Below are 72,089 nucleotides of genomic sequence, written 5' to 3'. Positions count from 1 at the left end.
TCCTCTTTTGAGGAGTAAGGAATTTAGTGACTCTGTGGGAAAGAACTTTTGAACATTTATGGAAAACAGGGAAAAATAATGATATCTGGATAAAGCAACAAAGGAAAAGAATGAGGTCCGTAGTAAAGTTACCCAGCTCCAGAGGTGCATGGCTGATCTAAAGGTTGCTAAGTGTTTGCTGGAAGAGAATCTTCTCCCTGGCATCTGTAGAGCTCAAGTTGCCAAAAGTCAAAATGAACCATCATCGTGCAATTAACTGACTTACAACATAGAGTTAAGTCCCAGGCTAAAAATTGTCTGCAGAACTGGAAATGACCTTCTCTGAAGGATTGTTACACACAAGACAATGCTGATGACCTTCATTACCCAATCACCTTTGACCTGTATAATCAGATTTGATAGCAATTGGGCCCCTGGTGGTGAGGTAAAATGTGTCATCCATGAGGAGGTATGCCACATCCACAAAGTACTTGTGAATTTTATAATTCATTCAAGCAGAAGTTTTGGGGATACATGTGGAAATAGATGTTTAAGAGTGTTGCAGAATGGTAGGAAAAACATAAAACTGGATCAGCCTGAATTTATCCCTATGGACCCATTGAGCAGAGATTCCAATTTAATAATAAAGCTCACAAATTAAAAACGATGCCATGAGTTTATTTGACCTGATAACTGAAGGATTTGTCAAAAGATGGCCTACTGAGCCCCTTGGTTTAGTGTTAGTAAAGGCGTTTAAAGGCTTGTGGAAATCAGAATGCCTGAGTAGATTCAATGTTTAAAACCTAACCCTCCACAATGTGGGGCTCAGGAGACATGGTCTTCATTAATGCTGTAAGACAGAAATTTGAGCACCAGACCGGTCATTTGAAGACTATTACTGCTGTTCTTTGCCTTGTAGTAGACCTGAGGGTGGGAGATGTAACTACTTGATTGGTTGAATTAAATGTCCTGGATTCTGGAGTAGCGGAGGCCACACGGCAGCCCTGAATTTCCAAAGGCATGGATAGCACAGGCAAAACAATGTCTACAAAGGCCTAACTCAGGTGGGTTGATACTAGCTAGTAAATTCTTACTTGATCAGTATAAGTAGAAAATTCAAGAACAAATGAAAGAAACATTGAATCATATCAATGGAGACTCATGACCATCAACCAGTTACTGGACTTCTTCAATGAAGAAAAGGCAAAATCTCTTTGAAGAAAGACCTTTTTATAATAACAAAGGTTTTAATGTTACCCTTTTTCAAATCCTTACACTTAAGCCTAAGTGTGGTGGTTTGAATGAGAATGGTTCCCACAGGCTCATATATTTGAATACTTGGTCCCCGGTTGGTGGAACTGTTTGGAAAGGATTAGGAGGTGTGGCCTTATTGGAGGAGGTGTGGAGGGGTAGGCTTTGAAATTTCAAAAGACTTACACCATTCTGAGTCCCCTCCCCCCCCCCCGCTTCATAGTTGTGTCTCAAGATATGAGACTGTTCTAGCACTATGCCTGATGCCTGGTTTCCATGCTCCCCACATGGCTTCTAACCCCAGAAACTGTAAACACCTAATAAGTTCTTTCTTCTAGAAGTTGTTTTGTTCATAGTGGCTTATCACAGGAATTGAAAAGTAACTAAGACAATAAGGGTCCCTGTAGATTGGGGGAAATAAATATTTAGACCTCTGGGGACCATTCTCCTCTGCTTCTGAATTGACATTGAGTGTAGAAAACACCATAAATCACTGTAGTCCTTCTTCTGAAGGTCAGGTGATTGATGAATTTTAGCTAAAATTCAACCAATAGTGGGTCCATTGAGTCCCCAAAGTCATCCAGAGGTTATTTTACTAGTCCTAGAATATGTAAATGCAATACTTGTTCATGTGGCCTTCCTGAAGCAATTTTCCTTCTACAGTTCACCTCAATGATATATTACATATATAGCCCTTTGTTATAACGTAGTTCACAGAGATCTAGACCACCTGTCTATTTCACAAGGTACCACAGCGGTCAACTATGTTGATAGCATTTATGTTAATTGGACAAAGTAAACAGGAGGTAGCAACAACTCTGGACTTGTTGATAACACATATGCCTATCAGAGAATAGGCAGTAAATCCAAGCAAATTTCAAAGGCCTTCTACCTCAGTGAAATACCTAGGAGTCCAATGGTGTGGGCATGCAGAGATATTCCTTCTAAGATTTTCGATGGTTGTTGAAGTGCTGTAAAGATATATTTGAATTATGAAACATTAAATGATTAAACACTGTTCAAGGGACTTTACCGCCTATTCTTGGAAAAAATAATACATTTATGATTGTATGTGGAATAATTAAATCATGTGGGATTATGAACTTGTTACTGTTTCACTTGGAAGTTAAGCATGACATAAAGAGATGTGATTGTCAGTTTCACAGTGTATGAACTGGTAGTGGTTAGCCTTGGCTGTCACATTGACCAAATCTGGAATCTAATGAAAAGCAGGTCATTGTAGAATTCCATAAAGGATTTTCTTGACCAAATTATTTGAAGTGGGAAGACCCACATTAAGTTGGGGTGGCACCTTCTGGTAGAAACCAAGATGAGAGAAGATAGAAGGAAGTTTTGCTTTTTGCCTGCTTGCCTTCACTCTTGCTGATAAGTTCATCTGAACTGCTGTGGCTGCTGATGGTCTGTTGCTGCTGAATTTCTTTGCTGATATTCTCTGCTGCATTATTTGTTGGTTCCTCAGGAATTCAATGTGAAGTAAACACCAGTGACTCTTCAGAAATCTTTCAGGTCCCTTGCCCTGTCTTCGCAAGGCTGAGGAAGCCAAGTTCATGGACTAAGCAGCTACCATATTCTTGACTTCACCAGTGTAAGATAGCCATTGTTGGGCTATATAGACAGTGCAATGCAAGCCAATCTAATAAACCCCTTTTATAAATATTCATTCTATCAGTTCTGTACTCTAGAAAACTCTGGCCACATGAACCTAAAGATAACAGAACATGTTACCAAATTAATTCTTCTTCATTAGTTAAAGACTAGACTCTATGATGGGATTAACTGCTACAATCTTCAGTTGTAACTCTATGGCTAACTTTCCTCTAGCATCCCTGGTTTCTATCATCTAGATGTCATTATGAGCATCTCCAGTGATGAAGAAGGCACTTTGCCACAATGTGCACTGTACTCAGAACCCTCCTGGCCACTTGAAGTCATTCTCAGCAGTTTAATTAATGTTCGGTGTTACACTAGAGAAAAATGAACTCTGCTTGTGCTCGGGATTGAAGGCCTGGGGACAGAACCTGTAGTGGCAAAAGCTTGGGCATTATCACAGTTGTTCAAGGTATCACACGAAATCTCACACTCACCTACTCCTAAACATGAGTGCAGTGCAACACACAGGGTTGACCTACCAGAAACAACGCCTTGGACACTATTGAAGGATTTTTATTAGGCATTCTGATTTGACCGCTGTGCACAGAGCGCTGGTGTAGGTATTGGAAGAGTGACAAGATGTTTATTGCCCAAGGAGAGTGTAATATATCTGGAGAAAGACATTTTTACTAACCCAAAACTTAAGACCAACATTGAGAAAATGTTCACAACTGAAAGCAAACAGAACAACTGAAGAGGATCCCAACTCTAACTTAAAAGGACAGACTACTGGGTCCCTTTCATACCTGTGGGTTATTGCGCTCCATGAAAGAGACCTTCCCTGAGACAGTGCACATTGCCTCATTCATCTCGTGGATCCGGCAGGGTTTGAGAGGGAGTGAAATGGGGAAAGAACTCCATTTGGTTTTGGTGGGGCTCTCACTTTCATTTGATGGTCTCTAAAAACTCAGTTTCACTTTGTGAATGTTTTTGTTTTTTGTTTCTGTGTGGCTTGCCTGATGCTAGGCATTCAAGTCACCAGCTGGCTGGAGGGAGCCGTAATGGGGCAGGCAGGGAAAGGGAACCTGGGGAGACAGAAGAAACTAATTTCAACACCCCTACTTTAAAGCTGGACTATTAATTCTCACTGTGTAGGTGATGTTAAACCTCACAGTAGCAGGAGAGCTGCCTCTAGAATGCCAGCATCCCCAACTGCTCTGTGTCTGGCATCAGATGGGGTTGGGGTGTGAGGGTAGATTTCCATTCCAATAATGCTTTGTCAAGTATCATTAAACCAAATGCTAGAAAACATACAACTAAAAAACAACTACTTAATTCTATGGACTTTTAGATCAGACGTAAGAAACATCAATGCTTCATGGCTTAGATTACAGAGAAGAATGTGAGCAGAAAGGAAGGGGTAAGCCAGAAGGAAGTCCTGACAAACAGTTTCAATGGAGCTTTGTGTTTTCAAGTACGTTTAAACCATGAAGCAGGCCACCCAGATCTACCACACAAGTAGGTCAGCACAATATTTTCACAGGTGAGGAAACCGAGACAGAGTGTTTGGTGGCTCCCCAAGTACAGGCAGGGCACAAACACACTTTCATATTTCCATCTAGGAACTCATCCAGAGGGAAGGCCTTCTTCCAAGAAAGAGCAAAACACACGCACTTAAGAAACTGACATCTTTGTTTGCTAACTATGCTGGAAGATTCCTGCTGTAAACCAGGAAGTGTTGAGGTAATGCCGCACACCAAAGGGTCAGGTTGGAAGCCAGCCGTTCTAGCTGAAGCTCCTGTGCTGCATTCTAATGAAATGGTGGCTACAGAAACTGCTAGAGAACCATGAGGCTATTTTCTCTGATTGAGCTGCATGACTTTATAAAAGTCACTTTCTAGGGCTCATATCTACATCTTTAAAATAAAGGTAATATTTTTTGAAAACCTTTCATTTTGAAAATACAATCCCAACACTTGGAAGGTGAAGATAGGAAGATCACATGAAGACTAGTCGAGAATGTGTCACAAGGCAACATGACACCGAACAGAAAATAGTGTGTTTTATAAACCGCCCATAATCCCACTGTCCTTTGTGGGGACTATAAAAATTTATAATGGTGTACCTTCAGCCTTTCCATGCCATTTCAAAGCTTGATGCATTTTATTCCAGGCTCAAACATGTTACTAAGTGTGTATACATTTGCAAAGTAAGTTTTAAAATGGAGTCAGGTTGTACAGTCTTCTGCAAGGTCTTCTTTGATTTCTGATCACTCCACTTCACATTGATCAAGCTTTCATGGTTGTAAATATTGTAGTGCATGAATTTTGCATAGATTATTAAGTGATTTATTTTTTAATGTTTATCTAATAAGACCCAAAGAAGAAGATGTGTCAGAAAGTGTCTTGCAACCATTCGTTTAACTTAAATGTAGGGATCTTTTTTAATACAGCTCACTGACCTTGATGTGACCCTATCACATTCAGCCATACTAGAGCTGTTTCTCATCGATAAAAGTCATCAGAATGAGGAAAAGTGACATAAGCCTCAGGATAATTTTTAATGACATTAATATATAGTACTACAGTATAATGTAGTATGCTCTTTAGTAGTTATATCCCCATTTTACTCTTGTAAGTAAACAAAATTAAATATTAAATATGCTAAAGTGAATTGTGTAGAAAGAGCACATTGATATCACCTATGATACAACATTCATTGATGTGATCTGATGCATGAATGAAGATAGGCTTTGAGGTTTCCTTTGGCAAATTTATCTGCTTGCTGTTTTGTTTTTGTTTTTAATGGTCCCTGCAACTGGAAGATTCTCTCCTGCCTGCCAGTTCCCAAAAAACCACTCAGAGACTTAATATTAGTTGCAAAAGATTTGACCTATTAGCTCAGGCATCATTAACTATTTTTTACAACTTAAATTAAGCCATTTCTATTATTCAATATTTAACTATGAGTCTCATGGCTTGTTACCTCACATCCTCGCTTCTCCAGTGGATGCTGGTATCTTCTAGATCCTGTATCTTTGTTTGGATTTCCTACCTGGCTCATTTCTGCCTGACTATTGGCCAAATCAGCTTCTTTATTAACCAATGATAATAAAACATATTCATAGCATCTAAAAGGGCATCCTACATAATCTTACATTTTCTGTCTAATTAAAAGGAAGGTTTTAACTTTAACATTTAAAATTACATATAACAAAACAGGTATCAAACAATAATTACAGTTATAATATTTATTGTATTTGTATTTAGCAAAATTAGAGAAAGTGTGCTATTATCCATTCGAGCTTTGTGAGTCTAAAGCTTCATATCTAATTTATATTTTATCATAACTAAGGAAAGCTATCATTATAACTACTGAGCCTTTAACTCCATCAAAGACCTTAGAAGAATATAATATTACCTAAGTAAATAAGAAGTATATTGTAAGCAACTTCCAAACTCTAGAAACGACAGAGACATCTGGCTGCTTAGACAGTCACCCAAAATTCTGCTGTAATGTTGAGGCATCTATCTTCAGCCTATTGCCCCATAGTATCTGGCAGACTTTTCAGTGAAGTGGGAAATTTGAAAGACTGCCTTGCCTAAATTGGCAGTTTGCCAGTCACTTGCCTCTGTGTCCTGCATGCACGATTAATATGGCATACAATCAAGCAGTCCAGGCAACAATAATTTCTTGCACAAATGGCTAGCTTTGCCTACTGAAAACAAACTCTATAAGGAGCTTCTTCAATACCATCATCCTAACTGAAGTAATTGATGCTGCCAGGAGCAGATGTCTCTTACTGTCAATTTTAAATGCCATATTCTGTAGATCTTTGAAGTATTTGAAGATAACCTATCCATCTGAAATATATCTGGGCATATCTAGAAAGCCTAATTAACATGACTATAAGTTTGGCCATTATAGGTGACTATTAATTTGTATATTTAACTTTATGTTACATTTGTAAATGAGGTGCATAAACATAATACCTTAAATAAGAGTAGAAATATATATATATATATGTATATATATATGATAACAAAATTGACCTTAAATTTGTATCAGCAAACCAAATTCCATACCAATGTAAAGTATTTTGAGATTAACAGTTATTTTTTAGACTAAAGTAGATTTAATAGTCTATCTTCTTTATTTTTTCTATATCAGGTCCTTGAAAACAAAGTAAAACCTCAGTAGGTATTTTATTTCCAGGAAATAGAAGTTTTAGTGTTTATTAAGAAGATGAAACTACACATGGATATACGGGGAGAAGGGAGGGTAGAATGGGAGAAGAAGGGGAGAAGGAAAGGGGTGAGGAGAACTGGAAGGAACTGGCTGGTCAAGATCGGAGAAGAACAGAGAGGGAGATCAGGGAAAGAGATATCTTGATTTAGGGAGTCATTATGGGGCTAGCAAGAAACCTGGAATTAGAGAAAGTCCAAGGAATCCACAAAGATGGCCCCAGCAAAGACCCTAAGCAATTGTGGAGAGGGTGCTTGAACTGTTCTTGCCTTGTAGTCAGATTGATGACTGTCTTAAATCTCACCATAGAACCTCCATACAGCAACTGATGAAAGCAGAGGCAGAAATCCACAGAGAAGCGCAGGGCTGAGTTCCCAAAGTCCAGTCAAGGAGAAGGAGGAGCAATAATAATGAACAAAAATGTCAAGCCCATCTCCAGCCTGACAGTGAGGGAACCAATATAGGACCAAACTAGTCTCTCTGGATGTGGTGACAATTGTATATGGCTGGAGCAGACTGTGGAGCCACTGGCAGTGAGACCAGAATTTATCTCTACTGTTTGTACTGGCTTTTTGGAACCCATTCTCTTTGGAGGGATACATTGCTCAGCCTAAATACAGCAGGGAGGGCTTGATCCTTCCTCAAAACAATGTGCTAGACTTTGTTGACTTTCCATGGTAAAGACTTTCCATCTCTGAGGAGTGGATGTGGAGTGGAGGGGAAAGAGCAAGGAGTGGGAGAGGGGAAGGAGTAGGAACTGGATTTGGCATGTAAAATGAGAAAAGGTAATTTTTTTAAAAGATAAATATGTAAGCTTTTTAAAAAGGTGGAAACTGAGTTTCCCACCCGCAATACACTCTGTATAAATTTGAGAGAAATCAATATGACCAGAGGAGCCCCCATTCAGTTTTTATTCTAGTGGACATTCCTTTCTGTCTATGATTTTAACAAATGTTTGTTCAGCGTCTCTACACTCAGAATTCTCCAAAACATGCTTACCTTTAAAGTGCTTTCCTCTTTCAGTATGGACAGTCTTCTGTGACACAAGCCCCTTGCTTTATTTGTTCTGGGAGGGCCCTCTTCGGAAATAAACCTCGTGCCTCCTACCTGCTGTACTTAATCAGACGGTCTCCACTAACAGATTTCTTGGTTGTGCCTGGTGTTCCATTATTATAGTCTCACTTGGCTTCCCAGTCAACAGAAATGTCAGAATGAGGAAAGCAGGCATGGACATAGAGACAACTGACAAGCAAAGCCTTGGGCATTTTGTTCTCAGCTGATTGTGACTCATCAGCTTGCCCCAGTGCAAAGACCACTGGACAAGGTCAGGTCTCTTTCAGCTCTGAATAATTTCTCTTTATAGAGACATCTACATTGCAGCTGCAGCTAAGAAGCAATCTGTCGTAGACTCCTGATCAACCATTGTCATTTTGTACAAAAGCATCCAGAAGGCTCACTTAGAAGTGGGTTTTTCCCTCCCATTCATAAGAGGCAACATCTCCTAGCATGCTGCCTAGGCAGAATTTCCCTCTGTCCATTCTCCACACTGAGTCCACAAGTTCCAAAGGACTTTCTCTCCCTGGATAAGAGTGCATTTTTGTAAGATGAATACAGACAATAGACGGAAACCAAGGTCTGGATCATCTAAAACTGCATACAGGAAGACCAAAAGAGGACACAATCCAAGACAACTGACGAGGTGTTCAATCAGTATTCCAATATCATGTCCTTGTCTTATCACTTTTCTTTTCTTCAGTTCTGACCTGCAAATCACGTTCTTTCACAAATAAGTCTTTTTTCTCTGTTGACATCTACTCAGAGTCTGTGCTGGAAATGTAATTCTGAAGGCTGCCAGTGTTGCCCTTCCCTTGGGAAAAGGAGGGGTGGGGTTTGTTCTATTGAGCTCCCTCACATCGGTAAATACACCATTCCACAGAGGGTGGATATACACACCTCTGCTGAAAAGATCATACCACCTGAGTCCTGGGTATGCAGGGAAATGCTGCTGAGGGCTGCAGCTTGCTAAGGTGCCGTTTTGTTACAGCGGGAGCCGTGCGATAAAGGTTCCCTGAGCTAACCTTCACATGAAAGATGGTTCCATTCACATCACTTTCCTTCTGGAATGTCTGGATTTAGCCTCCTACTTATGGAACATGAAGGCACATGTCAAAAAATGTTCCGCATACAAGTAAAATAATGTGAAGCAATTATTATGCTTGTTAAGAATGCAGCAATATGATTATAAAATGTTAAGTGTTAATGAGTAAAATCCGCCTCAACTTGTTCAAAATTATTTTCCTCCTTACTAGATGAAGTGTAAGCAACCAAAATAAGATGCCACATTCAAGTAGAGTAGAAATGACAGAAACCTAAACACAACAGAAAAAAAAAAAGGCCAAAAGTTAAAGAGGCAAGTTCAATTACCTATCCACACTGACTACCCATATTGTTCAAAAGACGGAGATAACTTCCAAGTCTCCAATTCTCTTCAAAGAATATAGATGGGGCTTGTGTCTAAATTAGATGATGCTTACAAGTGACTCTTTTGATGTTATCTTCAAATTCATCTATCTCCTTCCCAAAGGAGAGCGATTAACAGGCTTCAACAGTAGCAGCCTTTCCAGGGAAGGTAATGTAGCTTCAGTGCTAAAAGGGTCCGGTTCTCAGCAGAGGTTGCTGTTCTCTAGCCCCGCCCTGACCCCAGGCAAAGATGCTGAAATCTGTACTTAGCAACCTCTGTGCTGCAGGGATGCTGGTGGAGAGGGAAGGAGGTGGGAGAGAAGATACTCAGTTCCTCGCTCCTGTGTCCGGGGCTCTCAGTAATGGCTATGGGGACTCTGAATGAAGTCCCTTCACTCTTATCCTCACAACTTTCTCCTGTGGGGCTAGCCTGTGCTCTTCATGAGGTCATATCTCCATCTTCTCATTACTCCATGCACACCCCAACCTCTCCCTCTCACTGTATAAGGCTGACTCCTCCACCTCTACCAGGTCATTGCATCCCTTAAATACAACCTCTTTTCTATTTTTTTTTATATTCTACTGGCCCTTTAAAATTGTAGGGTTATCTCTGAGGTTAAACATTGAGTAATCTAGTTGGACAAATACAGGATACCCAGGTAAATTTGAATTTAGATTTAAAAACAAATATGGGATATAATTGTGCCCCAAATTTCAAATGGCGTATGGTCACACTGTACTTCTTTCTTAATCACTTGGTGTATAAATCAAAGTACTCCAGGCCACGTGGACATTTGTTGTTTGCGGTACATTCTTCCTATCTGTGTTTGTGGCGGAGCATTATTCTCCAAGAACAGCCAGCATTATCAACTGATTGTGAGGATTTATAAAAGGACTCTTCCCCCCAGAGATGTGAGGCTTGTCGACTACTGACATTCCATCTGGAGAATGGGATGAGAAGGGCCACTGGACCTTCGCCTGAGAATCCGTCCTTCACCTCTCAGCCAGTTACATGTAATTCTGCTCAAATGACCTGGGGCTTCACTGTGTCCATATGAGCTTGAGCATACAGACCATGCAAGGTTGAGATGAGGAGGGACTCTGTCTATGCAGCTGTGAGGAAGTTGTCACCCATGCTGAGGTGAGGCTTTCCAGATGCTTTGGGGTCAACCACCACATTCCTGTAAGTAGCCCCTTACCCGTGCTCTATAAATCAGCACAATAAGCTCACTGGTCTCCCCTAGCGTGTACTTTGACTTGCTGCTGGGTCCTTATAAGGAAGGAGTAAACATTTGTTTATGTCTTCCGGATGAGGAATTCTCCTCAACAGTGCTTTTCTTTACTGTCTGTATCTCTCCACCTCCCCACTATTAGGTTCCATGCAAATGGGGAATTTTGAAGTTCTCTGCTTCTCTATTAATTACTTCACGCTTTGCCTGGGATAGTTCTCAATGAATACTTGTCATTTTAAGAAGTAACTGTCACTAAACCCCACAAACACTAAGTCTGCCCCTTCATCTCTCCCTTCTACAGAATTGGGTGTCTAATGGGGTCTTGATAACCTCTGTCCCCCTGCTTTCTCTTTAGTTTTTTTCTTTTCCTACCTCAGTCTGCCTCTGTTCTTAAGCATTCCACCAAAAAAGCTTTGAATGTAGTCACAATTTATCCATGTGGTCACAAATTACCCTCAGTCTAGTCTCTGAAAGAAACTGGATGGTACTGAACACTCCCTACTTGACCAAGCAAGCCTCCATTTTCTCCTCTGGCTTGTCTCCTGCTTGTGTGATCAACACCCAGCACTCAGTTGCGGGCATGGTTTCCTTTGTGGGCACTAGAATTTAGAGTTACTTCTAGGCCCTCTTTTCTATTCACTCTTTTTCTCCTTCAGGAACTCTCATTTCCACCACTTACTTCAGGAACTATTTATTTCCTGGTGACTCCCAAGTTTGCACACCCAGTTCATGTTGCCCTGTTTGTTGTATACCTATAACCCAAATTGACACTGGATATCCCAACGCTATCTCACTCTAACATGTCCTTGAAAATCCTCCAAATATGTCTTAGAAAACCAAGTTTGTGTGCTCTTAGACAATCAGGGGGTTCGAGATAGTTTTGAAACATCTTTGATATATTCAGTGGTAAATTTGAAATGCAGATGTGGGGCTAAAAACATCGTATATTTTCCCTCATGTGTAGAATCTAGGTTTGTGTGTGTATGTTTGTGTTCATGTACAATATGACACAAAAGCATAACACTAATCAGACAGAAGAAGGGGACACAGTGTGGAAAGAAGTAATAGGATAATGGGATTGTGTTGACTGAGGTTTCTGTCCTGCCTGGTTCCCGCAGTCGTTAAGTCCCAAAGAAATCACACAGAGGTCTATATTAATGATAAACTGATTGGCCTATTAACTCAGGCTTCTTATTAACTCTTATAACTTATATTAGTCCATAATTCTTGCCTGTGTTAGCCACATGGCTTGGCAGCTTTTTTGGTGAGGCAGTTACATCTTGCTCGCTCTGTGTCTAGCTTCCTCCCTGTCTGGGTGACAACTGAAGACTGAGCGTCCCTCTTCCCAGAATTCTCCTGTTCTTATTGCCCCGCCTATAATTTCTGCCTTGCTGCTGGCCAATCAGCATTCACTTAAATACAAGGGACTGGGTACAGACCATTGTCCCACAGCAGGATTGGTCAATATAAGCAAAGTACAGTGTCATATATAGAAAAATGTTGTGATGAAACCTCAAACTTGTTGGTTTGGATGATAACAAAATTAATTTTAACTTGGGAGGCAGAGGCAGGTGAATCTCTGTGAGTTCAAGTCCAGCCTGGTTTACAAGAGCTCCAAAGCTACAGGGAAACCCTGTCTTGAACTTCCCCCTAGGAGTTTTAAAAGTAAGTAAAACATTGGCTGCTCACTCTGCCCCTGATCCTCTCCTACTTTGCCCTGTCTCAGTGGTGATGTCTCCAGGCAATTAATGTAGTTATCTTGAAAGCCAACAGACATCCTCAACTCCTGTGTAGCTCATTCTCTGCATTGCTCTTACACCCTTCCTTTGTCTGTGACTCCATGGCCACATGGTACAAATGAGTTAGCTTTTGCCTATTAATCAAAAGAGGTAAATCCACGGTCTCAGATTTCCTTCCAATGAACTCTCCACATTTACAGCTAAAATGGTTTTACTATCTGTGAGGAAAATTGTTGGAGTCTTAAGAGGCCCCAACATCTCTTTCCAGTGTCCCTTACTAATCTCTCCCACACTCTCCAGCTATGGCAATAGTGAACAAAAATTGGTTTCCTAAATGCACTTACATACTCAAGAGGATTAGATGAGGATGAACAGTAAAATTCACTGGCTTACAAGAGAAAGGTAGTAAAATGAAAATCTGCCATCTGCATCAGCCAAAATCATTATATAAAACTTAAACCTAAAGAGGTTTTGATGTATCATGTGGTCACTCTTCTTCTTTCAAATAAAGGAACTGGAAAGCTCAGGGAGGAGGAGAGACTGGCCAAAATCATGCAGTTACAGAGTTAAGCATGCCTGAACCCAACATCACACCTTTGCCCCAGCAGAAGACAGATAGCTAATAGGGAAGAGAGTGACCAGAGATCTTCTGTAGTTCTAAGGGCATGGAGGACACCAGTATGGGAATGGAGTAGAGAAAAGAAATCTAAATCCAGGCTGTCAACCAAACATAACCACAAGAGAACCAGCAGTTCTTCAAGACACAGGAATCAGGAACTTTGTCAACCAGGTTGAACCCACACATCCAGTCCACACTACCCTGTTAGTTCCATAACTACACATCCAAATCACTGATGGATATCTCAAAGCATCTCAAACCTAATTGTCTAAAGCTATTTTTAAAACATCCTCTAAATGTAGGCTGAAGCAACAAATTAGAACCAAATTTGTCCAGTCTTAGGCAATCAGCTCAAGATAACTTTGAGATGTCCCTTTGGGATAGCCAGTGGTAATTTGGAGAAGTAGATGTGGGACTAACAAGATATCACATATTCTTCTCATGCTTCAGATAAGCCTTAGCACTATCATCAATAGACATGGAGAGATTCAGGGTTGGTGAGGTGGTTGAAAAACTTCTCAGGAATTTGGAAATAAGTAGGACCTAACCAATCTACTGAATTAGATTCCTCCTTCTATGGGTCTACCACACGTGCCACCTGTTACCATCTGGGATTTCCACAGGGAACCCTTGGCTTCTTTTATGAGGCCTAAAAGCAATCAAATGTGTACCTGCTGGATGCTACAGACTTGACAGCAATAGATTCAAGGCATTTTATTTCCTAAAAGTTCCCCCGAAGTTACCATCTGTGGGATCCTAGACGATTTCCTTTCAAAGGCAACCTAAGCTACCCAGCACAAATCATACTTCAAAACTAAAGTTGTCACTCAATAGTCAGGGGAAGCTGTCTGGAGGACTCTTGTCCTGAGATCAAGGGAGGCTGAGTAAATACCCCTTGTGTGCTTAACACTGTGGGCACTGAAGTGTAAATGAGTGTGAAAGTTGCCTTTTGGTGTCAACAGACTTGACAAGATTGTTTTCCAAATGGGATTGGAATTATTAGTAAATTTGTTGAGCTATGAGGCACTCTTTATCAGCTGTAAGTATTTTTAATTGGTTTCCAGGGAACACCTGTGTTGGGGGTTATAGCATCAAAGGTGATAAACAACTTAATTATCCCTCAGAACCATTAGGAAAAAGTATCACTGTTGGTGAGTTTTCTTTGATGCCTTCTTTTGAAATGCCATCCTGCTACTATTGTGGGGCTATTTGTAGTTTGTGTCCTGGAGCTTTGATGCTCCCTTCATAAGCATAGAAGGCTGTTAAAAGTAGATTAATGTCATTAGAAACATTTGCACAGGCCCACTGTATCACTTTAAAATGTATTTATTTTATTGTTTTAATAGTCTTGTTCTTCTATTATTACTATAAACATGAGCATTGTACATACATCACTCTTACCCTTCATTCTTGTCCCTCCCAAATTTGTGATCTATTGGTTTACTATTCTTGTTACATGTGTTTTATTTTCAGTCCCTGTCATTGTTTTCCTTTTTGTGGAGATAAGCTGAGACAGAACGTGGTAGTAACTGTCAGTAGGCCAGACATCCATTGTAAAATACCTTCCTCTGCCTTTGGGAAATAGATGTGTTAGCTTTCTAGAATATTTTGTTCCAAGATAATGTCTTTTAGGGAGGTCAAAATTCATTACTGTAACAGAGAACATCCAAGCTACAGAAAAGGGAACCTCAGGATTTGAGAACAGGCAGAGTTGATCTTCCGAAGTTCACAATCACTCCTGACCTACCCTAAATGATGCAGCGCTCACCTACTTCTCTATGACTTACAAGTGATGCTGCACTGGCTTACTTCTCTATGACCTAGCCTAGTGATGCAGCACTGGCTTACTTCTCTATGACCTACCCTAGTGATGCAACACTCGCTTACTTCTCTATGACCTACCCTAGTGATGCTGCACTCGCTTACTTCTCTATAACCTACAAGTGATGCTGCACTGGCTTACTTCTCTATGACCTACCCTAGTGATGCTGCACTGGCTTACTTCTCTATGATATAGACAGATTTTCTGGCTGTGCCCTTTTACTCTTTGTCTTTTTTATTCAGCAAAAATAAATGAAAGAATTTGTTTGGAGCTCTACAAGAGATGCTATGGAAACTTAAAGGAGTGGACTATAATTGTTTTTAAACATTTCACATTTTAAAAACTGCTGACTATGTTGAAAATCAAAGCTGTGGAATTAAGGGACCTATTCCTCTGCTCCCTATGAACGAGGACGGTGAGGCTCATCTAGGAGAGGAGGAGATTCGCTCAGGACTCTTGTCAAATTACACTGAAGCCTTCTGGTACACTTCTGCAAAGGGAAATATGTCCTGGGGGGAGATTAGACCCCTGTTCAGTGACTGTCCCCTCAAGATATCCTTGGCACTGTATTGAATTAAAGGGAAATAAAACGACGATTCTCCTATGCTTGTCCAAGATGAGCACTCTGCTACCTAGGACAGAGTAATTTTCCAAGACCATTTTGAAGCACAAAATATTGTCTTGGATTTAAAGTGAGAATGACTTAATCTAACTTAATCCACAAATGTGAAGCCTTCTTGTCCGGCAGGAGTATCTGTATTCTAAAGAGGCTTGAGCTCCTACCTTCGGTTACCAGACTACTAAACAATGGACGGCAGGGACTGGGCTTTCCCAAGGAATCACTTGCTGCAGGACTGAAAACCTTGAATAGTCAAAGAGGGACTTTTCTTGGAGACAGATTTACAACTCGTCAGATGATGCTTCAGGAGAGACAGGGCTAAGAAAGCGTATGGGACCACATCTTTGCTGGTTTGCCTCGTTATGCAAATCTCTTTGCTTCTATTTAAATTTAACCCACATGCTAAGACCTGAATATGGACTTGACAGCTTTGACAGTTGCTGCTTCTCTTTGTTCCCAGTGTGTCCACATTTTTAAAAATCTCCATTCTAATATAATTTTCATTATTAATTTGGGTCTATTAACTGGCTTATTGAGAAAAGGTGGAGAAACCTAGTTTGTTGCCACACAAGCTGTGACCTTGTTTGGTAAGTGGTGGACAGGTCTATTAGCACGGAGCTCACAGCAGACTTGGTTTCCCTTCCCATTTAACTACAGCACCATCCATTCCCTCGTTTCTCTCTCTATTCAACTGGCCACTGCAAGGGATTTCTCTAAGTTGGTGGTGCTTCTTCATTACAAAATAAAATGCCCAACTGTATCTATTTATATAAAACTTTAAAAAGAGTGTGTATGGTCTCCAGTCTTATGGTTTTAAATCTGACATGCAGCATGCTATTGGCTAGAAGGAATCACTTCAAGAATCTTAGTTATCTCCAACTGAATTGCCCCAGCATACAACAAAGGGCCAAACAGGACGTGGCTCATGCTCAACGGATCTGAAATCTTTGCTGGTTTCCTTACTACTTCCACCAGCCCTGCTTCTAAGATGCTTCTAAAGAAAGCAAACGACACCCATCCTCTAGAGCTCTGGCTTCACAACAGAGAAAGACGCCTTCCCGTTCTGTGCACAGCAGACAGACGCAGTTCATGAATGAGTCTTAGAGTCTTTAACTGGCGATCAGAGTACAGGTTTTAGAATTGCTCCAGTGTCTCTGCCCAAAGTCCGTTGTGATAGGCTTGTGCTGTAGGGTGATGCTATTGGGTGGTGATAGAATCATTAGAGGGTTGGGGAAGTTAGGCCTTCTAAGGAAATGGTGGGTCCTAAGTCTCTTTCTTTGCTTCTGGCTTCAGGTGAGGTGCTTTGTTCAGATAAGTATGCTACTGTCTGCCTTACAGCATGACAGGACACAGTGTGCCACCATCTGCCATACAATGTGACGTGACACAGTATGCCACCGTCTGCCGTACAAGAAGACAGGACACAGTATGCCACCCTCTGCCATATAACATGCCATGACACAGTGTGCCACCATCTGCCATACAGCAGGACGGGACACAGTATGCCACTGTCTGCCATACGACATGCCATGACACAGTATGCCACCCTCTGCCATACAGACAAAGACACAGTATGCCATCGTCTGCCATACAACAAGACAGGACACAGTATCCCACCGTCTGCCATACAAGAAGACAGGACACAGTATGCCACCCTCTGCCATATAACATGCCATGACACAGTATGCCACCCTCTGCCATACAGACAAAGACACAGTATGCCATCATCTGCCATACAACAAGACAGGACACAGTATGCCACCGTCTGTCATACAACATGACAGGACACACTATGCCATCGTCTGCCATACAATGTAACGTGTCACAGTATGCCTCCGTCTGTCATACAACAAGACAGGACACAGTATGCCATTGTCTGCCATACAACATGACAGGACACAGTATGCCATCATCTGTCATACAATATGACAGGACACATTATGCCATCGTCTGTCATACAACAAGACAGGACACAGTATGCCATCGTCTGCCATACAATGTAACGTGTCACAGTATGCCTCCGTCTGTCATACAACAAGACAGGACACAGTATGCCACTGTCTGCCATACAACATGACAGGACACAGTATGCCATCGTCTGTCATACAACATGACAGGACACAGTATGCCATCGTCTGTCATACAATATGACAGGACACATTATGCCATCGTCTGTCATACAACAAGACAGGACACAGTATGCCATTGTCTGCCATACAACATGACAGGACACAGTATGCCATCATCTGCCATACAACAAGACAGGACACGGTATACCACTGTCTGCCATACAGCATGCCATGTCATGAGCTGAGCCATGCAGATACTGCGTCTTTGAACTTGCAAAACTGTAAGATAAGTAAGCCTATTTTTCCTCATGATTAGCCTATGTCAGGTGTTTTGTTATGGTGGCAAAACTGACAAGTGATCTGTGCACAGCCCCCTTTGACTGCTCTCGTTTGATGGTACCCACGGACAAACTCCCAGCAACGCAGAAACCTCATATTCATGACCACTTTAAGTAGAAGAAATGATGGCTTGTGGAGAATGAATTTTTCCCAAACGCTTTTCTGCTCTAAATATAACAAAGAAGTGTCATGCACGTCCACCAGAAGCTGTTGCCCTCTGGGATAGAGATGTTGCAACTCTTCCTAAAGTGGCCATTGTAACTTTGGGGCATTTTCATAGATTTATTCTTGACATTGTTTAATAAAATAATTCTATCTGTGGTCATTAAATTTATTTAAATAAGTAGAAAGATTCTTACACCGACCCCTTAGACCAACATCCTAGCCAGAATAGATCCAGGAGCTTGGCTCTAGATCAAGGTGCCATCTTTGTAGAAGGCAACGTTGACACCCAGTTGACTTCTGTCTCTGTATTATAGGGAGAATTTTTTCATCTCTATATCTTATTTTTCAACTGCCCCCTTTTATTTCTGTCCCCGAATGGCAGATACCACCACCATTGCAGCGGCATCTGCTCAGTCTGGAGCCCTCCTAAATGGTTTGGCACACTAACATTACCTACTTCCTGTATTGAAGCTGTGAGTTGAAATTTCAGATAATGTGCTAGAGCCCTTCAGAGAGTACACTTCAAAGCTGAACCTGGAACATTGCAAAAATCAACAATCCAGTATGTGTGTGCACACGCACGTGCGCACACTCACGCACACACTCACGCACACACACTCATGTGCACACACTCATGCACACGTGCACACACTCATGAACACACACTCACGCACACACACTCATGAACACACACATGCACACACACTCATGAACACACACTCATGCACACACACACTCATGAACACACACTCACGCACACACACACTCACGCACACATACACACACGCGCACACTGTTGTACTCTTCTTGTCATCCATAGCAATATCAGCACACATTGGTGGTGATTATTGCTACGATTGTCTTCTCTAGTGTTTTGGTTCTTCTAACTGCTTGTAATGATTTCACCCTTTGAAGCGGGTAGGATGAGCGAGTACTTGTTTCTAGTTTCCAACATCGACATGGCTTACTGAGGTATTTCTTTCTAACTTCCCCCTTACCTGCATGGAAGGCTGGGCCTGCTCATGACATGGAAGATATTCAGTCTTGATCAGTGACAAGCCACAAGCATGTGTGTGGCCACACACAAAGAACTGACCAGATAGGTAGGATAGAATTAAAGTCTATCACTCTCCTCTTGAGAGTAATGGAGCAAGTTCTAAGGTTGAGACTCATGAGGGATATTCAAACTCATGCAGGATAAGCAAGTAAGAAAAGCAATGCAAGTTTTATGGTGTGTGTCTGTGTGTGTGTTTGTTTGTGTGCGTGTGTATGTGTGTGTGAACGATATGTGTGTCCTCTTACTCCCATAGGAATAAGAGGCACTAACAGAGCGGTGATTTTATTTTTTGAGCAAACCATCAGGCCCCTCTCACTAAGCCTGGCGTGGGCCTCCCCCGCCTCTGCTGCAGGAACTGGAGAACTGTCTTCTGCAATGGTGTTAATGCTGAACCATATGCCAAACACCGATACTTCGCCCGTGGTTGCTACTGTGTGGTCATACGGGCTGTAACAGAGAACATATTTCTCAAGCGAGGTAAGGCCTATTTACCACTTTGCTGTAAGGTGTAATTATCATAAATGGTACTTAAGTGTTTAATTACTAGACCAAAGGGTAGATAAGAACTTGCTATAAGAAAGATAGAAGACCAGGTTTCTCTCTATATGAAAGAGCATATGTTATAAGCACATATGAATCACACATGTTCACGTCTAGAAGGATTCTAGATGTGTTCACGTGTTCTAGTGTTCATGTCTAGAAGTATTCATTTATACTTGCATGCATTTTTGACATCCTGGATTGCCACGGGCGACCCACACCTATGGAAAGATGCAGCTAAAATAAACATGTAGCTGCATTGCTCAAAATGTGGAGTCCTTCAAGCAGGTCTGTTGAAAGGACTGTGCTGCTGAAGGCTGTTACTAAAGACTTTTCCTGAGGACCTTTGCCTTGTCTCTCTGCATCTCCTGATTTGGTTTTAAAAAAATACCATTCACCATGTGAACTGCACATGCTGCCAATTCAGGGTACAGAGGGTGATCAGTCCCCACGGTGCTCTTAGCTGGAGTCTGGCACTCACCCCACAGAAGGTTGAGCTTCTAAGGAAGTAGAAAGTGAGGGATATTAACTTTGACCCTGTCTGTGACAAATAATTCCTTCAAGTCTTCAAAAAATGCTGGCTTCCAGTTATGCGAGTGAGAAAACGTACAGAGCTGAGCATTTTAAAGGCAGTTCCTATAATAGGTTTGTCTCCCAGACAAATTGTTTTGTTTGTTTTTCCAGACTGGGTTTCTCTGTGTAACAGCTCTAGCTGTCCCAGAACTCACTTTGTAGACCAGGTTGGCCTCGAACTTGCAGAGATCGACTTCCCCTACCTCCCAAGGGCTGGGATTATGCTACTGTTCCCTGTGGACACCTTCCCAAATAGAGTCACTACTGACCTTGGCAGTTGTTCCAGCTGACAGTGACTAATTGTGCTAATGGTGTTAATTGCTCCTAGCAGGTGTAAACACAGGTACTAAGCACTCAGTTAAGCTAAGTGTTTTACATGATTTCGTCTAGTTATTCCTCACAGTGATCTTATTGGGTATGTCCTATATTTCTCTGCATTCTCACATCGATAAATGGCAGGCCGGCTGACACACGGAAAAGCAGCAGAAGCAGGATTGGCATCCCGACCACCTGAAGCCAGATTCCATTACTTTAAACATTACCCTCTGTCAGTATGTAGCCTCTGCCTTGGCTTAGGACTGTTGCTAAGGGCTTCAAACCTCAGAACATCACTTTCCAAAAAGTCAGAATGCTTTCTTTTGGTTAATGGAAAATATATACTATCCCAAAGGAAAATAGTAGCACCCACTAGAGAGATTCTGGCACAAGCAATGCCTCGTGCCCACTCAGCCTGCAGGAATATCAGAAGACTCCTGCTCCCCCTGCCTCACACGAGGGGCTGCAGTAGGAGGCACAGCTGGGGTTCGTTGTCTGGTGAGGGTGTTTAGCAGCTCTTATGCCTGGGGCTCATTATCTACAAAGGGGAGGGACATCACAGAAACAGTTCAAGTCACCCAAGGAAGAACTGGCTAATGATTCTAGGCAAATGTCCCTGAGCCCGCAGGTAAGGTGTGTGTCCTCTCAACGGCCCTTTCAGGGTTGTCACGAAAGCATCAGCACCCTCAGGGGAAAGACTGTGAAGTCTCTCTATTTCCTTGCCTGCTACCATTGTCTGCGTACTTGATATTTTGAAAGAAGGCTTGCTATGTCATGAAACCCACATAGGATTTTAGAATAATCTCTCTTTTTTTGACCTCCGTGATGGTCATGCTAATGTCTGAGATGACTCTATTTATTTGGAACCTGCTTCTTTTGGTAAAGTATGCTTCAAAAATATGTGTAGCCTGTAAAACTAGCCTTGACAATGAAGAGATGGGAGAAGGGAGGGTGTGCGTATATCTGAGAAGGAGACATTTTAAAAATTTTTTTCAACAAAAACATCTGGAATAGTTGTTGTGTTTTTCTGGGCAAGGACTAAGGCACTGACAGGCACAGGTGACACTGACTTCCCTTGAAGAAGACTTTGGAGTCATGTCTTCTTTGGAGTAGTACATGGAGTATTCAATGTGCCTCACCGTTTTGTCTGGGCCACCCTTACTTGGTGTCCTACTAAAGTCTCTTTGATTCTCAAGTCAAGCAAACACAAACCAAGGAGGCCAAAACTGAAAATAGAAAACCATGGAAAATGAATTTCTATTTATTTTTAATCCAAATCTTCAAGATCACTTGGATGTAGGAGCCTGCCTTACAATAACATGCCCATGAAGTCAGGGCCATAAGAATCAGAATTCGAGAGAGAGAGAGAAATAATCGGCTATGTGGTATAGCCGCCAATACGAAGCACTTTCTGGGTAAATCACTTAAGCTATGAATATAGACACGACATTGCTACCGCCTTCCAATAATTCAAGGCCACTCTGAACCTTAGTTTGCTTCATATAGGACTAATTTCAGCTTCTGCCTGCCTAAAAGAGTTAACTTAAGAATAGGAGGAGATAAAAACACCAAAGCTGAACTCCTTTTGAAGAGAAAACAGAGACTCTGGGCATTATGTTTATTTAGGTAACAGAGAAACGGAAGAGGAAAGACCTTTGTAGCAGACACCTGCCATGACCGCACGGAATCCTTTCTCTTGTTGTCCTCAGCTTCTGTCGCTGCTGTGGTGTCTGCATGGGTAAAATGCACCCAAGATCAGTCTCATAACGAAAGCAAAGACCTTGACTTTGGCAAGGTTCCTCTGTTACATACTACAGAGGTTTGTAATACCAAAGGAACTTCCTAGGCATTTATGCAAGGATACTCTCAAAATGCAAAGAAGTTAATACTCCCATGGGAAGAAAATTTGATGGGTAGGGGGCAGGAATCCACGAGCTGATTATTTTTTTCCCCTTCAGAACGTTCCCTGAGAGGCAATTATATAGTTCCTCAGAAGGTGCAGCATAAGCTAGTCCTGCAGCAGCCGGCATGGTCAACATTCTCTCCTATCTCTCTGTGCCTTCTAATCTATTCTGTACTGCCATCCCCGACAAAGCACCACACTGCAGACCTTCGGTTCAGGCTCTGCTTTCTTAGGGACCAAGGCGAAGACAATTGATATCACTGAGATGCTAGACCAAAGTAAAGATAACTGAAATCACGGAGACTCCAGAGCAAGGTGAAGATAATTGATATCACAGGGAATCCAGACCCATGTGAAGATACTTGGTATGACAGGGAATGCAGACCAAGGTGAAGATAATTGATATCACAGAACCTCTAGAAAGCAGGACCTCAGGAAGGCATTTTGGCTCTGACTCATAGACACCACACTGCTGATGCAGGTGTGTTGGTGGCATTATCCTAAGACTTTCCTCTGTGGCCAATGAAGCTGAGATGCAGTTGGTAAACGAAGGGGCCACAATGATTTAAAGGATGGGAAATATGAATCTTACAAAAACTGTATGTATTATTTTTCTTATTTCTGTGACCAAAAACCTGAGAAGAAACAGCTTAAGGGAAATAGGATTTCTTGTGACTCCTGGTTGGAGAAGGGGTGCATGGTGGGGAAGGCGAGGCAGCAGGAGTGGGAGGCGACTGTCACCTTACATCATCAGGATGCAGAAAGTGAGGATTATTAGTCCTTAGCTGGCCCAAATCTTCAGCTCAGGGGATGGTGCCACCCGCATTCAGGATGTGTTCGTGTGATCTGGTAAGAGCAGGGGGCTCTGTACACAGAAACAAACTCAAGGTCTTAGAATGGAGAGAGGAACTCAGAATGAATGTGTTGAATGCCTATCTCCTCCTGCCTTGTATTTCCCTCTCTGCCCAGCCATATCATTCCTGTCTCAACCTTTTTAGTGCTGGGATTAAAGGTGTGTGACTCCCAAGTGTTGGGATTAAAGGTGTGAGTCATCACCGCCTGGCTCTCTTTCTCTTTCAGACTGGATCAATCTTGTTTAGCTCAGGGTGGCCTTGAACTCACAGAGATCTGCCTGCCTCTGCCTCTGCTGGGATTAAAGGTGTGTGCCACCACAGCCTACCCTCCACGGCTAACTAGTGGCTAGCTCCACACTCTGATCTCCAGACAAGCTTTATTTGTTAGAGCACAAACCAAATCTCACCACATCAGTTCATGTTCATTTTCAGACTTGGTGAAGAGAATGTTAACATCTCTACCTCGTTACCCATTCCAGATCTACATCAGCTCCTAGAGCCAGGGATTGGTCAGGAGAACAGAATCCTTTGAGGAAGTATCCTTCGATGATTCATGAGATACACAGGAAATATTCCTTTGATTCTACCTCAAATATATGTGTGGTGGAGTAACTGTTAAAGGGGGAAACTGACATTTTAACTAACACATTAAAGCCGGTGAGAAAAGAAGTTTGGGTTGAGATGCTATCAAGGGACCAGAAGTACCTTCAAAGGTCTCCAGTTAAGTGTAAACACTTCCACACAACGTGATAAGGGACTTTTGACCTGGGATTGTTTCAAAGTACCTTAAAGTATTCCCACACATAACCTAGCATTATTTACATCTGAGATAAATTTATCTATCATCTTTTAAAAGCCTAACAGTTTGCCAGACTATGAGTGGAGAAGAAAGTCAGAAGCCCCCAAACACTATTCCTGTTCTCGCTCCACTTTACAAGCAACACTAACAGGGATTTCAAGACCAGGACCACAGAGTCAGGGGATATAAAGGGATAGTATCATTATATTCCAAATTGAGTTCTTCTGTGTGTTCATCCCAGGGCTTCTCTGATGCTGAACAGTATAAGATTCGTGATGAATGATCTGACTAGTCTCTCTCCCTCCCTCTCTTTCTCTCTCTCTCTCTCTCTCTCTCTCTCTCTCTCTCTCTCTCTCTCTCTCTCATGTGTGTGTGTAAGATAGAGATACCTTAGAAGAAGAAATAATAAATGATAAAATGCCTACATAAGATTGCCCTATAAGCAAGCTTGTGGGCCGTTTTCTTAATTGATGGTCTATGTGGGAGGGCCCTGCCCATTGCAGAAGGTGGAATCCTTAGGCTGGTGGTCCTGGATTAGAAAGCAGGATGACAAGCCATGGGGAACAAGCCAGTGAGCAGCATTCCCCCGTTACTTCTGTCTCAGTTGCTGCCTCCAGGTTCCTACCCTGAGTTTCTGTCCTGACTCCCCTCAGTGATGGATGTTTTGTTACCTGTAAGTGTAAGATGAAATAAAAACAAAACAAAACTTTCTCCCTATGTTGCTTTTGGTCATGGTGTTTTACCACAGCAACGAAACCCTAATTAAGATAGTGATAATAGTACATTGTCAGAAAGGTAACCAGATGTATGCCAAATGCCCCCATGATTTACTGTGAGCGGACTAGCATATCTTCTGATAGAAGTTCTGTGGAAATAATCTGGCGACGGTATCCTCTTCTGTGCTCTTAAGGAAGACGGGTCGGAACCATTTATCTTCCTTCCGGAGGGCTAGTAACCCAGTTGTGGAGACGGTGCTTTCTGTCCCCATGAGCTGAATGTCCCAGTTTCCATTTTAGAGTGGAGAAGGAAAGGGAAACTTCCACAAGGCACAAGGAAAAGTTCCCAGTGAGCTTGAGTTCAGCTCTGACGTTTTGCGTCCTTGTACTGATGGGCTAAACGTCCAAGAAATAGTTAGACCTGTTGCCCTAACTAGGTCTGCTGGTAGACAGTGGGGGGAACAGTGGCCTGGGAGCCACATTGAGGAGCTGGACCTGCTCATGTGTGCTGTGCTCACACATTTGCCTGGAGTCTGTCCGCTTCTCGGCCTCCTGCTTCTTGTCACTCACTGTTGGCTCCCCGGCATTGCACCTGCTGTCAAAGCGAGAGCACAGACAGCTCTGCTTCCGGCAGCACTCTCTGGTGAACGCAGCATTGTTGTTTAACCACTAAATGTCCTGCAAAGGCCTGTGTGACGAAGGCTTGGTGACAGTGTAACAATGTCACAGGACTTCAGAGAAACAACTGGATGATGAAGTGTGTGGCTTTAACAGTGAATCTCTCCAAGGCTATAACTGCAATATAACGGGCTCTGTGGCGGTGATGGAAACTTAGTCCGCGGGACCCGGTTGAGAGGAGGGCTCTTGAGGGTACTCCACTGGAAACTATTATTCCTGAGCTCTCTTCTTGCCCCATCCCTTTCTCCCTCCCTCCGTTCCGGCCGCTGTGAGGCACACAGCTTCGCGTTGCCCTGTGCTCCTCACAGTGATATCAGCTTCCACAAGGCCCAAAGCAACGAGGCAAGCAGCAGTGGACTGTTTCTGAGACTGAGTCAAAGCAGACTCCTGATCCTTTTAAGTTGACTCTCGCTCATTACATCATAGCCTTGCTGACACCCAGGCCCTGGCTGCTGGCCCATTGGAAGGCTCAGCTGTACTTAACTCCAGGTAGAGAACACATAGCCAACACATTTCACTTTGCTTAACATTCGGGACAATCCTGAGAAGTAAAAATGTTTCTATATTCCAGAGAAGGAAACAGACAAGTGCAGGTAAGCCAAGGACTTGCCCAGGGACAGGTAACAGAATGGCAGATGCAAGCTAAGAACCAGGAAGCGTCTAAGTCTGAGGCCCAAGCTCTTTCCCCACCCTTAACCTGCAAGAGCCATGGTGATAACACAGGCACTGGAAGGAAGCATTTCCAGACAGGTGGTGGTGGCTTTAATTCCAGCACTCCGGAGGCAGAGGCAGGCAGATCTCTATGAGTTCGAGGCTAGCCTAGTCTACAAAAGCTAGTTCCAGGACAAAAAGAAAAAACCAAAAACGACTGCATTTCCTTCTCTCCCGACATTTGATTCCCCTTTGCACTACCACTGCTTGTGTTTTACTTAAGATGTTAGTTGACTTTGTCATGTGTACCAGAGTGCAAGCTTACCCCGGTGAATACTGCAGAAATGTTAACAGACCAGCCAACTCCTCTCTGAGAACCTTCTTGGGTTGTGAAAAGGGATAGAAGAAATAGAAATACGTTTTTTTCAAGTAAAGCTTGGTGCTTAGGACTGAGGATGCGGTCAGGGGAAGGAGTGCTTGCTGCACAAGCTTGCGGACCTGGGTTCTGAACTCATGACCCACATGAAAAGCCAGGGTTGACACCAGTGCCTGTAACCCCCGTGTGCTGTTTGGGGACGGACAGAGGAGGATCACTGGTAGAAGGATAGCTTGCTGTTGTCTAGCTCCGGATTTAGAGAAAGTTCCTTCTCAAAAGAATGTGAGAGAGAGGACAGAACAGGACACCAGACATTCTCCTCTGGCCTCCATATGGACAGATAAAATATGCATGTACCCACATATCCATATGCACATATCACACACACATGTCCATATGCACATATCACACACACATGCACACGCACATACATGCACACACACACCAAACAGACAAATCCACAGGATCTAAAAATTGAACGGAGAGATAAAGTTGAAAGTTTATATATTCCTGAAAATAATTTATTTTGAAATAAATTCAGCACAATGAAAGGAATAAAACAAGAAAAATAGAAAACTTTATTATGTAATTTCAAGTTTGATGATGGCAAAATAGTAGAAAATATAATCCACAAGTGATGGAGGTGGGTCATCTTTCTATCTGTTGTTTCATTGGTTAATTAATAAAGAAACTGCTTGGTCCTCTGATAGGGTAGAATTTAGATAGGCAGAGTAAACAGAACAGAATGCTGGGAGAAAGAAGCTGAGTCAGGGAGTCGCCATGATTCTCCCACTCCAGACAGATGCAGGTTAAGATCTTTCCTGGTAAACCAGCTCGTGGTGCTACACAGAATATTAGAAATGGGTTAGATCAATATGTAAGAGCTAGCCAATAAGAGGCTGGAGCTAATGGGCCAGGCAGTGGTTTTTTGTTTTTTTTTTTTTTGGTTTTTTTTTTTTTTTTTTTTTTTTGGTTTTTTGAGACAGGGTTTCTCTGTGGCTTTGGAGCCTGTCCTGGAACTAGTTCTGTAGACCAGGCTGGTCTCGAACTCACAGAGATCCGCCTGCCTCTGCCTCCCAAGTGCTGGGATTAAAGGCGTGCACCACCATCGCCCGGCTCAGTCAGTGTTTAAAAGAATACAGTTTCCGTGTAATTATTTCGGGTCATAAAGCTAGCCGTGTGGGCAGCCAGGTGCCAGGAACTTAGCCCACCGCTCCTAATACTACACACAAGGGAAGTGAAAAGGGTTAATGAAGTCAATAGTCATGAACTGGTGGCTGAAGCCGTGTGGAAATTGATCAGCCTTAGCTAAAGGCCATTCCTGTCTTGTTGAATGTTATGCCTCAGTGAAGAGAGGGAAAAGAAAGCTTCTGTTATTTTATTATAAAAATGTCATTAGTTTTTGAACCATGGTTGCTAATTCAAAACAGCAGTCAATTCTTAGTACACATATTCTAATAATCTTCAGCTGCTGGTAGGTATTAACAGAGATAAGACCCTCTAATAAGGCTGCATGGGGCCAGGAGGCATCCGAGTGTCCCTGGGAACTGCTCACACTGGGGAAGCTTGAGGCAGAGTGGTCCAATCCCAGGCAAACAGAAGGCCAGCTGGTGGTGGACACACTCTCTGATGTGTTATCTGTTCCCAGCGAGACATGTCCTTTAGAGGGACTCAGCAGAGAGACAGAGGCCAAAATTGGCTCTTCTGTGATCAGAATTCTATAATGGTGTCCATTCCAGTTATTCATGCTTTCTTGTTGACTTTGAGTAACGTGAGGCAGTACGGAGCAATGTGTGTGTTTGTTTCGTGTAATAATTGTATATCATTAATCAACCACTATTATTCAAAATGATAACGGTGGTGGTGACCATTTATAAGGTGCTTCCTTAGTTCTGAACCAGGTTCCTGTATTTAAAACTCGGCAGAGTAGGTGCTACCAGTGTAATTAGTTCCATTTTCTCCACAAGGAAACTGAAGCTCAAATGGAATAAGCCGGTGGTTCTCAACCTGTGAGTTGGATGACCCTTTCATAGGGGTTACATATCAGAGGAGCTGAGTATCAGAATTTATTTATGATTCATTACAATAGCAAAATGACAGTTATTAAGTATCAATAGTGAAAATTATTTTATGGTTGGGGCTACCACAACATGAAAAACTGTACTAAAGGGTTGCAGCATTAGGAGGGTTGAGAAGCCTGGATTAAGCCATTGTCTGAGGCAGAGGTTGAGGTTATGAGATTACCCTAGGCTCCTCTCTCTGTTCCTTCCATATAGGGCATAGTTGTTGATTCTCACCTAGGAGTCTAAGTAGGCAAAGGCAAGCTTGCTAAACACTCTGCATTGTGCCGGGAACTGAATTACAGGGGAGAGGGATGTGCAGTTTTGAAATGTCTAATTGTAGTAGGAACTGTGGGCTGTGTTCCTGCCACCCCAGCTCCTAGTCTCCTGGCTAGCTTATGCCCTGAAATAACAACACACAAACTGTATTCTTTTAAACACTGCTTGGCCCATTATATCTAGCCTCTTCTTGGCTAACTCTCACACCTGGACTAGCCCATTTCTAATAATGTATGTAGCACCTCAAGGTGCGCTTACTGGGAAGATTCTAGCCTACGTCCATCCTGGGTCGTAGCTTCATCGCATCTGCCCCAGAGAGCAGAGCTATCAAGTCTGAGCTCACTTCCTCTTCCTCCCAGCATTCTTTTCTGTTTACTCCACCTACCTAAAGGCTGGCCAATCAAACGGGCCAAGGCAGTTTCTTTATTAGCTAATGACCTTCCTCCATCATTTCCCCTTTTTCTGTTTAAACAACAAAAAGGAAGGCTTTAACTTTAACAGCAAAATTACATATAACAAAACAGTTATCAAGCAAGAATTACAGTTACAATATTTACATCTATTTTATCTTTTATCATAACAAAGGAAAACAGCTATAACTATCTATCTATTCTTCAACTCTATCAAAGACTCCAGAAGGATATAATATTACCTAAGTAAATGAGAAGTAAGCAACTTACAAAACTCTAGAAATGACAGAGACATCTCACTGCCTGGACAGTCACCCAAAGTTCCTCTGTACCATTGGGGCATCCATCTTCAGCCTACAGGTCCATAGTATCCAGAGACATTTCCATGAAGCAGGAAATTTCAAAGGCAGTTCAGTCACTTTTTGCTGTGTCCTGCAGAATGTCTCGCAGACTCTTTCATGAATCAGGAACCCCGAAAGATCATCTCACCTTTAGGCAAGTTCAGTAGTCCTCTCTCTGCAGGTTCTCTGTGTTCAGTTTGTACAATAGTCCAGGCAAGAACAGTTTCTTGCCTAAATGGCTATCAAACTCCATAAGGAGCCTCTTTGATGTCCATTGTCCTCTTGAAGTAGATTGGTGCTGCCAGGAGCAGAGTGTCTCATTGTCATGAAAAGTCCTAAGTTATTAAAACATTAAATAGCATATTCCGTAGTCTTTGAAATATATGAAGAATGCCTATCTAAAATATATCTATGTACATCTAGAAAATCTAACATGACTACAAACTTGACTATTATAGATAACTATTCATTAACAACTTATATACATAACATTTTTACATGAGCTACACAATCACATATAACAAAATTGACATTAAATTTATATCAACAAATCAAAACTTATAGCAATGTAAATTATCCATATCTATATCATATCCCCCTTTAAATGTAAAAGAACGTTTATAAACAATATTTGGGAACATGGGCGCAGTTTTTTCTCTCCAAACTGCTTCCTGCTAAATGGGGGCGATGTTATTTAGGCCTTTTATGGGATAACCTGTCTGCTAGGTTCATCTCAGTCGGCAGTTGAGCAAAGTAATTTTTTGAGGGTGTTCACAGCAACCTTTCGGGAGGGCGTGGTCTATCATACCATACTGTGATAGAAGTAATCCAAAGAGTCTCATCCTCTGTGAAAACAAAAGAAACTCCTTTCCAAAGTATCATGTCCTTAGATTCAGATTTTAAAGTCAAGGTATTTTCAAAATATCTATGTTGGATTAGTTCAGCAGCATTTATAAAAAAATATCTTTTAGCAACTGTTTCTCCTTCCTCAGTATTCAAACAATTCAAAGAGACCATAATAGCATATAATATCAAGATTCTCTGTGTATTTTCCATCTTTGTGCAGCTTTATTTTTAACCTCTATTTCATTTATTTTTACTTTTATTTTTTGCTTTTTGAGACAGGTTCTCTGTATTTTTGACCTGGAATAACTCTGTAGACCAGGCTGTCCTTGACCTCTCAGAGATCCACCTGTCTCTGCCTCCCAGGCATTGGGATTAAAGATGTATGCTACTACACCTTGAACTCACAGAGGTCAATCTCCCTCTGCCTCCCAAGTGTTGGGATTAAAGGTGTGTACTACCACACCCAACTACTCTCTTTCTTCCTTTTTTTTTACTTTTAAGTACTTTAACTTTTAGCTTGCATATATTTTTAACACACTGTAAATCATTTAAACATTTTCTTTGACTTTGAACCTTTCTTTTACTGTATATCTCTCTTTTTCTGACCACACAAGCCTTGAAATTACTGAGCAATATGGGTAGGTTTAAAGCTGTGGCTTTGATGGCTGGAGCCAGCCCATTCCTTAGCTTTCCAGCTTCATGGTGGAGGTACTGCTGGAGCCATTTTTATTGCCACAAAAAACTCTGTGGCATTTCAAAGTCCCTGCCAGCAAGTAAGCTGCAACATTCTGCTCACAGACCACACTCGTTCAGACTGCCTGCCTGAGTCAGAGTTTGCCCTGTCAGGATGGCCCAGAACGCCAGCATTTTAAAACAGCACAACTTTTTTCCTGCTACAGCCAAAAACAAACAAGTATTCAGTCAACTTTTTATCAACACTATTTAAGTGTTTCTTGACAGGACCTCTTAAGAGCTGCAGAGTTTTGCAGCTAAAGCTGAGTCAGGAAGCCTCTCTTAGATGAGAGCGCTTGCTTGCCTCTAGCAAGCAGAGAAGACCCAAGAAATTACTGCTACCACGTCGGGTGCCATTCTGTAGTGGGGGCTGCGGGCTGTGTTCCTGCCACCCCAGCTCCTAGTCTCCTGGCTAGCTTATGCCCTGAAATAACACACAAACTGTATTCTTTTAAACACTGCTTGGCCCATTATATCTAGCCTCTTCTTGGCTAACTCTCACACCTGGACTAGCCCATTTCTAATAATGTGTGTAGCACCTCAAGGTGCACTTACCGGGAAGATTCTAGCCTATGTCCATCCTCGGTCGGAGCTTCATCGCATCTGCCCCAGAGAGCAGAGCTATCAAGTCTGAGCTCACTTCCTCTTCCTCCCAGCATTCTTTTCTGTTTACTCCACCTACCTAAAGGCTGGCCAATCAAATGGGCCAAGGCAGTTTCTTTATTAGCCAATGACCTTCCTCCATCATCTAATAACTAAGATCTGGCCATTGCTGTGAGTACAGAACAAATGAAACTGACATCTGGCCTGCCATCTCTGCTACTTGGTACAGAAGACCATGCACAGTCTACGGAAGACCATGCACAGCCCACAGAAGACCGTGCACAGCCCACAGAAGACCGTTCACAGTCCACAGAACACTGAACAGTCCACAGAAGACTGTGAACGTCCACAGAAGACCATGCACAGTCTATGGAAGACTGTGCACAGTCCACAGAAGACTATGCACAGCCCACAGAAGACCATGCGCAGTCTACGGAAGACTGTGAACGTCCACAGAAGACCATGCACAGTCCACAAAAGACCATGCACAGCCCACAGAAGACTGTGAACAGTCCAAAGAAGACCATGCACAACCCACAGAAGACTGTGCAGTCCACAGAAGACTGTGAACAGCCCACAGAAGACTGTGCACAATCCTAGAAACTGCTCTCCCATGAAGCACACATTTCCCAAAGTTTTCATTTATGCTCCTTATAACTAATGTTTGTATACAAAGTATGAGTTTTATTTTTATGTTCATGCAACTTTATCATTGTACTTTAGCTCCCACACTCTTTCCCTCCTCCTTTCCCTGGCCCCCTTCTCTCCCAATACTCCCCTAGTCCCTCTCGCTTCCCTATTCAGGACCATCCCTCTCCTGTCTCTCCCCTCCCCACTCCTCTTTAGTCCTGTTCCTCTCACCTCATCTCCATTTTCTTTGTCCATCTCTACACAGATGTGTATGAGCTTCCGTGCATGTTCAACTCTCGCTTCTACAGACGATAGAGATGTCTGACTCATTCTACTTAACATGATGGTCTCCCCTTCCATCGGTTTTCCTGCAAATGACACAACTTAGCTCTTCTTTATGGTTGAATAAAACTCCATTCTGCATCTCTACACCACCTTCTCTTTACCCGTTCATCTGTTTATGGGCATCTAGGCTGCTTCCATACCTTGGCTATTATAAACAACTATCAGCATGTATGAAACATGAAAGTGGAGTTAATTCTCAGCACCAGGATTATCGTAGTTGCTGAAACTGAGGGAAATTTAAGATGTGAATTCTTGCATAGATAACACAGCTGAAAGGAGTTTTGATTCATTAATACACTCATTAATATACTCATCAGATTGCTGTTGTGTTTATGGTGAGTCCTTTCATTTCTATCAGCCAACTATAGCTATTAGTCTGCATTGGGTATTTCCATCTGAAAACATTTTGTATATCTACCTTTTGATTCTCGCGATGGTCTCAATGGCAATAATCTGGAAGTCAGGGTTTATCATCAAGCAGGTTTCTTCTTCCCAGGTAACAAATTTAAAGCATATTTCTCAGCTTTCCTTGGAGTTGGATGTGGCCTTATGACTTTTAGCCAAGGGAGAGGTGCTGGGCACAGGCATCTCCATGGGACATTCTCTATGCTTCTTCCCTTTCCTCATCATGGTGCAGACGGATCTAGGGACCCTATAGCCACATTCTGAAGACATCAGAGATGTGCATGCAAATGACTCATGGTCCAGAAAGCCACGTGGAAGGCTATCCTCCTGGGAACCCAACACTGCAGAATTCTGTGAGCAAAAAATAAACTTAAGACATTAAAATTTGGGGGTGGGGTTTTTGGTATAACAGCTAGTACTGCTGTAACACTAATGTTAACATTTGTGTTAAAGAAATATTGTGCATGCTATTACCTATCTAAGGCTCAATTGTCTGAAAGTATTTCTACTAGCAGATATGTTCCTATTGTCATGTGTATGTCACTTCATCTCAATAATCATTCATGCAAGAGGTATTTAAAATCGTATTTCTGAGTTTCTTATGACTATTGTTTTATGTATTTACTTGTCTTTATCCTCCACTGGGATATTCTAACAAGCAAATAAGTTAGTAAAGCATTATTTTTTAACAACATAAAAAGTATAAAATTGTAAACTTAAAGTTGATGGTTTATAAAAGAGAAAAATCCATACCCTTGGAAAAGACTTCCTAGTGGCATCCTGTTTTGACTGACTCAAGTCAGCAAATAGAAGGACAACCTAGAGGGGCCTAGTGAGGCTTGGCCCAAAGGAGACCTGTGGATTCCTTAATCCAAATTCTAAGCATCCCATTGCATAATTGTGTCTGTTTACGAAGCGATCTGAAAAAAAGGGAGCTGGAGTAAGTCCCTGAGCATGCAGAGAATCCCTGGCCCTTTCCCAGCAGAGCCAGTGGCGGCAGAAAGGACGAAGACTTTGGTATCAAATCCTCTGAATCCTTACTCTCACATCCGCTTTGGACTCTTTTAGCCACTTCAAACCTCCAGTGTTCTCTCCCGTAAATGAGGATTGCTCACACTCCCCGTTTCCCCAAAGGACGGGGGACATCATACAAGACAGGGCAGAGAAGGCATGAAGCTGAAGCCTGGGGAGGACTACTTGGGGGCAGTGTCTCCTGACAAAGCAGGGCCATTACACCCATGGGCACATGGTGTCTGTCATCACCAGCGTCAGATCAGCCAGTCAGAACTCCAGTACAGTTGGAGGAGAGGCTCAAGAATCCCCACTCTGTCAAGAAGTCATTAACAGGTGGTGGCTACATTGAGAGAGATAGTTATCTGTAGAGATGCAGCCCCTGGCAGATCACCTGTGCCCCAGTGGATCTCCCGACACCAGTGTATAGTCAGACAGCACTAACTCGAATCAGTGTATTTATATAAGGAGACAGAAGCTGGGTGGAAGGTATGGAGGGGGCTGGAGGAATTGGGGGTTTGGAGAAAGGCTATGGCCGAAATACCTTGTATAATACAAGGTATACATTTCATGTATGATTTCATGACATGCATGAAATTCTCAAAGACTAAAATAAAAATATATCTTTTAAAAATTGCTTCGCATTGTGAGACTATTGATTTTGCCCTTTGCTAAATCGTTATTGAGACCCTACAAGAAGGAAGGTTAGTGATTCATCTGATGACTCCTTGCTTGCATCAAATTTCAGTTCTTCAATTTCAAAGTGATAGATAAAATTAAAAAATTATGAGGATTAGAGATAAGGATTTCAGAGTGCTAATGTGTGGGAGATGCTATTAGCTTTATCCTTAATTGTGCTCATCATATCTGTAAAGGGTACACAGTGAGTTTGGGCCATTTGCACTAAGGCATAATTGGTAACAACTAAATGTTCAGAGCACTGCTTTTGCCATTTCTTTGCTCGTTGTGCCATGACAAATTAATCCCATTCTGTATTACTCAATAATTGAAGCACAATCAAAACAAACACTTCCAGAAATTTTGGAAATGTGATTCAACAAATGCCTTTCAAATGTCTTCATCTGGCACTCTGCACTTCTTTGTGAGGCTGTGTTGTCTTCAAATAAAAATTACCGTGTCTTAGCTGAGCTGAGGTTTGCTCTGTCCTTTTAAAGAACTCAGGGGGCTGGGAAGGTGACTACTGAGTGAGAGAGCCTACTGTGCAGATATGAGGGCTTCACTTCAGATTTCTTTACTACCTACAAAGTTGGCCAGAACTGCTCACAACTGGGGAGTGGAGACCGGAGGATTGCTGGAGCTTGCTGGCTTCTAGCATAGCGCCAGGCTCCTCTCTCCATCTCTCTGTCTCTGTCTCTCTGTCTCTCTCTCTCTATCTCTTACCTGAAGTACCACTGAGAGATAAGCGTATTTGTTGCTGTCGCAGCTCTACCCTCGATGCTCAGTGTCCCAGAGGAGTGACTGGAGCACAGAAGGCACCTGTAAGCCCAGATTGAGAAGCAGTGAGCAGAAGTTGTTTACAGTGTGTGTGTTTCATGTTTTAGCATCATAGAACAGCATTAAACAAATTGTTGAAACAAGGGCTAAGTGTAACAGCCTTTCTTTTTATTGCCATGTGTCATCATACAAATATATTCTAATGTTCTGTCGTGAGCCAGTACTCAACACAAGACAGGCAACACCTACATTTAGTTTGTGCGAATGATTTTGTCCAGAATGCCAGATTTCTCAGGTTGGGACTTTTCAGTCTTGCAGATACTTTAGTTTTTAGCAGTCAGTGCTTATACTTTTATCATTCACAATACCTGTGGGCCATCTAGTCTCATGATGTACTGTCTCCATAGTTACCATTAATCATTATTATGGAGAGGACCAGCCACCTCTCCTCCTCTCTCTGTTGGAATCTCCCTGTGACCTGCAGAAGAACAGTGAAGGCGTGGACCTCATGTAGGCAGATTTGGAATGCACAGGTAATGTTTCATATTGGCAGCAACAGACACACTGGCTTTCCTGCCCCCTCCAGCTCGCCTGGAAAGGCACTTGGGTGGTACCTAGCAGTGGTGATATAAGATGCGTCTCCTCTTGAAAGCATCCTTTATAGTCACAGTAGAATACTCTTGAATTTTGCAGGTCGTCAAACACACAAAAAAGTTTTTTTTTTTAAACAGTTGAGGAAATAAGCCTAAAGAAAATGTGTAACTAATCCTATTAGCTGACTTAATATAGAATTATTAAAAGCCTTGATATACAGGATTTAACACAATCTCTCTAGCAGGGTGTGATGTAATCTGTTTTTGTTCCTCAGCTAGCAGATGGCTTACCTTTAAGTAATTTCCAATATGTTAAGAGATCAAAAGCCATCCTCTCGCCACTGAGGCAGTAATCGTTCGTCTCTGCTGGGGGTTGCTTGGTACTGCGGTAAGGATATGCAAAGGCTCCTGGCATTTCCAGAGATAGAAGGGCGACATTTCTTCAGACTTTGAAGTTAATAATCCTTCAGAAGTTGAAAACTGAGGGATTTTTTCGAAAGCCTTTTAATGTTCTATATGCCATGCGCTAAGTAAGTATCTGTAAGAAATCACCAAGGGCTGGTGTGAAGCACTGAGGAGTGTTCGGCGGCCTCATGTGGCATGGACGAGGGCGCTCTCCTTGCGGGTGTGAATGCACTGTGTTTCTGTCCAGTAATGGTCTCCGGAGGATGTTCTTTCTGTGTTGGCCTGTCTTAAGCATGGTGCTGGAGACAGCAGTGGCATTTGTCAGACAGTCCATCCCTGCAGTTAGGACACGGCTGGCTCTTCCTAGCTGGGGAGCTCTCAGGGGGCTTTCTCCAGCTTTTGTCTGGTTGTTTGAAATGACCTGTTGGTGAAGAGATGAGGTAAATTTGCGTTTCAAGTATTGTTTGATCTTCACTACTAGAGACACAACAAATTTTATCTCAGCAGTTTCGTGTGCTGCTAACAGCGTGCACTGGTCAGAGTGTCCAGGGCTTTTTAACACACTATTCGGAGGGTCCTGATGTGCTTCTTGAGTGAGAGAACCCTGCTGAATTTTTCCTTCAGAAAAACCATAGCATCTTAGGATTTGTTAGCACCTTTGCTTTTGATTTGAACAGGTCTTATTTTATTCCTTGGACTAGTTATTTTCGGGCTACTTAAAATAAGAGTAGTCTCTGTAGGAAAACATATTCCTAAAGCATACCGGGGGCCTAAGGTTTCATCTTCCCTTAGAGATAAAACACAGTTTTAACTTAGACGGCGGGGTCTTCTGCCTGCCCCCTCTTCCCCATTTCAAACTATGCATTTGATAGCTGGGAAGTTGCCAGGCTATGGGTTGATAAATGAGCATCTAACAGCTGTCAAGAACTAAAAGAAGACATGAAATAGAATTTCAGAGACATATGCAAGAAGCTAGCAAGTTTCAGGTTTCACTGGGGAAGGGATCTAGATAAATGCCTGGGGTGATAAAAGGGAGAAGATGAGAACTCGAAGTGAGGTGATGCCCTTAACCTCACACTGAAGACCACATATGGACCGATGTCCAAAACCAGGCTCACATGGCTGAAGCTGTAACAACACCATCCGCTCTCTCAGCCAACAAACACTAGCTATGGCCAAAATTCTCAGAATAATCCTACCCTAGTGACTCTGCAAGGTGCTTTCATTTGTGTTTTGATATTGTAAGGAATATCTTGAAATTGTTGACCTGAGAATAATATCAACTTTTCCATATCAAAATTAAGAGGTAATAAGATTTAGGTGGATGATTTGTAAAACTCTTAAATCTCTCAAGTTTTAGGTTTGAATGGGATAATAAGTAGACAAGTGTGAGCTTTCTCTAATAATAACAATAGTAATAGAGTGAATACTTGTGAGTTATTGTTTATAGACAACCTACATTGGTATAGATTTTTTGTATATTGATACAAATTCAAATTATATTTGTTATATTAAATACACTCCTATTCTGTTTAAAATATTTATACACCTATGCAAAGTTATTTTGTCATATTGTATGCATGCATGTTTCCACCTCTGTTTAAGACATTTCATATATTGATACAACTTTTAGGATGTATTTATCATATTGCGCTGTATATTTCTACCTCTGATCAAGATACTTACACATTGTTTACATCTTGAGGTCATTGTCCTCATTTGCTACCCAGTTGTTTAAAGATTGCCTAGTATTCTGATATAAAGTCTTAGACTTTAAGTTATACAGGTATTAAGAATTATAGGTAAACCATCACCCATGTTTGTCATAATTATTGTTAGACTAATCAGGTTCTTTAGATACATAAAAATTGTGTTCTACATATATAGGTAATCTTCAACCACTTCAAAAAACAGTAAAATATGGCATTTAAACAACTTAGGGTTCTGTTGACATAAGGCACAGTTGCTCCTGGCAGCACCAGTCTATTCCCGAGAAAATGTTATGCAGCAAAGACACTTGGAGCTTGTTTTCTTCTTGGCATAAATAACTGGCCTTTGGACAAGGAACTACCCGTGCCTTGACCACTGACAAAATGCACAGTGTCTGGACTGGGCAAGCAGGTTACAAGCAAAAAGACTGCCAAACCTTGCCATTACAGGGTAAGGCGATTTTAAAATTTTTCCTGCCTCTGAAAATGGTCTGTCAGTTACTCTAGGCCTTAGTCAAAGTCGGTTGCTCCAATGCTGCAAATGAGACTTTGGGTGATTGCCCAGGTAGCCAGCTGTCTCTGTCATCTACTACACACTTTGGAAGCTGCTTGATTGCACTTCCTGCTTTCTCAAGTAATATTATCTCCCTTTTCAGGCCTTCAATGGGGTTAAAGACTAGATAGTCACAGTTACTCTCCTCTTATGGCTTAACCAAGCCATTTCTAATACAAGACTTAGACTCCTTAAGATAAAATAATTATTAAAACATTTAGCATATGTTTCTTACTTAATATTGTTAATGCTGACTATAATTCTAATTTTTATACTTGATATTTGTTCTTATTGTATATAGTTTTGTATTGGGTTTGAAACTCTCTTATATACACAAAAGGGGGAGGTGATGGGAAGCCTCCTTCAGGCAATGGCCTTTGAGAGGCTGCACCAGGTTGGGAGTGGCCTTGGGTACCAAAAAGCCCATGGGTCTGCCTGCTTGCTCACTTTTTCTCTCTCCCCACTCACCACATCGAGATGTTGGATTCCATTCCTGTTCCTCGTTGTGATCCATAGTTCCCATTTAATAAAGAATGCCTTATTATACCCTATTTGGAGCTAGTGTGGGATTAATTGACTCATGTTTCCCTTCCTGTGGTGTGTTCCTCTTCATTTGTTGTTTCTTTTTCTAGAATGATCTCAACACAATGGCTTCCCATGTGCACTGTGTTGTCTCTCTATTTTTTCTTCAGAATAAAAAGACTCAGGGTTTCTTAGTTTATCTACAGCCTCTTCTTTCTCATGAGTCTCCCCAGGCCCACTAGGAGACTGCAGGATGTGGTAAGAAACAGACCTATGACAACCACTGGCTTGTTCTTTCTTCATTCAGATACACAATGAGAGTCGAACTCTGAATGCAATGTCTAAAATGCAATTATCAGTAAGCAAAGAACGTGGGAAAGGTGAATTTTGGAAAGTTGAGGATCATACTTAAATGTTGGTCAGTCCATTTGGTATAACTGCCCGCTTCAGGTTTGTGAAAGTAGCTGTTTGTCAGTGTGTGAGTAAGGAGCCGGAAGTAAACCAAAGATGAAAGTGCCACTGGAGCTAATGTTAAACATTGGTCTAACTGTGGTCAAGAGCCACAGTGAGGCAGGGAGGACAGTGGGGAGGGGACTGGCTAAAAACAGAACATAGTAATGCACACATGAGAATGCCATAGTGAAGCCATTGCTTCATATGCTAACCTAAAAACATCATAATATATATAATATGCCATTACAGAAGGGGCGTATGGTCCTGGGTTTCCTATTGAAAAAAAATTAGGAAGAAACTGAGTATGGGAACCCTGTCTCTTCTGCTCCTGTGGATCCCTTGTAGCCTGAGCTACTATGATAATTCCATGTTAACCTTCCTAAAGCTTGAATTCTGTTAGACAAGCTACAGAAGTCCAGTCAGTGGATTACAGATAGCCCACTTCATCATAACATAGGCTTCACAGTCCTGCTTCACTTGAACCAGGGGTAAGCTATTAGCATCCAGTTCAACACTAATGTCAAATGTCTGTAGAAGATTCATGTTGGAGCCACTGAAGAGATCACTCAGTTGTTAAGAGCACATCTGCTTTCCAGGGAAACTGAGCTCAATTCCCAGAACCCTTGTCAGGTAGCTCACAAATGATTTTAATTTCAGCTCTGGGCTCCAATCTCCTAAGGCGCCTTCATACACACACACACACACACACACACACACACACATACACACATACGCACACATACACACCATACACACACACATTTAAAAATTACTTTTAAAGTTTTAAAGAAATATATTGGATAACTGTGCATCTCGTCTGGAAACAGACAAGAATTTAGATGGTGTATCAAGAATATACTCAATTCTCAGACAGCTGTGTTCATTCTCAGGGATTTCAGTGTTTCTTGAGAGAAAAAGACTGTAGATCACAGATCCAGACCATTTCTCCTGATTTCTCAGATCGTGATAATTTCTCTCAACCCAGGATGAGAGAAACATGTTCTCTTCAAGGCAACGGTGCTGCAGCATGTTGACAGTCGCCAGCCTCCGATCACCACCTCCTCACATCACAGAATGTGGGTTAATTTTCTCTGTCTTGAATTAAATCTCAGATTCCCATTCTTGTCTCTTTGTTAAAATTCCAGGGAGCTGAGGAGCACTGCCTGCACTGAAGCAGAAGGACAGCGTGATGAAGGATCTTTGGAGGTTAACGCATTTCAGCGCTCTGTTTTTCTGCTCCTTGCCCCTGAAGCCAGAGCTCCAGGGATTTTGAAGCAGCAGACGGTGGACGCGGGATGCCCATCCCTCCAGCACAGCCGAAGTCTCAGCCCAGCGGTGAACGTGCCGCATTCTCTGTATTCCTACTGTGCCGTGAGTAAAGACTTTTCACTTCATACATCATTCACAACTTGCTCTGGGGATTTCAAAAAGCCAGTACATACCAGTCACACAAAGAAAGAAGAAAAAGAACAAACCTATGAAAAAAAAAAAGATAAAAGGAACATCTGCCAAGTGTGACACCATCAACAGGGACACTAGCAAGGCACGACGTACTTGAGGTATTAACCAATTAAACAAATGGAAATTCTCGGTCTGTTCACATATTTGAAGACGGGAGAATTTCAGAGTCGAACACGGCTAGAGAGTTTAATTTCCTCACCGAATCCTGGTGCTGTGAAGAGCAGAGAAAAACACAATGGAAACAGGAAACTGCTGCCCTCCCTGAGATATCTGGTGAAACAAAGTGAGTTAGGCTCACCACCTGCCTCATAGACTGAGCCCCAGAGGTGGCAAGCAACTTGAAGATGCGGGGAGAGGCAGTCCCCACTGTCAAAAGGACCAAGCACAGACCGGAAGCATCCTTCCATAATCTGGATTTTGAATGCCCCTTCAAAGGCTCATATATTAAAGACTTAATCTCCAGAGTGGTGCTATTGAGAAATGATAGAATATTTGGAAGTCTAAGTCACTGGGGAAAATGCACTTTAAGAGGGGTGAGGGGTCCTCAAGCCCTCTCCTTTCTCTTTTGCTTCTTGGTCATATTGGAAGTGACTTTTCTCCTGCCATGAAGAGCTGCCCTGCCACAGACCCAAAACAATGATGCCAAGTTATGGGAAATGCCTTCTAAAATGGAGGCAAAGCAGCTTCTTTACAAACTGATTGGCTCAGTTAATCTTTTATACTTATGGACTGAAGATTAATACAAATGACTTCAGCCAAGCCCTCAAATTTCTTTTTAGCCACAACAGGAGTCTTGTAAATTTTATTGTTGTTTTCTGAGTAACAAACATTTCTATTAAATAATAACTGGGCCCTATCTGTAATATTATATGCTGGTTAAACGAGATAATAATTTGACTGGAAGATGTGCATAGCAGAATCTGAACCATAGGGTATTTGTCAGCATTAATCATAGATGGACATATTGAAGCAGTCAGTTAATCTGGGAACACCACTGGTGTTTCATGACGATGATCTATTCTAAAGGAAAAATAAAAACAATGTTTATTTCTGAAAATGAATTGAAGAGACTTGGAGCTACAACACTAAGGATCTGCAATGTTTTCATTCTCTCCACTCATTCTTGTCCCATCTCCTTCTTGAACAAAAGAAAAGTAAGCTGTTTTTCATTTTTTGGTCCTGGAAGTTTTAGATACCTACATCCACTAAGTCAAGATTACCATTCAAGTTACTTCAAGCCTGGTGCTGGGTACGACGGGGTCCCCGAACGTCATTCATAGTCTGCCAGAACCAGGGGCTGTTCACAGCACACAAAGAACCAGGGGCACAACTGATCTGAGAATGAGTCTGTGACACCCTCTTGCTAGCCAAGCTCTGTGCCCTTTCTTAACTCTGGTTTTCTGATCCCTGCATTTTCTTAGGCTGACCACACAGTCTCCTACTTCTGGTTTGATAGCATCTTCCGATTCCTCTTTCCAGATTATTAGAAAACATCTCAGGGTTGACCCCTTACCATGGCCCCAACTCTGCGCTTACACCAGTCCTCTTATTTCTGGATTCTTCCATCAGATCAGTCTTGTGACAGCCTATGGGTTCCGATCATTTGTCTAGAAAGTATGTTGGGTGTTTTTCAGCTTCTACCAGGGAAGATTGGAAAGCTATCTAAGAAATAAGAGTTTATCATCTCTTCCCCATGTCAACGGGGAAGAGCAATCTAAGGACTAGATTGATCTTTGGAGAAATTCAAACTGATGTACCAAGTTACTCATTATCCAATAACTAGTTGTGAAGTTTTCTTGATGAATTGTGGGGCTGTAAGATGCTGCTAGGTCCTGGCGTTGAGCTGCCACGGAAGAGGGAGCTAGTGCTTACCCATCTAAATAGACTTAGACTAAAAACCACTGTGAAGTTCTGTGACTTTTATTTGACCAATCAACAGTCAAAATGTCTTTTAGTTTCCATGGCCCACAGCACATTGGTTAAAAATTAACTGCAGCAAACTGCTCGTAGGTGATATTACATATAAATCTCGGTCAGAATGTATTGTCACAGAACAATAATGATTCCATGTCTCTCCCAGCTGCTACTTCTAATGCTTACTCTAAGATCTGCCTGCTACATGACGTGACCCCAACAAGACTTAATTAACCTGCCCATCATCCTTTAGGTTTCAAATTCTGATAGTCTTCATGTTTTTGATTCACGTATATACCTCTTGGCTAGAAATTTAATGAAGGGAAATCAAAAGTGTACAAGATGATGAGGCAGAAACAAATTTCTTAGCACAAGTAGGTGCCTAAATCAAGGCATAACTGCACAGCTTTTAGATTAGTCTACAAGGGGCCGCATACGATTGTTACTCTCAGAGCAACTAAGGATTTTCACAGCAAGGAATAAAAGTCCATGAGAAAAGGAGAGAAACAGCATGCGCTCACATGAAAACAAGTTTTGGTGTCTATCTGGTATTTTTGGAAGGTGACAAACACTGTAAAGTTCAGAAATGAAGAGGATTCTAATAGAGGCATTGTGGAAACAGTACAATGGTTTGTTCTCAATGGTATTTCATATAGAGACCAATTTAAGGCACTTACCCATGAGGGTGCTGTAGGCTACCTAGCTTGGAAAGGAAGAGAGAAATCCTGTCGATTTTTATAAAATGTAGTTTTTTATGAGCAGCTTTGTTTGATCAGTTATTATTCTTCAGAAGTCTTTAATAACTCTATGCTGCCTTTAATAAAAAACTTTCCTTGGCAAAAGTAGAGTTACTTTTAAAAGACAACTTTTAAATGCTGCTTTAAAAGGGAATCTAACAAAACTCAATTGAAGAACCATATGCAAGTTGCCTTCCTCTGATTTCTACAGATTTGGAAGAATTTCTGCCTAAATTATGACGGATTTGTAAAGATTCCCACGACAGTGTTTGGATTCACACTAGCTTTGGTTCAAAGCAGTGAAACAGTACAGGGGGCTGTATCTACAGGGGAAGGATGTGGGGAGGATGGGAGCTTTTAAGCCTCAAGAGCACAGTGGCTCCCCAGAGTCCCTGACTACGTTTTCCTCTACATTCACCACTGGGGAGATGTAGGATGCTGAGATGGAAATCAGATGGCTGCCCGGCTTCCCTGAAACACAGAGAAGGAAAGTGACAGGTGCCCAGCAGCTGGCTATCAGAACTCCTGTGAGTGCCATCAATCTAGGTAACCTAAGGGGTCTGAGGGCTGCCATTTGCCTTAAGAAAATCAGGACTCTCTTAGCTCTGTTTAGAATAGAAACTGAAATTTCAAGGGGCATATCACTTGCTCCATAGGTTACCCCAAAATGATTTCCTTGACAGAAATGAAAACATCAATATCAGTATATTATCAATGCTTATACAAGACAACTTTAACATATTTTAGGGTATAAAGTAGAATTCTTCTTGGACACAAGAAGAAGCTTATGTAAAAATTTAGAATGTAGGCTCTGCTAGGTATAGGTGGACATATGAATAATCCCAGTGGGATGATTAAGAGTTCAAGGCTAGCCTAATCTGCATAATCTACTTGCCAAATTGGAGGGCAGCATGAGATCATGTAACGAGCGGGAAAAAAACAGAAAAAAAAATATGAGAATAAAGAAAGCAGAGAAAAATATAGGCTCTGGTACCAAAATACTCAGGTTCAAACTTTGCTTCTACTTCTGATATTTATTAATAGTAAATTGTAGTTTACTATACCGCTGTCAACCTTGGTTTCCTCCTCTGTGGAAGAAGAAGGTAGTAGTGCGTACTTTATTGAGTTATCATGAAGATTGGGTAAGAGAGTGTCAATGAAGATTTTAGCAAAGCTTATTGCCTAGGGGTACAACTAAGTGATACTACCCATAGTTATTATTAATAGCCATCTTGTCTTTCCATGGCCTGAACAGCTGCACTTGTAAACCTGACTAGAGGTAATGAACGATTAAGAAAGAAAGACAGACCCAACTAACAGAAGCATGCTGGGAGGAGTGGACCTTAAGCTCTCTGATGGAGATGCACCAGCAGCCTAGAAATTCAATAGGGGGGTTTCTGGAGGGGAGCAATCTCCATTACAGTTTTCCAGGACGAGGGACCTGCTATGGCGGCTGCTCTCAGTACACACCGTCAACTTCAGTGCTCAGAGCAGGGAAAGACTTTGTCATTTCCTTGCGCCTGACCTAGGGAAAGAGTTGGCATTCCATAGACCTAAGGCATTGGTGTCCATGGCAGGCTGTGCTCGTGTCAACAGGGCACATTCACTCTCAACTTCCTCTGAGTGCCATGGTAACTAAGCTGTTAAAGACAATGACATCATAAGATGTGCAAGCAAATGGATGGAACAAGAAAAGATCACCCTGAGTGAGGTAACCCAGACCCAGAAAGACCCAAACCAGGTAGGCATTCAATAATAAGCGGATTTTAGTCATAAGGTAAAGAATAACCATACTACAGTCCACAGGTCCAGAGAAGCTAAGTAACAAGGTGGGTTCAAAGGGGGGGGGGCACATGAATCTCAGTATGAAGGGGAAATAGAGTAGTCATCACAGGTAGACAGCAGCAGCAGGGTCAGGATGAGGAGTGGGGTAGACGTGGGAATAGGAGGGACCAAGTAGGAGGAGGATGGAGGGAGAGAGTTCTAGGATAGACAGTCGGAATCAAGGGCATCTCTGGGATGAGTTAGAAATCTAGGGCAAGGGAAACTCCCAGGAATACAAAGATGTTCCCAGCTAAGACTCCTAGCAGTAGGGGATATAGAGCCTGAACTGGCCATCTGTAACTGGGCAAGACTTCCAGTGGAGGGACTGGGACACCAACCTAGTCACAGAATGTTTGACCTACAATTTTCCCTGCCTTTAAGATGTTCTGGAGTAAAGAGCACACAGAAATTGTGGGGGTGACCAACCAGTGACTGTCCAGCTTGAGATCCATACCATAAGAGGGAACTCACCCATAATACTGCCTGGAGGGCCAGGACTCAGAGACTGGATATCCCAGGGACCTAGGATAGAGTCTAACACAACAGGCAAAAAAGTCAATGGAATGACTCCTAATGATATTCTACTATACTCATAGACCGTTGCCTATCCCAGTTGTCATCAGGGAGGCTTCACTCAGCAACTGATGGGAATCAATGCAGATAACCACAGCCAAACATTAGGTAGAGCTTGGGGATGAGGATTCCTGCAGAGAAAGGGAGGAAGGATTGTAGTAGTCAGAAGGGACAAAGACACCACAAGAATACCTACAGAATCACTAACCTGGACTCACAGAGATGGGACCACTAACCAGAGTGCTTGCATGAGACATATTTAGCCCCTCTGCACATACTACAGTTGTTAGCTTGGTCTTCTTGTGGGACTCCTAACAATGGACATAGGGGCTGTTTCTGACTCTGTTACCTGCTTTGGGGACCCTACTTCTCAAATGGGATTGACTTGTCCAGCCTCAACAGGAGAGGAGATACCTCACTTAATGCAACTTGATGTGTCATGGTTGACTGATATACATGGGATGGCTGCTCCCTTCTAAAGAGAAAGGGGAAGTGGATGGGGGGAGAGGAAAGGGATTGGAGGGAGGAACTGGGAGGAGAGGAGGAAGGCGAAACAGTGATCAGGCTGGAAACTAACCAACTAATAAAAACAAACAGAAAAATGAAAAAATGAGTAATAAAACAAAATAAATAGCTACTCTCCAAACATACCCCCCAACTGAAGGAAAAGCAGAATTAGCTGGGTAACTTTCACTGGCTCAATAACTTATACAAAAGGAAGCTTTTGATAAGCAAATGGCTCTTGTAGTAATTAGAATTACATCTGAAAAGGTACTCTAGTTTCTAGGGATGACTGAAGAGTCTAACCCAAGAGGGTAGAAAGCAAGCAAAATGAACTGAAAGAAAGTAAAAAGAAAGGAGACTGAAAAGCAGACATCAAAAGAACCAAAGCATCATACGAGACGGTGAATAAATAAAGAGACTCACCAGTTCTTGGAAAAGTAGCTGTGTTGGCTGGTTTCGTGTCAACCTGAAACAAGCTAGAATCATTATAGAAGGAGCAACCTCAGTTGAGAAAATGCTCTCACCAGACTGACCTTTGGCAAGCCTTCAGTACATTTTCTTGATTGAAGATTGATGTAGGAGCACTCGGATCACCATGGGTGATGCCATCCGGGGCTGATGATCCTGAATGCTATAATACAAGTTCAGCAAGCCATGGAAAGCATGCCAGAAAGCAGAATTCCTACATGATTTCTGTATCAGCTCCTACTTCCAGATTCCTGCCTTGAATTCCTGCCCTAACTTCCCTTGCTAGCAGACTACCATTTTTTTCTCCAAATCATTTATGGTCAAGGTTTTATCACAACAGAAACCTGATGTGGGATTCCCTTCTGTATGCTGTGAATATGCTTTATTACCATTGGTTAATAAAGATGCATCTTTGGCATATGGCAGGGCAGAATAGAGCTAGGCAGGAAAACTATACTGAATATGGGGAGAAAGAAGGCAGAGTCAAGCAGACACCATGTAGCTGCTGAAGGAGAAAGATGCTTGAACCTTACCAGTAGGCCACAGCCTTGTGGTGATACACAGATTAAGATAAATGTGTTTAATTTAAGATGTAAGAGCTAGTTAGTAGTACACCTAAGCTATTGACTAAACAGTCTTGTAATTAATATAGTTTCTGTGTGATTATTTGGGTCTGAGAAGCCAGGAAAGGAATGAGCAGTCTCCCTAAGACTTCAACCAAATCAATAACTCTGGAGAGACTTGAGAATAAAAAGGAGAAGTAGGAAAAAGAGAGAGAAGAGGAAGAAGAAGAACAAGCAAGCAATTATTAATTATAAGGAATACCACTACAGATAATAAAGTATTAAGCCAAAATAAGGAGAGTTGATTACCATTTTAATATCTCAGAAAAATAGAAACAAAAATAGTTTTTTGCTAACCCCAACCCCAACACAAAACTATACCAAGCCATTATAATTACCAGTAAACACTGGACACGTTCCCTCTGCAATCAGAAACCAAGTAAGTATCCTTTCTTAACTATTTCTGTTCAATGTTATTCTGAGATCCTATCCTGGGCAGTAAGACATGAAAACTACAAATATGTTTCACTTTCTTGAATAAGTTTATTAAATTTATAGAAATATTATAAAGTAGAAAAACATGCAGCGGTATCTGTGGTGGTTTGAATGAGAATTACCCCATAGACTCATATATTTAAATGTTTGACCCCCAGGTGGTGAGTTGTTTAGGAAGGCTTGGGAAGTAGGACCTTGCTGGAGGAGATGTGCCACTGGCAGCGCCATGAGGTCTAAAAAGCCTATGCCCAGCCCCAGGCTTGCTCTTTGCCTCCAACTTGCTGATGAGCTTGTAAACTCTTAGTTACTGCTCCAGCCATGCCTGCCTGCCTATCCCATGCTTCCCACCATGACAGTCATAGACTTTAAAACTGTCTGCAAGCTCCCAATTAAATGATTTCTTTCAGAAGTTGTCTTGATCATGGTGTTAGTCTCTTCACAGAAAGAGAATAGTACCTAAGACAGCATCATTTAAAAATAAATTATCTTGGCTAGGTGTGATGACACTCAGCTTTAATCCCATCACTCAGAGACAGAGGCAGGTGGATTTCTGTGAATTCAAGGCCAACCTGGTCTACATAGTGAGTTTTAGGACAGACAGGGATATATAGTGAGATTCTGCCTCAATTTTTTAATTAAATAAAAATAACAACCTACTGACACACAAACATAGCCCAGCCATTCAGTTAAAATTTTTTTCAAGATAATAGTTAAAATACAATTAAGAACATACAGTACTTGGAGTAGTCTAACATAAGATGTGCATAATGGAAACATAAATTTCATACAAACGACATTATAGAATGCCTACAGAGTTATGGTAAAATAATGAATTAGGTTCATTGTTGGTTGTAGAGAGCTATTTGTATATGACTGTTGATGGAGGTGGGTCATCTTTCTATCTGTTGTTTCATTGGTTAAGTAATAAAGAAACTGCCTTGGCCCCTTTAATAGGACAGAAAATTAGGTAGGCGGAGTAGACAAAACAGAATGCTGGGAGAAAGAAGCTGAGTCAGTGAGTCGCCATGATTCTCCCACTCCAGACAGACGCAGGTTAAGATCTTTCCTGGTAAGCCAGCTCGTGGTACTACACAGAATATTAGAAATGGGTTAGATCAATATGTAAGAGCTAGTCAATAAGAGGCTGGAGCTAATGGGCCAGGCAGTGATTAAAAGAATACAGTTTCCGTGTAATTATTTCGGGGCATAAGATAGCCATGTGGGCGGCTGGGTGCCGGGGACGCAGCCCCGCCGCTCATATTACAACAGACTGTTACCTGACAATCAAACTGTGTGTGTGTTTAACTTGTAGAATTGATCGTAAAAGTCATAGATGTTTGATGATCCAAGAATGGCATTCTGAAGAAGCATGGTGTGAGTGAACATGCTAGCAAAGAATGGCTGGACAATGTAAGCAGACTTATTTATGGAATGCTACAATGAAGGCTGTGGGATACTGGAGAGAATGGGCGAACGGGTCAAAGGCAAACCAGAAACAAAGTCATAAGTAAATAGGAACTGGGCTTATAAGAAAAAAATGCTGGATAAAACATCAAGGAATGTCAGTCTATTGAGAGTTACAAGTGTGAGGATGTGGAAGAGAACACAGCAAGTAATGTGTAGGTCAATCCTGTGATCCCAGTCTTAGGGGAGCTAACCACAAGGGTCGTGAGTTAGAGCACAGTTAGCAATCTACGAGTCAACCCTGTGATCCCAATCCTAGGGAAGCTAACCACAAGGGTCGTGAATTAGTTAGAGCACAGGTAGTAATCTACAAGTCAGCCCTGTGCTCCCAATCCTAGGGAAGCTAACCACAAGGGTCGTGAGTTAGAGTCACATTTTCTGTCAGCCTGGGATATGTAGAAAGATGCTATCCACTGCTCCCCTCATAGAAAAACAATATAAAATACATATAAGTCAATAGTTTGTAACATCACTGTAGATAATGGAGTTACTAAACACTGCCAAGGATGCACAACCATAAAGAAAAGTGCTGAGAAGTTTGATAATAAAGTTAAAAAAACATAAAGCCTTGCCATCAGAAAATGCTATAAAGATTGGAAAGAGACATTACAGAGTGGCAAATAATATTTAAAACACAATATCATTATAGGGGTCATATACAGAACTTAAAAGTATAATACACTCCTAGAAATAGTAAGAAAGAACATAGCTCAAAAAAAAAAATCAAGATAAATGGCCTGGAACTTTATTAAGGAAGAAACCAAGACCGGGATATCGCTGAGCGTACAAAGCCCTTGCCAAGCATGCACAAATCCCAGGGTTCAGTCCTTGCCCACATACACTGGATGTGAGGATATCCTTGTAATCTTAGCAACGGGCCCTTGAGATGCCTCCGCCAGGAAAGGCTTATCGCACAGACCTGGCAACTGACTTCGAGTTCCATCCCTGGAACATAAGTAAAGGTGAAAGGAGAAAACTGACTTCAGAGATTGCCCTTTGACCTCCGTATCCATGCTGTGGTGTGCACGTATGTGGGCACACACACACACAAAATTAACATCAACAATAATAACAATTTTTAAATGTTCAAGGTCATCCTCTGCTACATAGCAAGATTGGGGTCAGCGTGGGCTACAAGACACCATGTCTTAAATCAATCACTAATTGAATCCAAATGTCCAACAAATAGATGAGAAAGTGCACTTAGTAATCAGAAATCTGCATTTAAAAGTGTCGTGTGATTCTATTACTTGTCACCAGAGTAGCTACAATGTACAGACCAAATTTTCAGGCTTTGGAACAACTCAAAAATTTCACATACACTGCTGACGGGAAGGCAAATGGTCCAACTTCCTTTAGAACTCTGTTTCACAGTCAGGCGGAGCATCTCTGACCGAAAAGTTCAAAATCTGAAGTGCTCTAAATCATGAAACTTTGAAAAGACCAACATGATTCTAGAAGTGGAGAAAATTCCACACCTGTCTTCATGTGAAAGGTTACAGTAAAAGTGCACACAACCCCAGCACTCAAGGGGCAGAAGCAGGAGGACCAGTTGTTCATGGTAGGGGGCCTCAGGCAAATTAGCTAAGTAAACCATTTGTAGCTCTGAGCACTAGACTCAATTGAGAGAGCTTGCATCAAGGAATATGGCTGAGAGCAAAAACGAGAGACTCCTCATGTCAACATTGGGCCCACATACACATGCACACACATGGATGCATACAAATGTTCATTTGTATACACACAAAGACTCACATGCAGACAACATATATGAAACACACTCTCAGTTAAAGAATAGGAAAGAATTATAGACTCAATGTTGTTTATTTATGGCTAGAATCCACTTATGAGTGAGTACATACCATATTCTTCTTTTTGGGTCTGGGTTACCTCACTCAGGATAGTGTTTTCTATTTCATGATCCCAGAGAAGCTAAATAAGAAGGTGAACTGAAAGAAAAACATAGTTATCCTCTTGGATATTGAAAGTGGATAAGATTACCGGACAAGGGTTGGGAGCACAGGGGTGGGGGTGGGGATGGGGTGGGGATAAGGGGAGATGGGAAGAGAGAAGGGAGAATGGGAGGATGGGGAGAGCTTGAGGAAATGGGATGGTTGAAATGGAGGAGGGGTGGATGTGGAAGCAGGGAAGTAGATATCTTAATTAAGGGAGTCATTTTAGGGTTGGCAAGAGACTTGACTCTGGAGGGGCTCGCAGGTGTCCAAGGAGATGTCCCCAGCTTGTTCCTTGGGCAGCAGAGGAGAGGGTGCCTGAGCCGGCCTTATCCTATAGCCACACTGATGAATATCTTGCATATCACATAGAACCTTCATCTGGCGATGGATAGAGATAGAGACCCACACTGGAGCACTGGACTGAGCTCCCAAGGTCCAAATGAGGAGCAGAAGGAGGGAGAACATGAGCAAGGAAGTCAGGACCATGAGGGGTGCGTCCACCCACTGAGACCGTGGGACTGATCTAATGGGAGATCACCAAGGCCAGTTGGACTGGAACTGATGGAGCATGTGATCAAACTGGACTCTCTGAATGTGGCTGATGGTGGAGGCTGACTTGGAAGCCAAGGACAATGGCACTGAGTTTTGATTCTACTGCATGGATGGGCTTTGTGGGAGCCTAGTCTGTTTGGATGCTCACCTTCCTGGACCTGGGAGGAGCAGGGAGGACCTTCGACTTCCCATAGGGTAGGGAACCCTGACTGCTCCTTGAACTGGAGAGGGAGGAAGAGGAGGAGTTGGGGGACGAGAGGGAAGTGGGAGAAGGGGAAGAGGTGGAAATTTTCAATTTAAAAAAGAATAGGAAAGAAGAAAGAAAAAAGGCAGATAAGAGGAAAGGAGACAGGAAAAGAGGGTCAGAAGGAAATGCAGGCACATTAACGTATTGTTAAAAAGTACCTTCAATGGTCCATGCTTAAGTTTGGGTCCTATCCCCAAGATATCTTGCTGCATATATGAACATATTCAAAACTTTAGAAAGAATGTAACATCTAAAGCGCTTTTGGTCCTGAGCAGTGTAGCGAAGTTATTCTCAACTGGTGTAGGAGGTCCTTCTGTATTTGTGTTGCTTTCATTGGTTATTAAAGAAACTGCCTTGGCCTAGTTGATAGGGTGGATCTCAGGTAGGCGGGGAAGACAGAACAGAATTCTGGGAAGAAGGGCAGAGTGGCAGATGCCATGAATCTCCTTCCTGAGATGGATGTAGGTTAGAATCGTGCCGGTAAGCCACAGTCACGTGGTGATACACAGATTTAATAGAAATGGGTTAATGAAGATGTGAGAGTTAGCCAATAATAGGCTAGAGCTAATGGGCCAGGCAGTAATTTAATTAATACAATTTCTGTGTGCTTATTTCAGGTGTAAGTTAGCGGGTGGCCAGGACAAACAAGGGGTCCCGCTCCCTACTACACTCAACCTGTGTAGAGAAACCCTTAGCTTACGCATTCCTCAATAATCAGATACTGCATCCATAATTAAACCCAGAGGAAATGCCCACATCTTCATATGACATCAACAACATTGCTGGAAATATCCATATGGCTGTTGAGGGTCAAATGGACAAACTGAGGTAAAAGTGCAAAAGACGATATCACACAGTGGTGACCGTTGCAAGCATTTGCAGCATCATAAACTAACCCAGAGAGCATCTTGCTGAGCATGAGGAGGTAGACAGAGGCCATGCTGATCAGACGTGTTTACCTATGTTCAAATAGGTAAGTTCCTTTCCTGGCTACTTAGGGAGTGTAGGAGTCCCAGAGGCTTTGTGTTTCTTGATATAGGTTCTGGTTAAAGGGCTGCATGGGGTGTGGAAATTTGCTAAGCCAGATATTTATGCTTTCTACACTCTTCTAAACAAATGTTTTTTTTTCTTTAATTAGACACTCACCATATTTTTGTTACAAAAATCATTAACTTTCCCATACAACAGAAATAGTAGTAATAACATAGTAATACAGTAAAAAGATCTTGCTCAAAATATATAATATAGGATATAGTAAAAAAGACCTTGTTCAAAAAGTATAAAATGTCAACATAAACTGCAGCAAACTTTCAAGCTATCTCTGGGATCAAATTTCATTGACAGAAAAAGATACTATAGCCAGTGTTCATGGATGAGCAAATTCCCCATAGTTCAGCAATCACGATTACAGAAACAGCCTGGAGTCTGAACAGCTTGTCAGAACAAATGCATCCCATCATCAGAGTAGTGGCAGTTCTAGGATTCAGACCCGGTAAGCTCAGGCTGTAGGAAAATCCACACTCCAAGACTCTTGGAAGCAGAACAGCTGAAACCTGGCACTTTACGTGAGACCAATAAGGGAGTAAGAGTCTCTTATTAATGTTTGCATCTTCAGGGAATCTAATTTCTATGTCTTTAGACTTAAAAGCACAACATGGATGTGTGATATTGTTCTAAAAGAAGAAATAACCCACATTGTAAGTAAAACTTAAGACATATGCGTAGATATCATGACAGACATAAAACTCTAGTGGCAAGACCAGTGTGGGGTAAATAGATTGATGAAAACCATTAAAGTTAAACAGTCCGTAATAAAAGTGATCAGACCGCATGGAACAGTAGTCTTAGCAGACCATTCACTTACCCACACATCCTCGGTACAGATTATAGAGTCATGAATACTGTTTCTAATCTCTCTGTATTACCAGATGGTAGAGTTGAAAAGGTGAGTCCACCTGAAAGACAAACATATTGTTACAGTCTTATTTAATTTGATATTAATTTTCATATGTACAGAATATATTCTTTGTCCTTTGTACATATTGCAATGTTCTATTGGTTTGTAGTATTTACATAAATTAAATCAAGCTGACGTTCTATATGATCCCTAAGACAAATAATAGAAGTTCACCTTGCAATTCTATACTCACATCAAGTTGCCAAACCAAGTACTGAGCTCTACAGCAGCAAGAGTAGGTGACGGCATTCTGGAAGGAACCTCTGCACACTCCTGTGACAGGCTGGATCCAGGCAACTACTCTGGCATTGTACAGTGACATTAGATATATGCATAACCTATGATCCATCAATTTCATCCATTCTTAATTAAAATTTCCCATAAGCAGTAAAAGAAGGCACATAGAAGCATTATTTTTAAACTGTTAAAACTACTCACATTTCTGTCAACTGAAAGATGGCTAACTGTGGGATGTCGTTTAATGGAGTATCCTATAGCAATAAAAATAAATGAATCTCTATCATGGTCAGCTACAGGATGCCAAATGATGAAGGGCAGAAATAAAAAAATGCATACATATGATTCATTTATATAATGCTCAAAATTGACCATAACTACACTCTGGTGTTTAAAGACATAATTAGGTGACAGAAATAAAAATGAAAAGAAAATGCAAATGGGTTGTGAGGTAAAAGCAGAATGGAAACACGTGAAGGACGGAAGGGACTGGAATCAGAAATAAACAGAAGGAAGCTGGTAGGGCACTGGCAACCAATTTCTACATAGTCTACTCAGGTGATATTTTACTTATTAAACACACTTCCAGATTTGCGACTTTTCTGCACGTGTTGTATTTCACAGGCCTTTGAACCGTTTAAAAAGTGTTGGCTACTTTTCTGTCAGCCTCTGAGGGCATTTGTCTCTCACCACAGTTTTCCTTCCTCTGCTGTTAGGCTTCCCTGGAGACTTGGGACTCTCGCTGTCCAGGTTCACTGTCTACCACTGTCAGGAATTCACAGACCTGCGAAGTGAGGAATGCATAGGGCTGAGCATGTAAACCCTGGATTGATTTCTCCTCAAGGGAAAGACTGTGAGTGTGTAACTGACCTTTTTACTGTGCTTCTAAAGTAAAACCAGATTGTTTCCAAGCGTATTTTCTATCCATTTGATATTCGGAGGACCATCTGTTTGTTATCATGCAGTAATGTTATGCCCCATGTATACTTTGGGATCCTTTTATTTCTGTATTCAGCATTGTTACAAAAATCAGTCAGATGTGTGCAGAAGCAACGCACTATGAATGACCCAACCTGGATCTGAGCCACCAAACAAAAGTAGTAAAACAATCTTACTAGCTCTGTTGACTTCCAGAAAGGTAACGACAGTTACCAATTCTGTTTAAGGGCATTGCTACAAGGTGTGGGAATGTGACTTTGGGATACAGGCTGTGAAGAACTCAGTGTCTACTGACCATGGCACAGATGTGAACTATCTCGATGGGAAAGCACAAGAGGATGCTGAAGAAAGGCTATGGCTGTATGCTGCCCTTGCAAATGTTGAGTCAGCCTGTGTAGTTTTCCCAAAGTCAGAGACCATGCTTGTCTTCCTCCACAGATGATAAATGATCAGGAGAGAATTACTCAATATACCAGCCAATCATCCATGCTTCCTGCCAAGGGAGACAGAGAAAAAAAAATGTGTTCTTTTAACTTTACATTATTTGTGGACTCTTTGATTAACTATATTTTTTGTAATCAGATGATACTTTGTTGTAATAAGAGCGGCGGGGCTGCTTCCCCGGCACCCGGCCGCCCACATGGCCAGCTTATGCCCCGAAATAGTTACACAGAAACTGTATTTTTTTAAACACCGTCTGGCTCATTAGTTCCAGCCTCTTATTGGCTAGCTCTTACATATTAATCTAACCCATTTTTAATATTTTGTATAGCACCAAGAGCTGGCTTACCAGGAAAGATCTTAACCTGCGTCTGTCTGGAGTGGGAGAATCATGGCGACTCACTCATTCGGCTTCTTTTTCCCAGCATTCTGTTCTGTCTACTCCGCCTACCTAATTTTCTGTCCTATTAAAGGGCTAAGGCAGTTTCTTTATTTAACCAATGAAATTAACTCCTCCATCATTTCCCCTTTTTTTGTTTAAAAAAAAAAGGCTTTTTCTTTAACATAGTAAGATTACATATAACAAGACAGTTGTTAAGTAAGAATTACAGTTATAATATTTATATTTATTTTTTATTATTATTAAGGAAAATTATAACTATTTATTTATTTATTTTTTAACTTTATTAAAGACTTTAGAAGGATATAATATTACCTAAGTAAACAAGAAATAAGAAAACTCTAGAAATGACAGAGACATCTTGTTGTCTGGACAGTCACCTAAAGTTTTTTTGTACTGTTGGGGCATCTATTTTTAACCTTTAGGCCCATAGTATTTAGTAGACATTTTTATTAAGCAGGAAATTTTAAAGACAGTTTAGTTACTTTTTGCTGTGTCCTATAGAATGTCTCGCAGACTCTTTTAGGAGTCAGGAACCCCGAAAAGCCATCTCACCTTTAGGCAAGTTTAGTAGTCCTTTTTTTGTGGGTTTTCTGTGTCCAGTTTATGTAACAGTTTAGGCATGAGCAGTTTTATGTCCAAATGGCTATCAAACTCCATAAGGAGCCTCTTTAATGTCCATCTTTCTCTTGAAGTAGATTGGTGTTGTCAGGAGCAGACGTGTCTCATTGTCATGAAAAGCCCCAAGTTATTAAAACATTAAATGTCATGTTTTGTAGTCTTTGAAAGATATGAAGAATGTCTAATTGAAATATATCTCTATATGTCTAGAAAATTTAACTAACATGACTATAAGCTTGACTATTATTTATGATTATCTATTAGCAACCTATATTTTTTAATTATACATTACATTTTTAAATGAACTACACAATCACAATACCTTAATCAAGATTAGAAATATGCATATACATATAACAAAATTGACCTTAAAATCCACACCAATGTAAATTATTTATATCTATATCATATAGGAGTCAGACAGAGATTGTAATGGCGGCATAGTGTAGAAAGTTGGCATTTTAAAACAGTCAGTTTTTTTTTTGTTGTTGAGTTAGGACAATTTTTTTGTTGTATGTAACCTATAAACAGCAAAATGCTGTTTTAAATTTTTTTTGTGTTTTTTTAAGCCCTCTTAGGCTTTACGTGGAGTTTATTAGTACGTTGGGTGTCATTTTGTTGTAATAAGAGCGGCAGGGCTGCATCCCCGGCACCCGGCCGCCCGCATGGCTAGCTTATGCCCCGAAATAGTTACACAGAAACTGTATTTTTTTAAACACTGTCTGGCTCATTAGTTCCAGCCTCTTATTGGCTAGCTCTTACATATTAATCTAACCCATTTTTAATATTTTGTATAACACCAAGAGATGACTTACCAAAAAAGATCTTAACCTGCGTCTGTCTAAAATGGAAAAATCATGGCAACTCACTCATTCGGCTTCTTTTTCCCAGCATTCTATTCTATCTACTCCGCCTACCTAATTTTCTGTCCTATTAAAGGGCTAAGACAGTTTCTTTATTTAACCAATAAAATTAACTCCTCCATCAATACTTTATGTTTAAATTTTATATTAAAATCACGATAAAGATGGGATTCATTATTATAGTGTGTTATCCTTACCTCCTACCCATTTTTGCATAGCTGTCTCCATTTTATACTTTATGGATGAGATTAATGTCTATCTCTCCCTCTGGTTTTCCTGTTATTTTCCCTTGTGGTAACATAGTCTTCCTTTCCAGAACATTTTTCTGAATATATAATAGCATCTTCATTCGTCCATTTATTGTCTTCACTGCACCGCTAGCTGGGGATTCCGTCAGGATGCGTGCAATGTTTCCTTCGCTTATCGCTGGGTACCTACGTTTAGCACGGTGCCAGCCATGCAGTATTCGCTCACGAATGTGGCGAAAGAATGGCTATAATATGCCTTCATTAAAATTATCAGATCGAAATTACCAGCCGGAAACTGTGATGTTGTGATTCCAAATACAAATGTATCCTTGCCTTAGTTTGTTACTTATATTTTCGAGTAGCATTAATGAGCACTCAGTACTTGGAGTTAAGCATTACAGACTCCATCTGTCTGTCAGAAAAACTCACTAAGTTACAGCGTGTTTCACCTGAGGTCAGAGATGCTGTCTCTCCCCTGGCTCCATCATCATGCACGCCAACATTCACCCCCATCTCTTGCCTCTAAAGTCAGTATAATGAAGATAAATAGGTATTTTGCAGACAGGTAATCTCATGGTAACAGATCCCTGTTATTTACACCAGCAAAGCCACCTTCCTGGTGTTGGGACTTGCCTGCACCCACCAGGGTTGGATTTTGCCAGGAGGTGATCTTGCAGGGTTCATTAGGGCTAGAGAACAGCTGTCCCTGTCTGCTGAGGTCCTAGGATCCAGTTGCAGGATCTCATTAACTCCTTCTCCTTGCCTGCTTCAAGCCTTTTGTTGGCCAGAGCTTATTATTCAACTTGCCTTGTATCAAAAGGCCCAGGGGGCAAGGGTTTTGTTTTACCTGTTTCTGTTCAGGGTTATTTGAAACTGCAGGCCAAGGAAAACCAATCATAGTAATGTTTACTGCAAATTTACTTTAAAGCAGAGAATTGTCTCATACTTCTACACAATTCCTTATTTGAAAAGACCTAGTTACTGAGAATAAGATAGTTTAAATTTTGATTAATTTGCAATAGAATGCTAAATATGAGGGATTTTACATTGTTTTTTTTAAGTTTGATTTAAAAACTTAAGCTTTAAAAGAATTGAAGAAAAATAGCAAGAGTATTATTATGACATGTATGTTTAGACCTGTTTCTATATGTTTAGTATTGCTTAGTGGAAGAATATTGTTCAGTCCATGGCAGGGTCCATAGTTCAAGTCCCAACACCAGGGTAGAGGGGAGACATTCCTGGCCCCTTGGAAGTTCCCTCAGGCCAGCAGGCATTTTAGTTCTTCCAAGTACCAACTGTCAGGGCATGCTGGCCTGCAAGGATCTGCTGGGGCTAAACAGAAACAAGAAAGCAGCCTGTGAATCTGAGTCCTTACATTCTGAGCAGTGACGAAAGCAGAGGCAAATCCAGACGACAGTCCACCCATTACTATCAGGCTATGAGCATGGATGAGATGCCCTGCACAGAGGGCAAGGTGAGAAAAGAGGGCTCCTATGTCACCTCAATAAACACACTCTGATGTATGGTGCTAGCAAACAGAATGGATGAGAACAGTTGGAAAGATAGACAAAATCCAAAGATTGGAGAGTGAGGGAATAAGGGAAGCAAGAGAAAAGTTTAAGAGAGAGAGGATGATCAATGATCAAATGGGGGCGGGGAGGCGGGGTTAATGCTCTGTCAACTGAGACAAGACCTAGAAATTGTCTGCTGGATTTAGAAGCACAGTGGTCACAGGTAATTCAACAAGATCTGCACTGTTAGAGCGAAGGAGCAAAGGTCAAAATGAAATGGGTCTCTAAGGGAGCTAGCGGAGTGTGAGGAAGCGAGCCAGTGGATACAGAATTGTGACAAACTCCCCTGTAAAGGAAAGAGGGAGGGCGATGAAAGGGGAGCAGTACTGGAGTTTCTCTCCTGATTGCTAACCCGGGGAGGCTGGGGATATTCAGACGCCAACAGGTGCGATCTGCTAGGAGAAATGAATAAACAGGAAAACACAGAGCTAGATGGTTAAATTGCCGTGACTGGTGGCGCCCATCCTACCATCCAGTTTAACTGCAGACCCAAAATCCCCAGCTACCTTCTTGGGTAGCACAGAAATGGGGGGTTTTGTTGTCAAACACTGCCTTTGAGTTAGGCCTCCTCAACTATCAACCTCCCTTTGGGCTTAGCCTCTTCTGAGTCTCAAAACTTCAGGAGTCTTGTCCCCAACGTCGGCTCAACCCAGCCCTCTAAACCTGCTTCCTTTCTGCCTCAAGGATGCGTCTGCAGTCACTGCCAAGAGCCAATGCCTTGCTGTAGATCTCAGGGGTCACAATGCCAGGGAAGACAGTGAAAGAAAGCAAACACTAGAGTCACAAAAGTCAGCACTGTTAAATGGTCGAAAGTATTTTTCCGAAGCCTGCAGGAGGAGCTGAGGACCATTCTCTTATACCGGATTTAAGAACACCCAACTTCAAGGACCATCTGGAGGATACACTAAGTGTTTTGTAAACACCGAAGGTTCCAGGCTAGGAAGATCCATCCTTGTGTGTGCTCCATGGATTTCCCTCTCACATCTCCCTCTGGCTGGTTTTCCATGACCCTCACTTCACACAAAAACCTGGGTTCCATCTGTTTCATGTTTCTTTCTGGACCCTTTAATGTCCTAACTCACTTCCTTGGAGGAAATATTGAAAGCCGAAAGTAGCAGATAAAGATTTGTGTGCAGGAAGCAGGCTGTCAGCGTAGATGTATGATATAATTTTACCAAAAGCTCAATATCACCTTAATGTGTATTGGGGAGGAAAGCTATAAATAAAATGTTCCCTCTAAATGAGATCATAAAACAATAAGAAAATTTTCATGTGTTTTTTTTTTACCCAGTCTGAGACAGTTTTACACTATATGTCTTCTGATTCTATGCCATTACCATTGTGATTCCATTAGAAAGAAAAGAAAAGAAAGAAATAAGGGAGGAAAGGAGGAAGGGAGGGAAATGAAGAGCGAGGAAAGGGAAAATTGATTCTACTTTAGTTCTCTTACTAGTCAGCGAAGAAGCACACAGGCATCCGGCTTAAGATTCCAGAATTCAGGCTTGCCAGTAGTGTAGTGGGGAGCTGTGGGCCTCTTCCCACAGCCCGGCTCATGGTTGCCTGGCTAGCTTATGCCCCAAAATAACGACACACAAACTCTATTCTTTTAAACACTGCTTGGCCCATTTCTGTTCATGTATGTAGCACCCCAAGGAGCGCTTACCGGGAAGATTCTAGCCTACGTCCATCCTGGGTCGGAGCTTCATCGCATCTGCTCTGGAGAGGAGAGCATGGCATCTGTCTCTCAGAGGAGCTGCCTTGCATCTGAGCTCACTTCCTCTTCCTCCCAGCATTCTATTCTGTTTACTCCACCTATCTAAATTCTGCCCTATCAGATGGGCCAAGGCAGTTTCTTTATTAGCCAATGACCTTCCTCCATCACAGTAGCACAAGTCAGTAATCCCAATACTTGGAAGATGGAAACAGGAGGATGGGAATTCAAGGGCAGCCTCAGCTACATGGCAAATTCAAGTCCAGCCTAGGCTACATAAGATCCTGCCTCAAAAACATAAAGAACTATAACTTTAAATTTAAAAAATTAATTTTCAGATTTCTACACTATTTCAATTGCTATCATCTCTACCTGGATCTACACAATGTATAATGATGAGCTATTAGGATTTGGAGGCAGGTCTGGGATCAGATGTCACTTTCATCGTCCAACATGGGCAAGGCCTTGGCTACAGCTCTTGAGACTCCTGGCCTTTATTTGTAAAATACACAACCATTTTAACTTTGCTGGGTTTATCATGAGGATTTCATAGAATGATGTTGGCAAAGTGAGTTACAGTAGCTGCAACTATTGATGCAAAATGACCGGAGACCAATCCAGGCACGCTGGCCGAGCTTCTTCAGAGACAATAATCTAACTGGAATTAGAGCCGCCTGCTGCGGTGGTGTTTTCACACGAATGCACACTTTTGTCACACTCTCTCGCTCTTCTACTGAGGGCTCTAAATTTTCTTTGTTTCATACTGCCAGCAGCATCATTTCCCAGAAAGCACGCTTGACAGTGAAAAACCACACTGTGAGTTTACAAGGCCGACCGTCCCTGCCCATTTTACTACTAGCTCTCCCCAGCCTTCATTCTCTTATGATCCCAAACCTTGGCGTGACTCTAAATTCCTACTTTTTCAAGGTATTAATTTTCGAGTGTATGAAATTTGTTTTATACTTCATTTAAACAGATATATATACATATATATATATATATATATATTTCCTCCCAACTTCAACTTCTCACTGGGAGATATTTGTCAATTAGTAATGATTAGTGTGTATGAGAGAGAGAGAGAGAGAGAGAGAGAGAGAGAGAGAGAGAGAGAGAGAGAGAGAGCAGTTTTTCTACTATAATTAACTAGGGAGCTATAGAAAATACATCCTCTACTTTTTAAGACCCACTTTCTAAGACTAAATAACCAAAATATACTTGAATCTGTACCAGCAAAATTACCACTTTTATGCTGTAGAGCTGGCTGGTTGGGAAGTCGCTTCTCTCTTTGTAATCAGTGAGAGAATTTCCTTCAGTTTCCAGGCTCTTAGGGTGGTTGCGGGAGCTGTAACTTCTGTGGCAGTTCTCAATGAATGGGGGGGACGACTCACAAGCTTCCTTTACTATTCTGAGGTCATTCAGACATACAAACAACGTCAGTAATTTACAAAGTGATTTTTCCCTTTGTGCATTACCTAGGTGCCTTCTACCTTGTCCCTTAGTTGCTTGATCACACGTTGTCTAGTTCCCTTTTAGAAAAGTAACTTGAGCGCTTAGGGGGTGGGACCAATCATACTTAAACCTATCGGTTTACTTGGCAAATGGCTTAGTTGCTTTTCTATAGCTATGATAACACACCATGACCAAGGTAACTTATAGAAGGAAGAGTTTATTTGGGGCTTACGGCCCCAAATATATAAGCTTATGGAGGCCATTCTTATTCAAACCACCACAGCAACTATCCCCAGTCATGGGAAGAAATAAAAAATTTCATTTAAAATAGGAAATACAGAATTATCCTAAAATCTACTGAGTATCATAAACTGTCCCCAAATTCATGAACCACAAAATACCAAACACACACAGATACAGATAAACTTCCATGGGCGCATGCTTGTGCACGTATGTGCATGAGCACATCCGCGCGCGCGCATGCACACACACACACCAATAGCATAGCAGTGTATCTGTATCTGTGTGCATTTGGTATTTTGTAGTTCATGAATTTGGGGGCAATTTATGATACTCAGTAGACTCTTTTAACAGATAAGTGTAGAAAATTGGGGCTGATTCTATTTTTAAAAGCTCTTATTTGACAAAGTAGACTTTCTACCTATTCAACTTGCTATACCTTAGTCATGGGGTAACTAGGAAATCAAGCAGATGTCATTTTTTTAAAAATTACCCCAATGAGGCAATAGGAGTCTTGAGAAAGAAAACCTACACTTGCTACAAGAACATATAGCCTAACAAATTCACAACTGAGCAACTTTTCTTGTAGCTTGTGGATCAAAGTGAGGGTTTTTTTCTTTTCGGGTGTTCAGTGGTGACTTTACTGGGAGGTGATACATTGCTAGACATCTGGAGGGGCATGCTTTTATTGAATCGTTTTGATTTAGGGTAAATAATAGCAAGAATCATCCTGATCTATAGACAACATTGACTTTTCTGTTACCTGCCAGAACCTGCATTCATTCTACCTGGGCATTTCTTTTCTTGGACCAAGAGGGGTCAAGTCACCATTCTGAAAGACCCTTTCCAAGTTAAGTCTGTGACATGAGCATAGAACTGATGAATTTGCTTAGCTAACCTGACTGTGAATTAAATGGTTAGGAATAATGACATTTAAAATAACTGGGTAAAAAGTGTTAATTTGCTCCATAAGTTTTATACTAAGTAAGTGTAGCAACTTGAGAGACATTCAAGTAATATAAAATGTTTCTAGTCCTACTCATGAGCAGCCCTGGGAAAATGTCCACATGGTGCTCAGCCAAAAATGCATTAAGAATAGGATGATCTCCAGGGATACAAGAAACATATCTAAACATAATAAAAGCAATATAAAGCAAGCCAATAGTCAGCATTAAATTAAATGGAGAGAAACTCAAAGTGATTTCACTAAAATCAGGAACAAGAAAAGGCTGCCCACTTTCTCCATAGTTATCCAACATAGTTCTTGAAGTTCTAGCTAAAGCAATAAAGCTAACAAAAGGAGATCAAGAGAATACAAATTGGAAAGGAAGAAGTCAAACTTTCGCTATTTGTAGATAATATGATAGTATGCATAAATGACCCCAGGAATTCTACCAGGGAACTCTTACAGCTGATAAATACATTCAGTAATGTGACAGGATACAAGATCAAGTCAAAAAAATTTAGTAGCCCTCCTATATACAAATGATAAAGAAACTGAAAAAGAAATCAGAGAAACACCACCATCTAGAATAAACAAAAAAACATAAAATATCTTGGGGTAACACTAACCAAAGAAGTGAAAGACCTGTTTGACAAGAGCTTTAAGTCTTTGAAGAAAGAAATTAAAGAAGACACCATAAAATGGAAAGATCTCCCATGCTCTTGGATAGGTAGGATCAACATAATAAAAATGGCAATCCTACCAAAAGCAATCTACAGATTCAATGCAATCCATATCAAAATCCCAACATAATTCTTCACAGACCTCAAAATAATAATACTCAAATTCATATGGAAAAACAAAAAAAACCCAGATAACCAAAACAATCCTGCATAATAAAGGAACTTTCAGAAGCATCACCATCCCTGACATCAAGTTCTATTATAGAGTTACAATAATAAAAACAGCTTAGTATTGGCATAAGAACAGAGAGGTTGACCAATGGAATCGAATTGAAGACCTGGATATTAATCCTCACACCTATGACACCTGATTTTGACAAAGACGCTAAAATTATACAATGGATAAAAGAAAGCATCTTCAACAAATGGTGCTGACATAACTGGATGTCAGCATGTAGAGGAATGAAAATAGACCCATATCTATCACCATGCACAAAACCCAAGTCCAAATGAATTAAAGACCTCAACATAAATCCGACCACACTGAACCTGACAGAAGAGAAAGTGGGAAGTAGCCTTCAATGCATGGGCACAGGAGACCACTTCCTAAATATAAAATCAGTAGCACAGACACTGAGAGCAACAATAAATAAATGGAACCTCCTAAAAGTGAGAAGCTTCAAAAAGGCAAAGGATACAGTCAATAAGACAAATAGGCAGCCTACTGAATGGGAAAAGATCTTCACCAACCCCACATCAGACCAAGAAATGATCTCCAAAGTATATAAAAAATTCAAGAAATTAGACACCAAAATATCAAATAATCCAATTAAAATGGGGTACAGATCTAAACAGAAAATTCTCAACAGAAGAATCTTAGATGACTAAAAGAAACTTAAAGAGATATTCAACATCCTTAGCCATCAGGGAAATGCAAATCAAAATGATTCTGAGATACCATCTTACACATGTCAGAATGGTTAAGATCAAAAACACCAATGATAGCTTATGCTGGAGAGGATGCAGAACAAGGGGAACACTCCTCCATTGCTGGTGGGAATGCAAACTTGTACAACCACTCTGGGAATCAGTGTAGCTGTTTCTCAGAACACTGAGAAACAAAACTACTGCAAGACCCAGCAATACCACTCTTGGGAATATAACCCAAGGGATACTCAAACATACTACAGGGACATCTGTTCAGCTATGTTCATAGCAGCATTATTTGTAATTGCTAGAACCTGGAAACAACCTAGATGCCCCTCAACTGAAGAATAGATAAAGAAAACATGGTACATTTATACAATGGAGTACTACTCAACGGTAAAAAACAATGACATCTTGAAATTTGCATGCAAATGGATGGAACTAGAAAAAAAAAATTCTGCATGAGGTAACCCAGACCCAGAGCAATGAGCATGGTATTTACCCACTCATAGGTGAATATTAGCTGTTAAACAAAGAATAAGAAACCTATAGTCCATGACCCCAGAGAAGCTTAGTAACAAGAAGAACCCCGAGAGAAACATACACAGATCCCCCTTAGAATGGGAAATAGACTTGATCTCCTGAGAAAACTGGGAGTGTGGGGGAGGGGGTAGAAAGGAAGGCAGAAGGGGCAGAGGAAGAGGAAGGTAAAGAGGAGTAGGGAGAACTTGAGGGAATGGGATGGTCAAGTTGGGGAAGGACAAAGCCAGAGAACAAGGAAAGAGATGTCTTGATTGGGGAAGCCATTATAAAGCTAGTAATAAGCATGGCACCAGAGAAATTCCCAGGAATCCACATGGATGACCCCAGCTAAGACTAAGCAATAGTAGAGAGGGTTCCTGTAGTTAGATTGATGACTATCTTAATTGTCATCATAGAACCTTCATCTGATAGAAGCAGAGGCAGAGATCCACAGTTGAGCACTGGGTTGAGTTCCCAAAGTCCGGATGAAGTGAGGAAGGAGTGAGACTGAGCAAAGAGGTCAAGAGCATGACGGGAAAACCCACTGAAACAGCTTACCTGAGCTAATGGGAGCTCACCAAACCCAGCCTGACAGCGAGGCAACCAGCATAGGACCAAACTAGGCACTCTAAATGTGGGTGACAGTTGTGTGGCTGGGGAAGCCTATGGGGCCACTGGCAGTGAGACCAGAATTTATCCCTACTTCTTGTTCTGCCTTCTTGGAACCCATTCTACTTGAGGGACACCTTGCTCAGCCTAGATATAGTGGGGAGGGCCTTGGTCCTGCCTCAAAGCAATGTGCTAGACTTTATCGACTTCCCATGTGAAGCCTTACACTCTCTGAGGAGTAGATGGGGGTGAAATTGAGAGGGGGGTTGGGGAGAAGGAATGGAGTGAGTGGGAATTGGATTTGGCATTTAAAATGAAAAAAGATACTTTTTAAAAAAACAATTGTTTTTTTAAAAAATAAGATGATCTCAGCCTCGGTCCTTGTTATTCAATCATTTTATTTTGCATAGAAAGGGTAAAAACCACTTGACTATAACTATAAGGAAGAGATTTAAATGCAAGACATTTCTCAGCCTAGCAGAGCACTTTTTAAACCAGAAGGAATATTCAGGACATATAAATAAACTGCCTTGGCATGAAAGACTCCTGTAAATCCTAGGTCCTCAACAGCAGCCACTGAATGAATCAAAGGGCAGAAGAATCTGTAGCTGGCGCTGTTTGTGTAACACTTGCTATACTTTAAGTGTTTCTTTAGAAAAGAAGCCTATGAAATGTTTTCAGAGTAAATGGGAACTCTAAATATTACATTTCCATTTTAACGATCCGACTCTGTTCCTGGTTCTGCCAGTATTTTTTCCTATCTCTGAATCTTGTGTATTGTCTATAGTACTAAGGTGGTAACATTTCTTCCTTCCATGCCATCAGGCATTGAGAGTGATGTCCAGAGATTATAATGATGACATTCAAAGGGACACATACTTACTTGTTTGGTTTTAATTTTCTTCTCCTGTCCTTTAGTTTAATCCTTTAGAATCCATAAGACCTAGATTCTTAGAAAGAATTACTACTATTTTGCGGTACCATTAATGGTTATGTTACAAAAAAAATCCTCAACATCAAGGCTTTATTCAAATTAGAATATATTTTGGACTAATAGATTATATAATTAATATATAAAGATGTTTATGATATAAAAATTTGAACTACATACCGACAAGGCAAAGGTGTCATGTGGTCTTCTCCAAGAACAAAGACTTCCATAAATGGTTAGTCTACCAACTTCTTGTCTGTATCTCCCACACTAGTGTGTGACTTGGATAAGAAGTCAACTAAATCTAGTGGTGATCCATGAAGGAAAGCTGGTGCATGGATCTAAGCAAATGTGCTTGCTGCTAAAAGGTCTATGAGAAAGACAAAGGGCCCTTTCTTTCTCTGGTAAATCTTCATGTGAATATGATGTCCAGATCTGATGTGGCTATCTTATGTTCATGTAAAAATGAAACAAACATGTAAGCATTTCAATTCCAAAGAGAAAGCAAAGACAGTGACCTGCCCCTGGGAGGTAATAAGCTTTTTAATATTTCTCTCTCTGCCTCTGCCTCTCTGTCTCTCTGTCTTTGTCTCTCTGTCTGTCTGTCTGCCTCTCTCTCTGTCTCCCTCCCCCCTCTCTCTGCATTTGGGTATGAGTGTATTGTGCCTATGCCAATAGCAGCGGTGGCTCTCTCCTTCCGTTTCTGGGGACTAATCTCAAGCTGTTGGGCATGCCCACTAGCACCTTCACCAGCTGAGCCATCTCAAAGAGCCTGTGACTGATAAATTATTTTAGCCTGCTTATTGAAACTTTTTGTTACCTATAGCTGAAAACATCTTAATTAAAAACTGGGGCAGTAGAAACTATCCTTCATCTGATGTGGGAGTGATTTCTTTCTAATCTGTTGCTTTCATTGGTTAATTAATAAAGAAACTGCCTAGGCCCATTTGATAGGCCAACCCTTAGGTGGGTGGAGTAAACAGAACAGAATGCTGGGAGAAAGAAGCCGAGTCAGGAGTCACCATGATTCTCCCACTCCAGACAGACGCAGGTTAAGATCTTTCCTGGTAAACCAGCTCGTGGTGCTACACAGAATATCAGAAATGGGTTAGATCAATATATAAGAGCTAGCCAATAAGAGGCTGGAGCTAATGGGCCAGGCAGTGTTTAAAAGAATACAGTTTCCGTGTAATTATTTCAGGTAAAGCCATGCGGGCAGCCGGGTGCCGGGGACACAGCCCCGCCACTCTTAATTCAACATTCATCATACTCTGGTCTCCACAAAAATACTTTAAAGTGTGCAGTTTACTGATAAAAGGCCACTCTGCAAATTTATCTAGAAGGAAATAGGGATCTTAGAGCAGAGAAATAGTGATTGATAAAGACTCCTCTGATATAATCTATTTTGGCAGGTGGTAGGATAAATGGAATTAACCAGATAATCAGGCAAGTCTTTATTGAATGTCTACTAGTACCCAGCATCTTTATGGAATTTAAGTAAAAATAGGTCGATTATTTGTATTGTTTTCATGAGAAAGACTACTCATACTTGGCTGTCAGACTCTAAAGAAAATGTGTGTAATTCTAAGTCTATAGTTCTCATGGTTTTAGAATCTAGTGTGTAAAATGTACTTGATGAGTTCTCTTGACTTTTCTTGGCTTGTCAACATGAAGGCAGCCAGTCTCTGCCAAACTCATCACTAAAACTATGTCTCATGAGAAGAACATTAACATTTCTTTCTTTTATTGCACCTCAACTCCAAGAGTCTTAAAGCTATATAGACATTCACCTAACAATACACTTGAAATCTCAATATTTGGTTCATGCAACCAGTGCCATGAACACAAAAATGAAGATAAAACATAGAATCTTGACTCATTTCTCACTCAATCTTTGTCTCCACCTCCTCATTCAAAGGACGTGAAGTCACATGGGCTTCAGCAGGACCAACAAGCAAGTGCAGTTGGATTTTCTTTTATTCTAGCTCCATATTGGAACACCAAAATGTTGCTGTTGTTTATTTTTTACTCTTTTGGCTTGGTGGGGAACCATCCAGGTCCCATATAAATCATACACTGAGTCTTACTATTGCTTAAAAATACCCAGCCCTTTTGCTTAGCTTGTTTGTAGCAAACTTTTCTTAAATTATCCTGACTACCTTTTGCCTCTGAGTTTTTTCTTTTTCTTACTGCTGTATATCTCATTTTCACTCTTACTCCATGACTGGCTGGGTGGCTGGGTGGCTGGGTGGCTGAATGGCTGCCTCCTGATGTCCTCCTTGCCTTGCTCTACCTTCCTCCTTCCTCATTCAGATCTCCTCCTATCTATTCTCTGCCTGCCAGTCCTGTTTATCCTTTCGCCTGCCTCTCAACTGGCCATTCAGCTCTTTATTAGACCATCAGGTGTTTAGACAGGCAAACAACCACAGCTTCACAGAGTTAAACAGATGCAGCATAAACAAAAACAACACATCTTTACATCATTGAAGGAATGTTCCAGAGCATAAACAAGTGTAAAACACCTTAAAATAATATTCCACAGCAAGTAAGCTTCGCACAGATGGGTGAGTCTATTTTTTTTCCTACAATTCAAAATCACTATTTTTCACTTAGAGTTGACACTCTGTTTTTAGCGATCATTCCACAGGCCAAGGGATGGCCAAGTTAAAATAAGTAGGACTATCTCAATATCTTGCACATAAAAAAAAATAAAGAAAATAAAATAAAACTTGGCAAAAACTGAATGTTTCTTCAGGTATTTGTAGAATTCCCTATTGGGAAAAAGTATGTGAGAAATAGCCATATTCTCGGGGCTCTGAAATAAATCTGTTTTCTAATTGAAAGGTGGAAGAAAACACAGAACCCACTGTTCTAAGGCTAAAACATCATGATGGCTTAACTCTCCAATATCCTGACATCTATTAGCCAAAAAGCGAAGCTTTAAACTCTACTTGGAACTTAGAATAAGTCAACAGAAACTAAATAGAACTTGATCTTTGACAAATAACATACATTTTGAAGAAAATTCACAGTAAAACCAAGATTTCATAATTTATATTTAGTAGCTAATGAAATTTGACCATAAATGAAAATTAAGAAACTGATTATAAATTAGCCACTTATACTAATAATGTAGACCTACCAGTGTCTCAACTCAACATTTTAATGAATCCATTGATAAGCGGTTAATGATTACTCTACCTTGATCCAGATGGAGTTGAACCTAAAACATTCTCTTAGAAAGTCATATAATAGCATATTCAAAAACAATGCTTAAGTTATTTGATACAAATATGCTTCTGTTCAGGAATCTGTCATTTATGAATCTGAGTAGGGCCACAAGACATCCCCTGAAAATGACCACTGACCTTTAAGAAAACAGCTTGCCAGTGAACACGTGTTGGTACGAAGCCTCCTGCAACTGAGTAGACACTGTGGAGGAAGACGTGGGCTTCCTTCAGCATACATTCTGATCCTTCCATTAATAGCTCCCAACTCAACATTTTAATTAATCCATTGATCAGTGGTTAATGATTACTCTATCTCGATCTCATTTTGTCAGGGACCTGCTCTGAAGCTGTGATCTCACAAACTGGGTGTTTCTTACAGTTGGAGCTAATATGGGAACTCTGGACGCCACAGGAATGATTCCTGGACTTGGCAGGTGGCACCGTTGCCTCTGTGCTTTATTGGAGGTACACTTTGATTTCTTTCTTAGGTTAGGAACATTCATCCAGCCATTGATCTTGCATGGTTGAACTTGCACTGAAACAGCAAACAACTCCTGGTTTTCAAGGACCTTTGAATTACTTAATATATTGATTCAATACTCATATCTGCTCTTCTGAAGTAACTTGTACATGCATTATTATTGTCACCATTGTCACCTATTCTCGGTGGCCAAGATGTTCAGTTCAGCCTCCTGATTTATCCATCAGTATTTACCATTGTGATTTTCTTATGATCCTGAGATCAGTATAGAATCACCCTGTAATCAAAATAATTTCTGTTAAAATGCCATCTTATTTTCCTATACTCTTCCCTTATGAGATAAAAGTCATACATAAATCTCT

Source organism: Chionomys nivalis, chromosome 26 (assembly GCF_950005125.1).
Source record: "Chionomys nivalis chromosome 26, mChiNiv1.1, whole genome shotgun sequence".
NCBI lineage: Eukaryota > Metazoa > Chordata > Mammalia > Rodentia > Cricetidae > Chionomys > Chionomys nivalis.
This window is presented reverse-complemented; position numbering follows the sequence as displayed.